The sequence below is a fragment of the Pistacia vera genome, unplaced genomic scaffold, assembly GCF_008641045.1.
Source record: "Pistacia vera cultivar Batoury unplaced genomic scaffold, PisVer_v2 Contig73, whole genome shotgun sequence".
NCBI lineage: Eukaryota > Viridiplantae > Streptophyta > Magnoliopsida > Sapindales > Anacardiaceae > Pistacia > Pistacia vera.
The window spans coordinates 1163794-1235882 of NW_022196590.1; the positions used below are offsets into that span (position 1 = coordinate 1163794).

Here is a 72089-nt window from a genome sequence, read left to right on the forward strand (position 1 = left end):
TGTGAAACAATACTATGTTTATAACTGAATCATACAAACAAACAAAAAACAAAGAATAACGTAGTAATTTTACATAAATTTTGTACAATTTTTATCCGTTTATATGATTTATGCAGTTGTAAACAAAACATTACTAAAATATGTGATAACATTACCCTCTAATTTTAATTTTTGGATGTTTTACATAAGGATTTAAAAGCAGAACAAAGACACAATAGAAAGTGTCTTTCTATAAATTTTATTCATTCAGAAAAATCACAAAAACATTAAAAAAAAAAAAAAAAAAATCCCCCAAATAAAACAACTTTAAACATGAAATAAACAATCCTCCAAAGCAAAGTTGACAGGATTTTGAATTTATTCCAACCCTAACCTTTTCCTCAACTCATGAACAAACCCCAAGATTTTCTTTTCATCAACAAGTGATTCTGAAACACTCTTTTTCTGCGCACATCTCTTCGCCCATGCCACCAATTTGGGGCACTCTGCCTCCATGCTGATATTCGCCATCGTCTCATATGCATAAAACCAGCAATAGTAAGGAATCAAAGACACATCAACATACCCCAAGTTCTCTTCCCCAAAATATGGCTTGTCACCAAGTTGCCCCTCCAAAGTTTTAAAGATTTCAAAGAAGTCCTTCTTTGCTGCCTCCTGCTCCTCACCTGTGGTGGTCCATAGCTTCCTCCCAGCATCATACACCTGCATTCACGGTAGTAGACAGAAATTAATATAAATGGGTAAATTTAAACCATAATAATTCTTAAATTTTCTGTAAACAAATATTTAAACTATTAAATTTAGTGAAAAGATTTTTATGGTATTATTCTAATTTATATTAACAATTAATTATCATCAATTTTAGTCCACTTACTAGTTTCATCAAACATCAATAATTACTTGCTGGAATTTTTAACTTATATATTAAAAAGTTAAAGAAAAAAGTCAACAAAGAAAAGAAAAAAAAATCATTTAAGAGAATTAGTAAAAAAAAAAAAAAAACTTTTCTTTCTGGGTATCTTGCTAAAATTTGTTTTGTAAATATATATTATATTTTACAAGACGGGTTAATTTGATGATTAATTTTTTTTCCCAAAATCTCCAGTGGGGGCAGCTAGTCCCTTCTTGCCTCTGTCCCTGCACAATGAACTTTAAAAATGGTTACCTTTTTGTCAATATAATCAGCCCAGAACCTTGCTTGAGCTCTCTCATACGGATCAGACGGAAGCAAAGGAGCTTTATCGTTCCAAACTTCATCGATGTACTGAACGATGATGGAAGATTCAGAGATGGGTTTGCCATTGTGAATGAGAACTGGGATCTTTTTATGAACTGGGTTCACCTGAAGAAGGTAAGGGCTCTTCCCCTTCAACAAGTCCTCTTCTCTGTACTCATACTTGACGCCTTTCTCCGCTAATGCAATTCTCACCCTTATGCCAAACATACTCGGCCAGAAATCCAATAGAATCACCTCCTGCGCCATTTTTGGAGAAATTCTTAAGTTGAAGATGATTAGAGATTGAAGAAATGAAAAACTTTCTTATGTATTTATAGACGAGTGTGTGTAATTGGCCGGCCAATAAGTCAACTCATAAGACAATTTTTTGATAAAAAATTCTAATTACTTATTCATGAATCTTGAAATTCTAAAAGTTTTGATTAATGAATCATTTGTATATATAACTTAATATAAGCATTCATGAATATTATATATGAATTCATCTTGAAACTTGTGATTTTAAGTAAATTTATATTTAAAAGAGTTTTTTAAAGGAGTAGATAGTGGGTCAATTTACAAAAACGTTTGATTATATAGATTGTGATTTGTTTTTATTTGGTTTAGTTGTTTATCAGATTTCTTGGTTTTGTCGACATAACTTGAATAAATTATTTCTATCCACTAGCTATCTCTCGTCAATGGTGAAATAAATTATTAAATAAAATACATTATCTTCTCCATAATTTTCAAAATACCTTTTGCAGTTTGAAAGTTGAAAATTATTTTGCATTAATATGACGAAAACGTGAATCCTTACGATATAAATATGTGATAACAATACCCTCTAATTTTAGCCGTTGTTTGTTACATTATTCTAGATTACTATTATGTTATCCTATTTGAATTAAAGAATAGGATATGTGTTTGAGTACTTTCAAAATATTTTTCAACTCTATTCAACTAAAACCATTTACCTTTCACTCCTTCAAATCTGAAAATTAATCCACCCAAGACCACTACTGCCTACCCTCAACCATCATCGGCCATCGTTAACCGACGTAGCTGGAAGATGCATGACCAGTCAATCGTGCGCCGATCTAGCCATTTTCGACCAAATCTATTGCCAGAGTTCTAACCATTGATGGTTGGCCGTAGATTTGGCTAGAAACGGCCATATCGGCATACGACCGGCCAAATCTAACCGGTTGTGTGCCATCCTGACGACTGACAGTTGCCGTTTAGTAGTGGTGGTTAGTTGTCCTCTTGGGTTGTTGGGGTGCTTTATTTAATTTTTAAACTTTTATTATGGGGGTGTTCAGCTAAATTAACAAATGTAGAAGGTTAACAAATTAACAAAAAATCTAAAATATTTTCAAAAAATATACCAAACTATTTAGCATTTTATCAACTTTGAATACACTTTTCAGATATTTTAACAAATACATTTTCAGAATCTGATTCAATTCAATTTAATCCAACTCAATTCAACTTAAAGCACTTTTACAGAATAACATTTTATCTATCAAATAGACTCTTAATATTTGGATTTTGGTTCAACAACTGGTCGAACTAGTCATTTGGCAACATTGCACTCTCAATATTATAGTACCATATATGGAAAAAAAAAAATTATACATAATTTTTTCAAATAAGTTATTGTTAAAAAAATAATAAAAAAAAAAAAGAAAGAGAGAAAAGCTAAAATTTTCTAGAGATATCACAACTTTGCTTAAGTATAAGAATGATGTTTTACATAGGGATTCAAAAGGCAGATAAAAGACACGAAAGAAAATGTCTTTTTTATAATTTTATTCATTTAGAAAAATCACAAAACATTAAAAAAAAAAAAAAAAAAAAAAACCAAATAAAACACTTTTTAAACATGAAATAAACAATCCTCCAAAGCAAAGTTGACAGGATTTTGCATTTCTTCCAACCGTAACCTTATTTTCCTCACTTCAGAACAAACCCTGAGATTTTCTTTTCATCAACAAGCGATTCTGAAACACTCTTTTTCTGCGCACATCTTTTCGCCCATGCCACCAATTTGGGGCACTCTCCCTCCATGCTGATATTCGCCATCGTCTCATATGCATGAAACCAGCAATAGTAAGGAATCAAATACACATCAACATACCCCAAGTTCTCTTCCCCAAAATATGGCTCGCCACCAAGCTGCCCCTCCAAGGTTTTAAAGATTTCAAAGAAGTCCTTCTTTGCCGCCTCCTGCTCCTCACCTGTGGTGGTCCATAGCTTCCTCCCAGCATCATACACCTGCATTCATGGTCGTAGCCAGAAATTAAAATAAATGGGTAAATTTAAACCATAATAAATCTTAAATTTTTTAATAAACAAGTATTTAAACCATTAAATTTGGTGAAAAGATTTTTATCGTATTATTCTAATTTATATTGACAATTAATTATCATCAATTTTAGTCCACTTACTAGTTTCATCAAACATCAATAATTACTTGCTGGAATTTTTAACTTATATATTAAAAAGTTAAAGAAAAAAGTCAACAAAGAAAAGAAAAAAAAAATCATTTAAGAGAAATAGTAAAAAAAAAAAAAAAACTTTTCTTTCTGGGTATCTTGCTAAAATTTGTTTTGTAAATATATATTATATTTTACGAGACGGGTTAGTTTGATAATAAATGTTTTTCCCCCAAAAATCCAATGGGGGCACCTGCCAAAGCAGTCCCTTCTTGCCTCCGTCCCTGCACAATGAACTTTAAAAATGGTTACCTTTTTGTCAATATAATCAGCCCAAAACCTTGTTTGAGCTCTCTCATACGGATCAGACGGAAGCAAAGGCGCTTTATCGTTCTAGACTTCATCGATGTACTGAACGATGATGGAAGATTCAGAGATGGGTTTGCCATTGTGAATGAGAACTGGGATCTTTTTATGAACTGGGTTCACCAGAAGAAGATAAGGGCTCTTCTCCTTTGTTATGCATAAAAAATCAGGGCTGATGTAAGCGCATGCCAGCACGGGCCAATCAGAGTTTAGGAAGGATTTGTGTCTTCCAGACGCTGCCACGTTGCGCAAGGACGGAAGAAGTAAGGCCGTCGTCAGTATGGTAGGTGAAAGCCTGGCTTGTGAGTGGCTAGGAATTGACCACCTGCCCAAGCCCTACGCGATTTAAAGATATCTCATGTGTAGACAACCAATGGGAAGCAGGTTAGGAATTGTACCACACCTGCCCGACTGCAGAATTATGATTACTACCTTGAATCTCTCGACTATAAATAGAGGACTCCTCTCTCATTTACGGGATTGACTCATTCTTTAGTTTCTTAAAAAGTAGACTCTCTCTCTTTGTATTTAAGTTTTCTCTAGACTGTAACTCAGCTCGCTGTACGCGACCTGATTGTAATCATCCATTAATACATATATAGTGGATGTAGGATTCGCTTTTGAGCATCCGATCCACTTTAAAAATTGTCTCTTGTCTTTTCTCTCGTTGCACAATTCCATATCACGTGTAATTTCTAAGTCCACTTAGCACTTTACACGTGCGAGTCATTGGTGTCGAAATCAAGCATCAACAGTTTGGCGCTAGAAGGAGGGCCTGATTTAGTACTCGCTCTTCATCAAAAATCTCTGACCGATCGGTCCCATCCAGCAGCAAATGGCTCGTGGTTTCAAAACTGAGCGAACCAACCTTAAAAATGAGGAAATCCTCTAGGTACGAGATGACACTTCTCCTGAAGTGCCTCCAGTCCAGCAGAGTATCATGGCGAATATTCCTTCGAGCTCACAACTCGACCCAACCATGATGGATTACCTGGAGAGGTTCAACAATGCTCTCCAAATGGTTAGCCAAAGGTTAGACCGTTTGGATCAAGTTGTACCACCAGAGTTCGACGAGGCAGTGCCACCATCAAAGACGCTTGCAGGTCACGCAAAAGCGCAAAAAATGGCAAAAGCCCATACCGCACGCACTACAGTGCGTAAGAATAAGGGAAGCAAGTGGTAAACAGTGGGCCGAAGGGCTCCGAGGGACTAGCGAACACCGATCGTGCAACAGGTGGAATACTTGTGGCATTGTGACTTGGCAACATGTCGCAGCACGAGCCATCCCATGCCCATTGTTTTAAAAGTCAGACCGGAGGGCAACCCGCTCTACTGCCCGGGTCATGGTTCAACCGGTCCAACCGGTTGGACCACCGATTGGACTGGTGATGTCATCACACATCATGATGAGGTCACCTATCATATCACATAAAAAGGCTCATGGATAAGTTCTGAGACCATATCAACATGCTGAGCTGTAATAAAAAGGTCACATTACCAATAGAAACTGTCCAAATTCCAAACACATAAAAGATCAAATTAGTAATATTCAATAGATTACAAAAACTGAGCTTGTGATAGTCCAGGTAACATAATCCCTTTTTCCCGCCCCATTCTTTTCAACAAATTTAAGCAGGAACAGCAGCATCATTTTTCATTAAGTTTTAAGGGCCTCAAGAGCAGGAGTCCTAAACTGAAGACATTACTCAGATGACCTACAGTAGTTGACAATAATGCTCCAGAGAGAAGGTTATGATCTACAGTTTTCCAAGGGAAGATTACCTTCGAACAGGTGGTACAACACCCCTACCAGGTGCTGCTCCACGGCCAGCTGCTGCAGCCTGTTAATAAAATAAAAAAGGTAAGTCATGATTGGTTGCAACTATCGCTTAAGCACAGAAGCAGTAAGGATCTCTCCAAGTTCATTAATTTCATAGCCTGAGTCGGTACTGGAAACAAAAAGTGGAACTTTATCACTAGTATAAATTGTAGCAACAAGTATGCCCAAAGTACCCAAATTTCTCATTCATCGATATCAACGCATTTGGAATGTTGAGCTTCTATCAAATTTTGCATCCTTACAATAATTGATTTGAGAATGTATATATGTATGTCATGGAAATATACAAATATATAATAACAAATTAAAAAGCTACTTACTTTAGCCCGCATTGCCACAGCCCTGCCCCTACCAACTCCAATTGATGAGCTCTTACCCTTCAAGATTTTAGAAACATTTTAAGTCAGAAATCATAATACAAGAATGTGATTCAGGAGAATTAACTTAGTTATAAGGATACCTTGATTCTAGCATCTAGACGCTTGAACATTGGAGCATTCTTTAACATGTCCGGTATGACCATAAACCTGTATAAATTTCGTATTGTTTTCAAAATAATTCAGTCAATATGATAATAGGTGACCAAATATCTCAAGTTATAACACAGTTAGCTTGATCACTATGACCAAAATAGTATATATGATATAACACTTGACTTTGCTGCCCCGAATGAAAACATGCTCAAGCTGTGAAACCTTTCCATCCTGTTGAAGAAGAAACTGAATTCAGTAACCGATGGGGACGAAATGAAAGATAAAAGCAAATATGTGAAGAGAAAGTAATCACAATAGCAGGGATAATAATTATGAGTGCACTATAAAAGCAAATAAGAGATCCAATCCAACTCATGTAAGAACTAAAGCCATTACCCATGAAAAAGAAAAGGCACAAGATGGTTTATGTTATTTTGATTGGGGTCTCTTGTACGTTTTTGTTTGATTTAATGCTCTTTGTATGGTAAATACTTGTGGAGAAGAAAGCAATTTACCAGCCAATTTATCAGCCATGAACACATGACCATCCACTGTAGTATTGGTGAGTGATCCACAGTCTAGGAGGTAATTGTCTTTGGAAGCATATTGACAACAACCAAAACATACTAAACACAAGACTGACACAACCCAGATTAACAAATGAAACCCTCTACAATCCATCATAAGAAAGTCTTGAAAATGATTAAGCAATAAAAAGCTTGGTCTTCTTAGAGCTTACAATGAAACGAAATCTAAGGTTGCAATACATAAATAAAAATACAAAAACTTATTGCTGCTAATTTAAAACACAACTGGAATCAATAACCCATGTAGAGATACGAATAAAGAAGAGAAAATATGTCACCTTGAAGATCATACAAGCTCCAAAACAGAGAAAGAGGGCTTAGATCTGTGAATTCACAAGTAAACAGCAATATTGAGGACCCTTTTGGAGTATTTGAGAACGTTAACTACATAACAGGAAAATATTGAAAACAAAAATAGTGGAAACAAATCTAGCGAATTGCATCGATTTCCGACGAGGGAGGAACGCATCGTCGATTTCCAACGAGGGAGGAACTCTTCGTCACGATTTCAGAGACTGGAGTAGCGATTTCAACAAGGGATGGTTGCGATTGGCACGCGTCGTCAAGATTGAGTTTTGATTTGTGATCTTTTTCAGATTTTCGCAATTTCATTCAAAAAATTTCAGAGTTTTTTGCGCGTAGAGTAACTGAGGAAGAAGAAACTACGCAGGGCAAAGGGAGAAAGGGAGAAATTAGGGTTTTTTTGTTTTTTAGTTGGACCACTTTTTCTTGCAGTCCGATTGGACCGGGGGTCCAGAACTGTTCACGCAGTCCATTACGGGTTAAAGCGGTTTATTGCATAATAGCGGGTTTAATGTTGACTCAAACCGGACACGTGATCGGTTCATGGTCTAACCTGTTGGACCGGCCAGTCCGGTCCGACTTTTAAAATAGTGCCCATGCTATGTCTCATGGGCACTCCCACAAAAGTGAAAGGCAGGGAGATTCCCAATATTGCCAAAATGATTACCTCAACCGTCATCATGCGGGAAACCTCTGTCATCTGTGGGTCAGTTTTGACCACCGCGGAGGTCAGGAAAACTCCCCAATCCAATCAATGCCTTCACACAGCCCCAGTCAACATGTGTCAAGGTTTGTCGGAGATTCTGGCCGAGTTGAGGAAGAATCTGATATGTGGTCTTTCCTTAATCGCAACCATGAGGGTCGAACCCATGCTGAGGAAAGTGATCCTCAGGCAGCTCCACTACCTTAGATTAAGGAATTACAACAAGCTTTGGATCAACTTAAAGCTCAACAAAATGAGCATGGGAAGGTCGCCGAGGCGTCTCCCTTCTCTCCAACAATGTTAGTTGCTCCTCTCCCGTCAAGATTTAGAATACCCGATATGCAGGCATTCAACGGGAATTCTAATCCTCAGGATCACCTTTACGAGTTCAACGACCTCATGGAACTCAATCAAGTCTCCGACTTGGCCAAATGTCGCTTCTTGGCAGTAACTCTGACTGTCTATGCCAAGCGCTGGTTCAAATCGTTTCTCGTAGGATCTATCAGCTCGTGGCAACAAATGAGCTCGTCATTCTTGAGGCATTTCCAGATGAATAGGAAGTTCTCGATGCTGTTAAGCTATCTAAGCAATATACGGTAGGAGAGGAATGAGTCCCTCTAGTCTTACATAAACAGATTCAACAGGGAACTTCACAAAGTGGCTCACACTATCGAAGAGTCCATTCGAACTCTCATTATTGCGGGGGTTCGTCGACAAACTGACTTGTGGAAAGAATTGCAATCAGAGGACGATGTTTCCCTCACTCACTTCTATGACCTCACTAAGAAGTATCTCTGAATCAAAATTATGTGGCTGCTCTTAATCGCCATGACTCTGGTCCCTCAACCAGTGCTCCCAATCGAGGGAAGAATAGTAGAAAGGGTTGATCACAGATGGGCTAATGACGATTAGCAAAAAGGAAAGAAGCAACGATTCGAGCCCAAAAAATCTTATGCCCAAGTTCCTCATCGCGATCGCGACAAAAGCCAATACACTCCTTTGAATGCCTCAATGTCGGTCATTCTGGATAAATCAGAGGAGGCCAGCCTACTCGGAGAGCCAGAGCCCATGAAGAATCCCCCTCAGCCAGGAACAACAAAAAATATTGCCGCTACCATCGGGATAATAGGCATCACACCAATGAGTGTCGGGCTCTCAAGCAAGCAATTGAAAACCTTATCGAGCAAGGTCACTTCAAGGAGTATGTTGATAGTCCGACTCTCATTTGGTAAAAGGATCAAGAGGAACAAATGAAGAAATGCCATGGTCGTAAAGGTCTCTACTATGTGGGGATCATTTTTGGAGGACCACACCTCGTAGGGAATTCTCGAGTTGCCCAGGAAAGGTACGCTTGTGAAGCTCGTCATGACCCCGTGAATGTGATAAGCACGACGCCGTGACCTACTCAGGTTTGCAGGAAGGAAGAGATTACCTTCTCAGAGAAAGATGCGGTGCGATTGCAGCATCCCCATGAGGATGTACTAGTCATCATGCCTGAAATAGCTCGGTGCGAAGTCCACAAGATGTTGGTAGACAATGGAAGCGCTGTGAATATCCTGTTTCAGCGAGCTTTCGAAAAAATGCAATTGGATGAGGCAGACCTGAAGCCTGCCTCTATCCCTCTCTACAGTTTTACTGGGGATCATCTGATTCCTAAGGGTACGATCGCACTTCATGTCACATTGAGTGAGACCAACGAAATGACCAAGATGACAAGTTCTTGGTAGTAGACCATCCGTCTGCCTTTAATGGCATTCTGGGATGACCTCTGCTACGAAGTTTTAAGGTCGTCACCTCCATCTATCATTTGAAAATGAAGTTCTCCACTCTGACGGGGATTGGGGAAGTAAAAGGATCTGAACGCGAATCTCACGACTACTACATAAGAGCAGTGCAGATGGCGTGCAAGGGAAAAAGAAGGCTAATAGGCATCCCCAAACAGGCTATGGCGATCAATAGGATCGCATTCAGCCCGACCCAATAGAGGACAACATGGATCTACGCATCCAAGAGTGCCCTCATAGTGGGTCAGTTGAGGATCTATCTGAGATATTCATCGATCAAAATGAGCTGACTCGAGTGTTGAGAATTGGGAGTAATCTCAATCCCCAACTCGCTAAAAGCTTAACGAGCTTCCTCAGAGAGAATGTCGATGTCTTTGCATGGACTCATGTTGATATGATCAGGATCAGCCCAAATATAATATGTCATGCACTCAATGTTTACAGTGCAATGAAACCAGTTTGCCAGAAGAGAAGAGCCATGGACCTAGAGCGCTATGCTGCCTTGACGAGTAAGGTAGATAAGCTCATCTCAAACGAGTTTATTCGAGAGGCGCGTTACCCAAGTTGGATTGCCAATCCAATCTTGGTAAAGAAGCCCAACGGAAAGTGGCAAACCTGCATCGACTTCACCGATCTTAACAAAGCGTGTCCGAAAGACAGTTTTCCCTTGCCAAGGATTAACCAACTTGTTGATGCCATCTCCAGGCACGAGCTGCTAAGCTTTATGGACACCTACTTGAGGTACAATCAGATCTCGATGTACGCACCTGACGAAGAGCATATCTCATTTATTACAGATCGAGGACTGTACTGTTACAAGATCATGCCTTTTGGCTTGAAAAACGTTGGGACAACCTACCAGCGACTAGTTAACTGTATGTTTTCTAAGCAAATCAGAAAGTCGATGAAAGTTTATGTTGATGACATGCTGGCCAAGTCGCATGTCACTTCAGATCACATAACGCATCTCGCTGAGATGTTCGACATACTCTAAAAGTACAGAATGAAGCTGAACCCTCTTAAGTGCTCATTCGGAGTATCCTCAGGAAAGTTTCTGGGGTATATGGTTAACCAACAGGGGATTGAAATCAACCTTGAGAAGATCCAAGCTCTCCTTGATATGAAAAGTCTGACCAACCAAAAACAAGTTCAGAGCCTAAATGGGAGGATAACGGCTCTCTGTCGCTTCATATCGAGGGTAACAGATCGTTGCTTGCCATTCTTTAATATACTCAAGGCCAACAAGAAGTCCGAGTGGACTCCAGAGTGCGAGCAGGCTTTTCAGAGTATAAAAGAACACCTCGGAAAGCCGCATCTTCTATCCAAACCTCTTCCCAAGGATATTCTGTTCCTCTACATGTCCTTCTCTTGGTATGCGGTCAGTGCAGCTCTCATCCAAAAATAGGGTAGAGTTCGGTGGCCAGTGTATTACGTGAGCAAGCAACTACTGGACACCGAGATGCGGTATCCAAAGATGGAGCGATTAGCTTATGCCCTGCTGATCGCCTCTAGAAAGCTACGACCCTATTTCCATGCCCATTCAATCCATGTTCTGACCAACTATCTGCTCAGGCAAGTTCTTCAAAAGATGGAAGCTTTGGGTAAGTTACTCAAATGGGCAATGGAATTGAGTCAGTTCGATCTACATTACAGATCGAAGGCAACAATCAAAGGGTAGGGTGTTCTCGATTTTATTTTGGAATTCTTGTACTAGCCAAATCGAGAATTCGAGCAGTCAGCCAGCGAAGTCATCTAGGAAACCATTTAGAACTTATCAACTTAGAGTCTATATGTCGACGGTTCCTCGAACAGGAAAAGAGTTGGGATATGTCTTCTTGAATTCTTCGATTCGGGTTCCAAGCTACAAACAATGAGGCCAAATATGAAGCGTTACTCGTGGGTCTATGGTTAGCAAGAGAAATGGGATCTGACGCGATTAGCATTCACAGCGACTCCTAACTGGTTGTTAATTAGACTTTGAGAGAATATCAAGCTAAGGAAGAAAATATGACCAGCTATCTGAAGAAAGCTAAGGCCGCACTCGAGCCTTTCAAGCACTTCACAATCAAGCAAATCCCAAGAAACAATAACTATGTCACGGACGCCTTGGCAAGAAAAGCCTCATCGCTAGACTTACATGTGCCGAAAAGTATTATAGTTTGATACATAGAGATTCCTAGTATCAACTCGTCTGAGCAGACTGTAGCTACAACAGAATCTACCTCTTGGATGACTCCAAATATTCAGTATCTCCGAGATGGGACTCTGCCGAGTGACAAGGCTAAGTAAAAAATCCTACGCACTAGAGCTGCTCATTACACGCTCGTCAGAGATCAGCTGTACAAGCAAGGGTTTAGCACCCCTCTCATCTGATGTATAACCGACGAAGAAGCAGACTATATTATGAGGGAGATACATGAAGGAATCTGCGGTAATCACATTGCCGCACGATCCCTCGCCAATAAAATTGTCCACCAGGGATACTATTGGCCTCTACTTCAGGAAGACACTTTCAACTTTGTGAAAAAGTGTGACAAATGCCAACTCCCGTGAACTCCTTCCCACCAGCTGACAATGATGACTAGCCCCTGACCATTCTCTATGTGGGGAATTGATCTGATCGGGCCCATGCCAATTGGAAAAGGGGGCGTCAGGTATGCTGTGGTCACGGTAGATTACTTCACCAAATGGATCAAGGTCGAGCCTTTGGCCGCGATCACTATCAAGAAGCTTAGAGACTTCGTCTTCAAGAATATAGTATGTCGCTACGGGATTTCCCATACACTCATCTCTGATAATGGAAAGCAGTTCGACAATGAGGAATTCAAGCAATTTTGCGATGAGCTAGGGATCCATAAAAAGTTCACCTCAGTCGCAAGACCGCAAGCCAATGGTCAAGTTGAAGCTGTCAACAAGACCATCAAGCACACACTAAAGGCCAAGCTTGGCGCTGCAAAGGGCTATTGGGCCGATGGCCTCCCAGAAGTTCTATGGGCATATAGAATGACTCCGAGAACCTCTACTTCAGAAATGCCTTTCTCACTAGCATATGACTGTGAGGCTGTGAGGCTATGATTCTAGTGGAAGTGAGGACTAGTTCACTCCGGAGAGACCTATTCAATGAAATAGACAATGAAGCACTTCTATGTGCAAGTCTAGACCTAGTTGAAAAACAAGCGACAAGGCTCGGTTAAGGATAGCATCCTACCAACAGCGAGCGAAAAGGTTCTTTGACTTTAAGGTCAGGAGAAAAGACTTTAAGGTCAGGAGAAAAGACTTTTAGGTCGGCGACCTGGTTCTAAAAGAAGTCCTTCTCGGTACAAATAAACCAAGTGCGGGGATATTGAGACATAATTGGGAGGGTCCATACCGCATCACTAAGGTAATACGACCTGGAACGTATCACCTCAACATGCTTAACGGTTTCGAAGTACTACAAGCTTGGAATGCTGAACATTTTTGCCCCTATTATCAGTAATTCTGAACCCACTCGTAATTTTGTTCATTTGTTTTGCTTGAAAAGTTTCCCTTCAAATCTTTATAAATAAGATCGTTCTGCTTTATCTTGAAGGAATATTTGTTCATGCTCTTTTGAATGATCTTGTTCGTTACAATATTTTACAAGTTTCCTAATCAAATGTATAATGTTAGTCTTGTAAAGAGCTCGAATCATAGAAGTACTATCACAAATGGTCAAAAACATTTCTTATATATATGTGTGTGTCAAGACCAATACAATGGGCAGCAAAAGTAAAAAAAAAACAAAAAAAACGAGAGGGAAATTCAAAAAGAAAGCTGTGAAAAACATAAGAGGCAATAACTGGTCCCTACCTCCAGGCTCTCTAGGCGCGACCTTTATATCCGCTGGTTGGTCGTCGACCGCCAGATCAGCTGTTGGGTCCTCAGGGACGTATGCCTTCGGTTGGTCATCCTCATGAGGAGGCTCTTGCCCCTCTTCCTCTTCGGCATCATCAGCTTAGGTCATGGAAGCAAGGATGTCCTAATATTCATGCGGGAGGTCGGAGAGGTCCATCCCCGAATTCCTCAGTCGTAGGATGTAGATGGCCTGTATTGCCCAGTCAGCAGCTTTCCTCTCGAGTTCAAGGTTTTGCCACTTCATATACTCAGTTAATGAAGAAACTCACCCTTGGAACAGCTCGAGATCCACTTCTAGAGCTTTTTTCTACTTCTTAGAGTTTTCCTACAATCGGGCTCTGTCCTCCTCCGCCTTCTTGGTGCTCTCAGAGTTTGCCTTCAGCTCCTTCTCTTTCTCGCCACACTCTTTTGGTAGTTTAGCCACTGTCTTTTAGAACTCCTTATTCTCTTCACCTCTTTTCTCAAGCTCAGCCTTTTGGAAGTCCAAAGACACGAAGTCATGTTTCAGCTTGGTATTTTCTTCCCTCAGCTCGTGAAATCCTCCAGTAGAGTCCATATCGATCTTTTGTTGGGCCATGTGTAAGGCGAGCAGGGACTGCATGAGGAAAGAAGCAAGAGTTAGCCCCTCGAAAATCACAAAAGTTAGAAAATCAACTGATACTAAAAAGTCCTCAACAAGAACAAACTTCGGCTTTGTAACTAAAGCGCAGTAACCACCAGGTCCGCAGGCTGAGAAGCCACAAATCCTCAAAGGCCACAACCAGTTGGCATTCCAATAAGGTATATACCACCGGCTACAGGTGCTCCAGTAGCTACCCCATGGAATCTAGCACAGGCAGCGCAAGTCCCGGAGGAACAGGCGCCTCATCGACCCATTGCTTGCCCGCTCTCCTTTAGGCAACTGCGACCTCCCCCTCTCCTCTATGTGAGCTCTTGGGGACCGCTGAAGTGCCAAGGATACTCCTCTAGGGCACTCTTGAGCAAAAAGCTTGGTAAGGTTGTGATCCCCCCCCCCCCCCCCCCCCAGCATCCCCCCCCCCCCCCCCCCCCCCCCCCCCCCCGATAGCATCCCGAACCCCTCTGGCTCGAACTCAAATTGCTCCTTGGTAAGTAGTTGCTTCCTCTTCTTAGTCTTTTGGCCCATGGTTTTCTGCTTTGCAGCTCGGGTGGCTGCAGACCGAGGAGCCTTTCCACGTCACTATGTGGGTGTTCACCTTTCGGCACTAATCTGTATCCCTCCTACAGGCATATCGGCAAAGGTCACCTCGATTGGCTCAATCGAATCGACCCGGGGAAATACGAACCCCTATTCCTCGTCGACAGCTTTGGAACCCTAGGTGGCATGGCCACTGCGTGCCATGAAAATATGTTAGCGAAAAGGTCACCTCTCTTAAAAATAAAAAAAATAAAAATAAAAAAATCCTAAGTGTGAAGATACTTACGGGCTAGGGGTTCCAAAGATGCTTCTGGATTGAAAAAATTGTACTTTCGTAAGTTGGCAGTAGTCACAAGCAGCATCGTGTCGCGATTCTGCTCGGGTAGACGATCGAATGTCACAATTTGATTAAAGTCTGTCAGAGCCGTCAACTTGGTCGTCTTATTTTCTGCAAAGAGACAAAAAGTTTGTTAATTTCACTTATAGACAAGGAGCTGAAGAAAAGGGACAGTTTGCAAACCAAAGGAAAGGAAAACCTACTCGACCCCCTAAATTGGCAAACACCATCGTATTCAAAAAAGAAAACTTTGGTCTCATAAGCCCCAACATTATTGGGGTAGCCAAATATTCCTCCATCAATCAAGGATCACTTAAAGAGGTAGTAAGAGTCTTTGTCTTTGCTCTTCTTCAAATAGTAAGTGCAGGTGAGCTCCAACGCTGTCAACTCGCCAAGACCATTTTCGCCACATGTGATATATATATAGCAACCTATATCATATATGCATTGGACATCAATTGCAATGGCGCAACCTCAAAGTGGTTGAGGATTGACCTGATGAAGGGGTGAAAAGGTATCAACACCCCACATTTGTAGATTGCCTCGGAGATCACAGTCATTTCCTCAAGGGGATTCCAAGCTGTGTATGTCCTATGCTGGTAGACATCTACGCTAAGTGCGAACTGGTCTACCGCTCTTTGTATCTCATCCCGGGTGGCCATCATAATGTCTCTTGCATGAGACCCGCTGAGGTGCCCAGTGCCTGTGAGCTCGTCCCCTCGGCTGCTCTGGTCACTAAAGTGTTTATTGCTTCTAAAGTCTGAAAAAGGGACGACATGTAGAGATGACTCAGTCCTCGTACAATATTTTGTACGATGACGTGGAAGAGCAAAAGAAACCCTAATTTACCTTCCTTAACCCCTGGAAAAACCCTTGGGAATGAGTTCCCAAAAATCCGTGCCCCAGGATCTCACTTTTTATAAAGAAAAAATTCTCTTTTTACCACTGTCCAGAAACATGCATCATGTAAGCTTACCAGGCAATTCATATCCACCATTACCATAAAGTCAAGCTTTTAACAAAAAATAATAGAGGAAAACGAAGGATAAGTCTTCCTTACCTCTTGACTATTGGGGACAAACTTCCTATCGTAACGAAGAGTGCACATTAACTGGAAGAAGAACGGACTTATTTCCCAAGTGCAAGAGTTTTGCTTTTTCTCTCTGAAAATGTGAGTTCTGTGATAAAACTTGAGGTGAACCTAGGGTTTTATAGGGGGAAAGACGACAATTGGTTTCCTTAGCAAGCAACGTTTGGGCGGGAAACGTTTCTCGCCATTGATTATGACCATGTGTCATTAATCCACGTGAAAAGTAACCATCGCGCTTCGTGGATGCCAGTCGATGTTTCCCTCCATTGGAGTAACCAAGCGTCAGCGCGGTTACCTCCTCCACATTAAATGCGCTCTCATTCGCATTCAATGCTCTAAAAGGGAATGTCATTTCAGCATGGCTTACATTTAATGTGCATGGCTGGCACTTATTGTTCAAGAGACACGTCTGTCAGAATAAAATTTATTTTATTAACCAGACCAGCTATCAAGCGCAACGGATAACATCTGAAGAGGTCGTTCGAGTAAAACACTCTTTGCCATGTATCGATTTTGAGACGACGTGATCCCTTGTTTTCGGTAAAAATGTGCTAAGTATTTTCAAGTCGTGAACAGCGGATTAAATTCAAAGCATGTTTGTATAGCACTGAGTAGGGTCCGACCTAGGTCTTTGAACCTGCGGGAGAAGGGTGCCTCATATCGCTTGTGCTATTCTTAAAGACCTATGTTACCACCTCCTTACAGCTCGATCAAGCGTCACTCAGGATAAGTCAAGTCACGACATAATCATGAAGTTCTCAAGGTTCAATCCTTAAACCTTAAAAACTAGGGGGCTTCTGTTATCCCTAAAAAATCAGGGCTGACATAAGCGCACGCCAGCACGGGCCAATCAGAGTTTAGGAAGGCTTTGTGTTGTCCAGACACTGCCACATCGCGCAAGGACGGAATAGGTAAGATTGTCGTCAGTGTGGCAAGTGAAAGGTTGGCTTGTGAGTAGCTAGGAATTGACCATCTGCCCTAGCCCTACGCGATTTAAGGATATCTCCTGTGCAGACAACCAATAGGAAGCGGGTTAGTAATTGTACTACACCTGTCCGACTGTAGAATCATGATTACTACCTTGAATCCCTCGACTATAAATTGAGGGCTCCTCTCTCATTTACGGGATTGACTCATTCTTTAGTTTCTTAAAAAGCAGTCTCTCTCTCTTTGTATTTAAGTTTTCTCTAGACTGTAACTTGGCTCACTGTACGTGACCTAAATTGTAATCATCTATTAATACATATATAGTGGTTGAGCATCCGAATTACTTTAAAAATCATCTCTTGTCCTTTCTCTCGTTGCACAATTCCATATCACGTGTAATTTCTAAGTCTGCTTAACACGTTACACGTGCAAGTCGTTGATGTCGAAATCAAGCATCAACACCTTTCAACAAGTCCTTGTCTCTGTACTCATACTTGACTCCTTTCTCCGCTAATGCAATTCTCACCCTCATGCGAAACATACTCGGCTAGAAATCCAACAGAATCACCTCCTCCGCCATTTTTGGAGAAATTCTTTAGTTGAAGATGATTAGAGATTGAAGAAATGAAAAAAATTTCTTCTGTATTTAAGACAAGTGTGTGTAACTGGCCGGCCAATAAGTCAACTCATAAGACAATTTTTGGATAAAAAATTCTAATTACTTATTCATGAATCTTGAAAATTGAAATTCTAAAAGTTTTGATTAATGAATCATGTATATATATAAACATTCATGAAATATTATATATGGATCCATCTTGAAACTTGTGATTTTAAGTAAATTTATATTTAAGAATCTGTATTTTCGAGAGTTGTTTAAAGGAGTAGATAGTGGGTTTGATTATATAGTTTGTGATTTGTTTTTTATTTGGTTTAGTTGTTTATCAGATTTCTTTAAAAGGATTTGTTGACAGAACTTGAATAATTTTTCCCTGGAGAATATATTCCAGACAACGTGCCGATGTAATACACTCCTTTTACCTAAAACCATTTTTATATTTTGACAATTATGTCAACTTTGTATTGGAGCTCTTGGTAAGATTCGTTAAGACCAAATTTAAATATCAAACCAATAGAATTGAGTTTCGTGCTTAAAATTGTTGTTATTTTTACTTTCATAAAATAAATGATTTTTTTTTTTTTTTTTTTTTATGGTGACAGGAATGTTTAGGCCAGCCTAGATTTTTTGATGATCAAGGATGTTCAGGTTAGCTTGGGGGTATCTGAACTAGTTTACGTGTACTTAAACTAATCTCTCCGGATCTTAAAGTGAATAACCGGATAAATCTCCTCAGTGGTCACCTCTACTACGGCTTGGGGAGAGTTGAACCTAAGAACCCATATTGAATCCCTTTGCTTTTTTATCATCAAATCACCTAGTAGTGGATAAAATAAATGATCTTGACGACCTATTTGTTTGTTTCTTTTTTTATTTACTATTAAAGCTTTCTTTTACTTCTAAGTTTTTCATAGTATTTTTTCTTTAAGGAAAAAAATTACTTTTTTTTCTTTTAAAACTCCTAAAAATATGTAAGATTTTGTTTTCCCTTTTTTAGTTTTTTTAATTCTTTTAAAACAGGTTAAATAAGAAAAAAGTTGTTGTCAGGTAGCACTAATTAGCTTAGAACAAGCATAAGATCTCAAAAAAACGAGAGAAATTTGGATTGCGTTTGGTACACCCTTCTCACCCTATCGTATTCTATTTTTTTTTTTTTTTCCTTAAAAAAATGATAAATGTGTTTGTTTTAATATTCATCAAAATCCAATCATATTCTATTCAACTCAAAACATTTAATAATTACCTTTCATAATAAAAGTTTATAAATTAACAAAAAAACACTCTCACCAACCCAAGCCACTATCAACCACCAGCAGTTGTTGCCGCCACCTTGGCCAAAACGACGCACAACCGACTAGATATGGTCGGTCGTGCACTGATCTTGTCTTTTTCGGTCAAATCCACCGTGGATCTGGCTGAAAATAACTAAAGATCTAACAGTTGACGACAGCTAAATTCTGGCCATAGATCTAGCATTCTCCCGCTAAATCCATGGTGAATCTGGCCGAAAAAGACAAGATTAATGCACGATCGGTCAGATCTAGCCGATTGTGCGCCATTCCGACGATTGACGGCCACCGTCCGGTGGTGGTGGCCAACTGCTGAAAATCGATTGAGTGGATAGAGGTGTTTTTGTTAATTTATAAACTTTTATTAATGAGGGATGTTTAGCTAAACTAACAAATGTAAGGGGTTAAAAAATAATAAAAATATTTTTAGAAAATGTTTTCCAATAATGTACCAAACACATTCTCATAATCTTATCCTAAAATGTATTCACAATATGATTTTACAAACACTATTCAAAAAAGTGTATTCAGAATATTTGTCAAAAATAAAAAATAAAAAAATTTCTATGAGGTTTGAAAATGATAAGTCTCCCCCAGAAATTCCTTGCCTAATTTGCAAAGCAGAAGTGTTTGTCCGCAACCAGACCAAAAGTCTGGGAAAGAATTTAACACTCACTGATAGACAACTCTGCCAGACTGAACTAAGCAACGTATGCAAAACACTGTCACATTTCCTGTAAACTCTTCACCTATGAAATCAAAACTGCACCCAAAATGACACAAGAAATTACTGGTATGAGCATAGAATGTGTATCCCAAATCTCCCTCTACTTCAATGGATTTCACTGTTCAGGCTCAAGTCATAAATTCAAACCCGGTAACAAATGAATATCCAGAGAAGTTGCCTCGACTTTAATTTCCTTTAATCACATATACCATCTGTCTATCACCCAACAATTAACGCTGATAATCAGAGCATGCGACATGGAAGTTAATATGATCTATACAATAACACGAAAGAGGTTAAAACCAAACAAAAGTACATAAACTGTCTTTTGTTATAGTTCATTTATGCTGAATATAACAAGGCTCATTGGCTCATGGAGAAAGCAAAATCCAAGCCAAATTCAACGCTACATGCAGCATTATACAACTAACCATAATCTCCAAGGAAAGATATAGTAACACAATTGTACTTATAATTTTGCTCATGTCCTTGTGCTGTTCCTCTACTCCAAGCCAAATTTCTTCCTCAACTCTAAGCAAAATCCGAACACTTTCTTCTCATCAGGAAGTGTCTTAGAAATGCTCTCTATCTGCATGCATCTCTTAGCCCAAGCAATGAATTTGGGGCACTCTGCCTCTAAGCTAAACTTGCCCATGGTTTCATATGTGTAAAACCAACAATAATACGGGATCAAACATACATCCACATACCCGAGGGTCTCCCCCCCAAAGTATGGTTTGTCTCCAAGCTGCTCTTGCAGCAGCTTAATAATTTCAATGAATTCCTTCTTTGCTGCCTCCTGCTGTTCTCCTGATGTGTACCATGTCCTCCTCCCAGCATCAAATACCTACAATTGTGTTATTATTAATTTCCATATTAGTTCATTACCTGTGAGATTTAACTCAACTAATCAGACAAAAAACTTCCAATAAGTCCAAATAAATATATGACAATTTAATAACTAGAAAAGTTTTAAGTATTGCAAAATTTGTGGAGTCTGCCACCATTTCATCCAAGAGAATTGAAATTTCCCCAAATCTCCTCCAAAAAATGACTGCATTTCTAGGAAAGCTACCAAATCAGCAGTAGGTGGGCTAATGCAAGATGCCAGATGCTGCCTTAACTTCGACATAGTATGACATATCTTTCCTCTTCAGTTAAAAGGGCAAAAATAGAATTGAAATTGCAAAAAGAAGACCACTATTCCTATTCCAATCATATCAACCAAACAAACAAGTTTGTTCTGTAAAATATACATTAGTTATCCAGATCTATATCAATCAGCCACTCGAAGAGTTATATTCAGAAGGCCTCAAATTTGGGTAGTTACAAGCACATTATCCTGGTTTTGAAGTTGTCAAAATCTTCAATAAAATATGAAAATCATCAAATATATAGCCTTGAAAACTCATCACAATCCTCACATAGAACTTCAACAACTATTAAGAACCATCCACAGAGGACAAAAAACTAAACCAATGGAATCTATTGCATTCTAGCCAAACCATATTGATATTATATCAATGAAGTTGTTTCTATTCAGAATTGAACTTACAATGACCTGGACTTATACACAGAGACCTTGATGCATACACATATATGATTGTCCTAAGGATAAATAAGCATAATGCTATAAAATCACAACCAAATCACAAAAATAAAAAAAATAAAAAAAAATAATAATAATAATTGTCAACTTCCAGTAACACAGCCCAACAAGCCAAAAGCAATTTCTGTACACAATATTCAACTTCGGTTTAGAACCTAAAGAATATACTCCCATAAACGTACTTCAATTCCATTCATTAAATCAAAATTAACTTACCTTCTTTTCAATATAATCAACCCAGAAGCTAGCTTGAGCTCTCCGGTAAGGATCAGAGGGAAGTAAAGAAGCTTTATCCTTCCACACCTCATCAATGTACTGCACAATGATGGATGACTCACAAATGGGTTTGCCATTGTGAATGAGAACTGGGATCTTTTTATAAACTGGGTTCATCTGCAGAAGCAAATCACTCTTGTTCCTCAAATCCTCTTCTTTCAACTCATACTTGATTCCTTTCTCCGCCAATGCAACCCTGACCCTTATTCCAAACATGCTGGGCCAAAAATCCAACAAAATCACCTCATCTGCCATGTTTTGATCAACTTATTTACATCATTTCTACCACATTTCATTGCATATATATTCACAGTTAGAATAACAATCATATTAATAATCAAGAAAGACCAAATTTTAATTACATTACATTAAATTTAAAGGCGAAATCAAATAGTTAGATACTAGTTTAGCACTAAGCATACCAGTTTTAACTGCACTGGAGTTGACAGAATGCTGATCGCTGTCATTAAAATTCTTAGCCATGCTTGCTGCATTGAATTTGGAGGAAGAGCTGAAATTACACTTCAATGTCTTGGAATTTTGTGTCTTCAGTTGACCGGGAAACCCGTTGAATCCCCACAACTCACTTCTAATATCCGTTAACCGGCAGCTGTTAACCGGAAAAGTTTGAGCTCTGGGTTGTTTCGAATGAACCGCCGCCGCTGACGGCGGGCACATAACAGATCCGTTAAGTGAACCCATCTTCTTCCTCAACTCATTGAGGTTGAAGTCCTAGCAAAAATGTATATATAATAAGAAAATAAAATATTAGAGAGGAAATTAATTGGGGAAATCAATTAAATAACTTTTAATCTTATATTATTCTTAATAAATATTCAGAAAAAATATATCAAAATTAATCAAAAGTGTGAAAATTTAAAAAATGCATTACCCATCTACATAAATCATTAGAAATAGCAAATTCTTAAGGATTTGGCCAAACTAGAGATAGATAAAAATACATCCAATGGATTAGTCTATATTCCGAAGTTACAAATTTATTTTTAAATTCATACATTTATACTTCTTACCCTTGGACATCCGTTTATTTTAGTATTTTGGATAGGATTTTTGATACTTTTAGAGTTGGGTGGGAATAACGACGTAGGATTTAAAAATTAACAAAAACACCCATTTAGGTTTGCTAATTTATAAAACACCCCAATATATAAAAATTTTGTAAAGTGACAAAAACACCCCCACCCACAGTTGCCAGATTTCGGCCACCACCACCGTAATCTGGCGTTACGGCGCACGACCGGCTGGATCTGGTAGTTCGTGTGCCGATATGGCCTTGTTTGACCAGATCCACCACGGATCTAGCCAAAAAAGCTAGATCTACGGCCATTTCTAGCCGTCAACAACGGCCAAAGATATGGCCGTCGTTATCAACCAGCTACGGCCAAAGATTTGGTCGTCAACGATCAGATCTTAGACTGTGGATTTGGCTGAAAAATGATAGATCGGCACACTACCGGTCAGATCTAGCTGGTAGTGTGCCATTATACCAGATTTCGGCCACCTTCCAGCGGTGGTGACCAGAATCTGACAAATGTGGGTGGATTGAGGTGTTTTTGTTAATTTTTAAATTTTTTTTCCTGAGGGTGTTTAGTTAAATTAATAAACTTAAGGGATTTAAAAATAGTTGAAGAAAATATAATAGTATTTTGAGGATAGTGAAACAAACAGTTATTTTGAGGATAAGATTGGAAATAGGATATGGAATAATGAAACAAACGGACTCGAATCAAAAACTCCTCCGTCTTACGATCTCTTTTTGTCTTGCTTTTTCCTTTGTATCCTTTTGTTTTGTTATTTCTCCTTATCTTTTTATTCTCGTATGGAGCTAACCACGTATTCTCGCCTGAGGTTTAGCGAAATCCTAAGTTAATACCCTTAATTATACTTATTCAAGATTCTCACCCTGAAAGTAATATCGTTTCCTTTATTTTAACAGATTCCTATTTTTTCACTATAACGCGGTGTACTTTAGCATGCTAAAGTGCATCGAAGCTTTCTTTGGCAGAAGATCCGTTCATTTTAGAAAAAAAGGGCTCAGGTTAACAGAGTCCAAGCTGACAATTTTTGGCTTTTTAGAATGGATTTTGAAGTCCAAAATCACTTTTAAGCCCACAATTGGACTCCCAACAATCTCCTCTATAAAACTCATACCTTCATTTGCCGACCTCACTCACCGTTTTCAATCACCTCGAATAATAATTAATTACGTTACTTTAAAGATAGAAATCTATAATAAATGTAACCAGAAATATCTATTTAGAATTTCGTTAAACTTCGGGTGAGATTATGTCGTTTACTCTTCTTGTATATAACAAAATGATGAAGGAAATGAAAACTTTAAACCGCCAAACAGGTGCGTAGCTATATCAATAGCTCAATACTTGATGTACAAGTAAAAAGTATAAGATGGATAAAATCATAAAGAGTCATGTTAAAAGATGGAAGATCTTAAAACCAAACACAAGGACACACAAAAAGCGTCCTTCATTGTAGTTTATTTAGAAGGAAAATCACACGATTCGTTAGCTCATAGAGAAAGCATAACACAAGCCCAAAACAAAACAAAAAACAAAAACACACTGATATATATTTCTCTAGTCCAACCCAAACATCTTCCTCATCTCTATGCAAAATCCAAACACTTTCTTCTCATCAGGGAGTGTCTTCAAAACACTCTCTTTCTGCGCACATCTCTTTGCCCATTCAATCAGTTTGGGACATTCTGCCTCTAAGCTGAAGTTCCCAAACTTCTCATACGAGTAAAACCAACAGTAGTAAGTGATCAAACTTATGTCCACGAATCCAAAAGTCTCTCCCCCAAAATAAGGCTTCTCTCCAAGCTGCTCTTCCAAGGTCTTCATTATTTCAACGAACTCCTTCCCTGCCTCCTGCTCTTCCCCTTTTGTACACCATGTCTTCGTCCCAGGACTGTTTACCTACAATTAAAGGGTGTGTTCTTTTATAAATTTTGTGTATTTGTTTTCTGTTTTTTTAAATATTGTAAATAATTGAAAAACATGTCGATATATTTGTATAAAAACTGTATTTGGAAACCCAATATTTGTTTGAAAACACACACCCAAAAAAAAAAAAAATTTATCATTTATACAACCCATAATTTTTTTTTTCAAATTACTACTTATTTTATTCATCTCGAATATGTCAATTGTTTTTTACCTATTGGTTAAAATATTGATTCGAAAAGATTTTTTGTTTTATAAAAGAGGAGAGAAAAGATGAAGATAAATTTTTTTATTGGAATTTTCATTTTGGTCCTCCTCCTAAATTCTTTGTTTTGTGAAAATAAAAGTAGAAAATCTCATTTTCGAACACTTTATCACATAATTTACCAGAGAGAAAAAAGAAAAATAGGAAATGAGTTCGTAAATTAACGAACTCGACCTTTGTTTTTCTGGATTGAAATATTATGCAAACAAGAGAATCAGGATCAAACTACAGAAGTTTCATTACCTTCTTATCTATGTAATCAACCCAGAATTTAGCTTGAGCTCTCTGGTAAGGATCAGAGGGAAGCAAAGGAGCTTTATCCTTCCATACTTCATCAATATACTGAACAATAATGGAAGATTCACAGATGGGTTTACCATTGTGAACGAGAACTGGGATCGTCTTATGAACTGGGTTCATTTGAAGAAGCAAATCGCTCTTCTTCTTGTTCACCAAGTCCTCTTCTTTATACTCATACTTGACTCCTTTTTCTGCCAAAGCAATCCTGACCCTTAAGCCAAACATGCTCGGCCAGAAATCCAACAAAATCACTTCATCTTCCATTGTTTCAAGAAACTCCGATGAAAAAAAAAAGTCAAAGGTTGAAGAAATAGTGAATAAAGTTGGAGAAAAATTATCAAGTTTACTTATTCATCATTTCTTATTCTCATTTTCTTCAAGAGCCATCTTAATGTTGTTGTGTCATTGCCACTCATTGGTTTAATCGTAGTCGGTGTTTCTTTTGACTCTTGCCTTGACTACTGACAAAAGAGATCAGATAAGTATAAAGTGGAAACTACAATTTTGTGACATATAATTTTATAATAAATAAACGAGAAAGGCGTTGTTAGTTTATGTATTACATTTATCCTTTTTCATTTTTGACATGTTTTGGCATTTGCTGATGAAACATATTAACTGCCACTGTTACGTATGATCAAGGCCGGCTCAGGGGGTCGGCAGGTGAGGCACCTGCCTAGGGCCCCACAAAAAATGAGTACCTAAATTTTTTATAATTTTTTTTATTATATTAAAAAATGAAAATGATGTATAATTTTTTATCCAGATCAAGGCCCTCAAAAAAAGTCAAAAAAAACTCAAATTTATTATAAACTTTTTACCTATGTTCCCACCTAAAGTTTGATGAAATAGCAAATTTATATCTCTAATTTCATATATTTCAATTTACACCCCTAAATTAACATATTGAATTTCTTTTAATAATGAAAGACTAAAATAGTCATTTACATGTCTCAAATTACTCACCCCCAATTCAATACCAAAATTCGACATTCACATAAATCATCTTCACCCCTCTTTCGCCGCTAACAGTTTTTGGAGTTGATTTCGATCGATTTTCTCACCAAAATCGACCGGAATCATCACTTTATCATTTCCCAAATGTTTTCCCAGTACAACAACTGAGTATTCTAAGAGAATATCAAGTCAGTCTCTTTCTCGTAGGTTATCTTTACTCTAAAAATAAAAATTATAATTAGAGAATGAGTTCAATATTAGAATCCCGAAAATAAGAGGGGGAGTCTTCTATTTATAGTAGAGGAATTCAAGGTAATGATTACAAATCTACAAGTGGGTAGGTGTCGTGCAAGTCCTTCCTTGCCTCTTACTGGCTGTTAACTTAGGAAATATCCTCAAATTACCTTGGGCTTGGGCAGGTGTGCGACCCTCAATCACTCAGACAAAACTTGAATCTACCAAATTGATGACAACCATACTCCTTCTGTCATGGAACAATGTGGCAGCTCCTAGGAGGCACAAAGTCTTCATAAACTCTGATTGGTGCTTGCTAACGTAGGCTAGCTTCAGCTGATTTTTTTGGCATAACAGAAGCTCCCTAGTTCTTAAGGTTCAAAGATTGAATCTTGAGAACTTCATGATTATGTAGTGACCTGATTTGTCTCGAGCCACACTGTTACAAACAATATGAGATTGATAGTTTGACTCGACCAGCAAACTGAGTGTAGATCGTGACATAGGTTTTCGAGTACTACACAAGCAACCTGATGTGATCGTTTCACAAAGGTCCAGCGACATGATTCAGATCATGATCAGTGCTATCAAAGTGTGTTTTGTGTCCTACCCGTCATTCACGACCTGAAAACACTTAGAAAATTTTGCTGTCAAAAATTAAGAATTGTATTGCTCGGTGTTCGAATTTGACATGTGGAAAAGATGTCTTATTCGAATGACCTCCTCAGATGTTATCCGTTGCACTTGACAATTGTCTTGGTCAATAAAATAAGTTTTATTTGACAGACATGTCCCTGCATAATAAGTGTCAGCCATGAGCATTAAATGCAAGTTATGCTGAAACGACATTCTCTTTTGAAGCATTAAATGCGGATAAGGGTTCATTTAATGTGGAGGAGATAATCACGCTGATGTTAGCAATTTCAATAAAGAGAAACGCTAGTTGATTTTCACAAAGCATGAGGGTTACTCTTCACGAAGCATGAGGGTTATTCGTCACGCAAATTAATGACATGTGATTATAATCAATGGCTAGAAACACGCTTTCGCCCAAACGTCGCTTGTAAAAGAAACCAAGCATTTTCTTCCTCCCTATAAAACTTGAAGCCCATTCTAAGTTTTTCATAGAAATCAAACTTTCAGAGAGAAAAACAACGTTTTTGCACTCAAGAGATTAGTTCATCATCTTCCAAATTGATGCGCACTCAACGCTACTACAGGACATCCCTTCCCAACAATCAAGAGGTAAATAAACTTCTTTTCTTTTTCTCTTTTTCATTCCTATTAAAAAAAAAAAACTTGGTTTTTTATAGTAATGGTGGGTGCAAACATCTGGTAGGTTTAGGTGATGAGCATTTTTGGGTAGTGTTTGAAAAGAAACACTTTTAAGAGTCAAAACTTAGGGCACAGATCTTTAGAAAATATTTTTTAAGAATTTTTAGGGTTTTTAGTGGCAATGGAAGAGAAACCAGGGTTCTTGAGGTAACTTATGCGAAGTTTGAGTCACCCCTACATGTTGCCCTTTTACATACTCTAAGAGCAATGGACATCCCCAAGGCGAGAACAGTTGAAGAGGGAAGCTCGCAACTACCGGGCATCTTGGCGGGTCCCAGAAAGGTGATACGATATACCATTTCAAAGGAAGAAATTCATAAAGCAATAGACCAGTACGCGATCAATGTGGACATGTATCGGTACAGGTCGCATACTGCTCAGGATCCTCCCGAGGGAATGGTCGTGATCTCAGAAGAGATCTTTAAATGTGGAGTGAGAATTCCCCTTCACCCCTACATCAGGTCGATTCTTGACCACTTCGAGATCGCACTATTCCAGCTGACGCCAAATGCATATATGATAACGGTCGCTATGTATATTGCATTTGGTGAGCACAACCTCGGCGAGCCAACAGTAGAGGAGCTCAGTTGCGCATATTACTTAAAGATTCGTACTACCTCTCCAAGTGATCAACGATCAAATGAGAGATATTTGGTTACCCCAGCAATGTTGGGGCTTATGAAACCAAGTATTTTTTCTTCTAGTACGATAGAGTCTGTAATTTTAAGGAGTCGAGTATGTTTTCCTTCTAATTTCTAGATCGCTCATCTTTTAGCCTTAACTCTTCCTTAATATATTAGGCTAACGAACATTTTACTTTCTTATAGGAAACAAAACGGCCAAACTATCGGCACTAGTTGATCGCAGCCGTATTGAAGCATTTGGTTAATTGCCCGACCAAAGTCACGACGCCAGGCTGCTTGTGACTACTGCTAACCTTCGGAAGTATGGGTTTTTCACCTCTGACGCATCTTTAAAAGGTCCAGCTTGTAAGTATTTCTTACACAGAAAAATTTCAAGTCTTTATTAACAAAAGAAGACTTTCTTTGCTGACACATCCTTATGCCATGCAGTAACTATGCCACCGAAGGTCACAAAGATGACAAAGAAGCCTAGGGGGTTCGCATTCCCCAAGATCAATCCAACTAAACTAGCTGGAGCAACCTCCAGCGATATCCCTACAAGGGGGATACAAATTGGTGCCGAGAGGCAATAAACCATTGGGCGACGTGGAAAAACTCCCCAGCCTGTCGCTGCTCTCCTGTCAAGGAAGAAAACTGCAAACAAAAAGTCAAAGAAGGTTTCGAGATATTGCTAGATAAGCTATAGCCCTATCAACTTTTCTCTACAAGGATGACCTCGAGGGATGCTCCCAGGCCCTCGACTGCCCCTAGGAGCTCGCAAGGGAAAGAGGGACTGACCACAACTACTCAAGGGGAAACAGGCGAGCAACAGGCAAGCCAAGAACAAGTCGAAACGGTCCGTACCATGACGAGACTTGACTTGTCGATGTTAGATCTTTTAGGGAAACTACTAGACCATTTACGGTTGGTGGTTTACACCCTTTCAGAATGCTAACTCACCACAACCTTTGATAGGTTCATGGCTTCTTGACCTATTGACTTAGTTGCTACTGCATTTCAGATACAAAGTCAGGTAAAATAACTTGCTCTCTTCGAGAATTCCTTCATATAAGTCGATCTTTTAGCTTTTTTTTAAAAAAAAAAAAAAAAACTATTTTTTTTAATAAAAAAAAAACTAACTCTTTATTCCCTTCTATATAGTCTTTGCTTGCCTTGAATATTGCTTACAATAAGATGAAGATCAATTCTGCTGACAAATTCCATGACATGAAGGAGGAAATTGCCAAATTGAAGCTAGATCTTGCGGCTTCAGATGAAGAAGCAAAGGCCGCCCATATTCAAGCAAAAATATATCTAACTGAAAGGAATTCTGTTATGCAAGTAGCAGATTTCCAAGAGATCGAGCTCGAGAAGAAAGATAGTGATAACAAAAAGTTCCAACGAATAATAGCGAGGCTCACTAAAGAGTTGGGCCAAAGAGAAAATGAGCTGTAAGCGAATTCAGAGCCCGAAAAAGCAGCAGAAAAGACTCGAGCTAAGTTATGGGAAAACTTAGAGAAAGAGAAGAGATCACTACAAACAGACCTTAAGCTGGCTCATGGGCGAATCACTTCGTTGACTGAGCAAATGAAGCAATAGAACATCGAAATGGAGAGGAAGGCTGCTCACTTGGCGCTGCAAGCTATTTATAGCTTGCGATCGAATAATCCTAACATGAATATCTTTGACCTCCCCAAGGAATACCAAGTTGTTCTTGCTTCTATGGTCGAGGCCGATGAGCAAGAAGAATAAGAGCCTGCCCTAGAGGATGATCAGTAGGAAGCAGAAGTCCCTGAAGATCAAACGAATGACCTAGAGGTTGGTGATCAGCCAGACAAACCAGAGGTCAAGGTGGCTGAAGTCAGGGATCCTGGTGATCAAGACCAGTGATCGTTCTCTCTTCTACTTAGAATAAAGTCTTTTATGCTTATTCTTTTTTCTGATGTAGTTCCTGGTCGTCCTTTGTACATATTTTTAAAATATATAAAAATGAATTTCGACCAATTGTGATAGCACTTTTATAACTTAAGTACTTCACAAAACATATAATGTATATCTGATCATAAAACTTGTAAAACGTTATAAATAACTAGATTATTAAAAACTTGAGATTACGACACAAGTAATTCTTTAAGAAGAATTGGAATAATCTTATTCATAGTATTTATAACAATGAAAACTTTACAAGTAAAAATGATCAAGCTATAAACGAGCTTGGAATTACTAATAATAAGGGCAAAGATACTCAACATTCCAAGCTCGGGGTACTTTAGAACCATTAAACCTTTTGAGGTGATACATTTCAGGTCATATCACCTTAGTGACGCGATACGGACCTTCCCAGTTAGGTCCCAATACCCCCGCACTTGGTTCTCTTGTATCAAGAAATACTTCTTTCAACACAAGGTCACTATCTTGGAAGTCTCTTATCCTGACTTTAAAGTTGAAGAATCTTTTTGCCTACTACTGGTAGGAAGTTATCCTTAATTGAGCCTTGTCGCGGTGTTCTTTAACTAAGTCTAGGTTTGCACATAAGAGTGCTTCATTATAAAATTCTCTCCGAAGTGAACCAGCTCTCACTTCCACTGGAACCATTGCTTCGCAACCATAAGCCAACGAGAATGGTGTTTCTGAAGTAAAGGTTCTCGAAGTCATTCTATATGCCCATGGAACTTCTGGGAGATCATCGGCCCAATTGCCCTTGGCTGAGCCAAGCTTGGCCTTCAATGTGTGCTTAATAGTCTTGTTGACAACTTCAACTTGACCATTAGCTTGCGGTCTTGCCACTGAGGCAAATTTCTTATGAATCCCTAACTCTTCGCAAAATTGCTTGAATTCCTCATTATCGAACTGTTTCCCGTTATTAGAAATAAGTGTATGAGGAATTCTATAATGATACACAATATTCTTAAAGAGGAAATCTTTAAGCTTCTTTATAGTGATCTTGACCAAAGGTTCTACTCCACTTAGTGAAATAATCCACTGCAACCACTGTAGATTTGACACCACCTTTATCGGTTGGCATGGGTCTGATGAGGTCAATTCCCCACATAGAGAATGGCCAAGGACTGGTCATCATCGTTAATTGGTGGGAAGGAGCTCACAGGGTATTCGCAAATCTCTAGCACTTATCACACTTCTTCACAAAGTTGAAGGCATCTTCATGAAGCATGGGTCAATAATATCCCTGGCGGATAATTTTATTGGCAAGAGATCATGCAGCAGTGTAATTACCACAGATCCCTTCATGTATCTCTCTCATGATATAGTTTGCTTTATCGTCCATTACACATCAGACGAGGGGAGTGTTAAACCCTCACCTATACAACTGATCTCCAATAGAGGTGTAACAAGTAGCCCTAGTTCGCAAGAGTCTTGCCTCAATCTTGCTATTAGGAAGAACTCCATCTCTAAAATACTGAATAATTGGAGTCATCCAAGAAACAGACTCAGTCGTAGCTATAACCTGATCAGGTGAGCTAATGCTAGGAGCTTCGATGTACTTGATTGGAATATTATTCGGAGCATCGGAGTCTAGCGATGAGGCTATCTTAGCCAAAACATCCACAATAAAATTACTATCACTCAGGATTTGCCTAATCGTATAGTGCTTGAAGGGCTTGAGCGTGGCCTTAGCTTTCTTCAAGTAACTAATCATATTTTCTTCTTTAGCTTGATATTCTCCTAGAATCTTATTAACAATCAGCTAGGAGTCGCTATTAATGTCGATCATATCTGATCCCATTTCTTTTACTAGTCACAGACTAGCAAATAACGCTTCATATTCGGCCTCATTATTCGTAGCTTTGAAGTTTGAATCCAAACTTAAGGGCTTTATAAATGCGAGTTCCCTCAAGGCTGATGAGTAGAAGAACAGCTCCGGCTCTTATCCTGTTCAAAGACCCATCAACGTAAAGACTCCAAGTTGATAAGCTCTGAACAATTTCCTAGACAACTTCACTGGCTGGCTATTCGAATTCCCAATCTGGCTGATGAGAGAATTTCGAAATGAAGTCAGCAACAACCTACCATTTAATTGTTGTTTTCGGTCTGTAATGTAGATCGAATTGACTCAGTTCCATAGCCCACTTAAGCAACTTACCTGAAGCCTTTAGCTTCTAAAGGACCTGCCTGAGTAGGTAGTTGGTTAATACATGGATGGTGTGGGCATGGAAGTAAAGTCGCAGCTTCCTGGAAGCAATCAACAGGGCATACGCTAATCGTTTTATCTCTAGATACCGAGTCTCAACATCCAGCATTCGTTTGCTCATATAATACACTGGCCTCTGAATTCTGCCTTCTTCCCGAATTAGAACTATGTTGACCGCATATTGAGAGACGGACAAGTAGAAAAATAAGATTTCCTTGGGAAGGGGCTTGGACAGAAGAGGTGGCTTTCCGAGATGCTCTAGAAGGTTTGCTCACATTTTGGAGTCCATTCAAATCTCTTGTTGGCCTTGAGTATATTAAAGAACGGCAAATAATGATCTATTGCTCTCGATATGAAACAACTGAGAGCCGTTATTCTCCCATTCAAGCTCTGAACTTACTTTCAATTGGGGAGACTTTTCATATCTAAGAGAGCTTGGATCTTCTCATGGTTGAATCCAATTCCCTGATGGTTAACCATATACCCCAGGAATTTCGCTAAGGATACTCCGAATGAACACTTAAGAGGATTAAGTTTCATTATGTACCTCCGGAGTATGTCGAACATTTCTACAAGGTTAGTTGTGTGATCTGAAGCGACATGCGACTTGACCAGCATATCATTGACATAAACCTCTATTGACTTCTTGGTTTGCTCGAAAAATATACGGTTAACCAGATGCTAGTAGGTCACCCTAGCATTTTTTAGACTAAAAGGCATGACTTTATAGCAGTATCTTGATCTGTGATAAACAATGTATGCTCCTTATCAGGCGTGTACATCGGGATCTGATTATACCCCGAATAGGCATCCATAAAGATTAACAACTCGTACCCAAAAGTGGTGTCCGCGAGCTAATCGATTCTAGGTAAAGGGAAATTGTCTTTCAGACAAGCTTTATTGAGATCTAGGAAATCCACACAGGTTCGCCACTTGCCATTGGGTTTTTTCACCAAAACAGGATTGGTGACCCAACTCGGGTAATGAGCCTCTCGAATGAACCTGATTGAAAGGAGCTTATCCATCTCAACCTTAAGAGCAGCATAACGCTTTGGATCCAAGACTCTTCTCTTCTGGTGAATTGGCCTGATCTCACCATTGATGTTGATTGCATGAGATATTACATTCGGGCTAATCCCAACCATGTCAGCATGAGTCCATGCAAAAACATCTATATTATGCCTAAGGAAGCTTGTTAAATTAGTAACGAGTTGAGGGCTGAGATTGCTCCCGATTCTCAACACACGAGTTGGCTCATTTTGGTCGACTGATACCTCAGATAGAGTCTCAATAGGCCCACTATGGGGATAATACTCTTAAACATAAGGATCTATACTGTCTTCCAATGGACCTGGCTGTGGTTTGATCTTGCTGATCGCTATAGCTTGCTCAGGAACACCCATTGGCTTCCTTTCCCCTTTGCATGTCATCTACACTACTCTTACATAACAGTTAGGAGATTCACACTAAGACTCTTTGACCTCCCTACACCCCGTCAGAGTGGAAAATTTCATCTTCAAATGGTAGATGGAAGTGACAACTTTGAAGTTCTGAAATAGAGGTCATCCTAGTATGTCATTGAAAGCAGACAGGCAGTCTACCACTAGAAATTATGTCAACTTGGTCACTTCATGGGTCTCACCCAAAGTGACAGGAAATACAATTGTTCCCTTGGGAATCAGATGATCTCCGGTAAAACCATAAAGGAGGATAGAGGTAGGCTTCAGATCTGCCTCGTCCAATTGCATTTCCTCGAATGCTCACTGAAATAGGATGTTCACGGCACTCCCATTATCCACCAACATTTCGTGGATTTTGCACCGACCTATTTCAGTCACGATAACGAGTGCATCCTCATGAAGGTGATGCAATTGTACCGCGTCTTTCTCTAAGAATGTAATATCCTCTTCTCTGCACACTTAGAAGTTCGTTACGCCGTGTTTAACACACTCACGGGGTCATGGCAAGCTTCGTTAGCGTACTTCTCCTAAGCACCTCAAGAATTCTCTACGAGGTGCGAACCTCCAAATATAATTCCAACTAAATGGAGACCCTTGCAACCACAGCGCTTCTTCCTATCTTCCTCTTGATCCTTTTCCTAAACGGGAGTTGGACCATCAACATACTCCTTGAAGTGCCCATTTTTAATAAGGTCTTCAATAGCCTGCTTAAGAGTTCGACATTCGTCGATATGGTGCCCATTGTCCCAATGATAACGGCAATATTTTTTGTTGTTTCTTATTGAAAAGGGATTTTTCATGGGCCCTGGCTTTCTAAGCAAATTAGCTTCTTCTGATTTATCTAGAATAATTGATACGAATGCATTCAATGAAGTGTACTGATTCTAGTCATGATCGCGACGAGGAACTTGGGTATAAGATTTCTTGGGCTCAAACCGCTGTTTTTTTCCCTTAATTTCTTTGATCGTCATTAGCCCATTTGCGATCAGGCCTTCTACTACTCCCCCCCCCCCCCCCCCCCCCCCCCCCCCCCCCCCCCCCCCCCCCCCCCCCCCCCCCCCCGGTTTTCCTCTCTCCGATTAAAAGCGTTGGTCGAAGGACCGAAGTCGTGGCAATTCAAGGTTGCCACTAAATTCTCAATTTTGAGATATTTCTCAATGAGGTTGTAGAAGCAGGTGAGGGAAATATCATCCTCAAATTGTAGTTTCTTCCACAGGTTGGTTTTAGGGGGGACTCCCGTAATAATAAGAGTTCGAACCGAATCTTCGAGTGTATTAACCACCTTATGAAGCTCCTTGTGGAACCTGTCAATATAGGACTGGAGAGACTCATTCCTCTCCTATCGTATGTTGCTCAGATAGCTCAACGACATTAAGAACTTCCTATTAGCCTGGAAGTGTCTGAAGAATAACGAAGTCATTTGTTGCCATGAGTTGATAGATCCTGGGGGAAGCGACCTAAACCAGTGCTTAGCATAGGCAGTCAGAGTCGTTGCTAAGCAGCGACATTTCACCAAGTTGGAAACTTGGTGAAGCTCCATGAGGTCGTTAAACTCATAGAGATGATCCTACAGATCAAAATTCTCATTGAATGCTTGCATGTTGGGCATTATAAATCTCGATGGGAGAGGAGCAGTCATGATTGCTAGAGAAAAGGGAGACACCTCAGCGACCTATCGTCACTCATTCTGATGAGCTCTAAGCTGATCTAGAGCTCTTTATGACTCCTCAATCTAAGGAAATTGAGCCACCTGAGGATCACCTTTCACAATGTGAGTTCGCTCCCCATGATTGTGATTGAGGAAAGACAGCAAATCAGACTCTTCCTCACCTCGGCCAAAGCCTCCGGCAAACCTTGACACATGCTGGCCCATGTGAAGGCACTGAATGGCTAAGGGAGTTATCCTTACCTCCGTGATGGTCAAAACCGACCTGTGCTCAATAGGTATTTTCCTTGCGATGATGGTTGAAAACATCATTCCAACGATAGTGGGAATCGTCGTGCTGCACAATCTTGCACGGGTGCCTATGCGATGTGGCGTGAGACAGCTCATCATGTGACATACTGCCAAGTTGCAAAGTTACAAGTATTCTACCTATTTCATGACCGTTATTCACTAGCCCTTTTGAGCCTTTTGGCCCATTGTTAGCCACTTGCTTTCCCTTATTTTTATGTGTTGTAGTGAGTGTGGTATGAGCTTTCGCTCGCTTCCATGCTTTAGCACGACCTACAAGCGTTTTTTGAGGTGGTACCGTCTTGCCAGAATTGGGCAGCACGATTTGATCCAAACGATCTAGCCTTCGACTAACCATTTGGAGAGTATTATTGAACCTCTCTAGATAACTCATCATAGCTGGATTATGCTAAGAGGTTGAGGGAATATCTATCGCGGTGTTGGAGTAGGTGCCTTAGAGCCAATCAATTATTGTGGAATTGACTCTTTGTAATAATATTTATTAATCAATAAAAGGCATTATCCACTATATCACATAAATCATATTATATGTATTGATATATGTCCTTAGGATGGTAGAACTGTGATGAGGGTATCAAGTTTTTCAAATCTTGATAGTGAAAACCCTATGATCACATATGGTGGCCATTCTAGAAATGTTCGTAACCCTAATATTATTCTAACCAAGGACACAGATAATACAGTAAGGCTATCATAGTGTTGAACGACCCTGTCGAAAGATAGTGACTGATCTCACTTGTCAAGGTTGTTTGCCGACAACCTGGTGCGACACATGGGTGCTTGTTAGAGGCAAGTTCACTAGACAGGCCCACCAAAGGATTCCATATGGATAGTAACCCTAGTGTCTATGGAATAAATTCTAACGGATGGTGGTGCATGTGATCCTTAGACTTGAGATCATTGGAGCGCCTTGTGTACCAATTGGTGTAGTTTGATACTAGCCCGACGTAGTTCTATTCAGAGTTATCAATACAGTAGTGATTTGCTACATTGACAAGTGTATCGAGACTATGGTGGATTGAAAAATGATTCATCACTCCTAGGTTCGGAGAAGTTATCTCACTGGGTAATTCAGTAAATGGCAATGACACTAAATATGTGGCCATAGTGAGATTGAGCTGTTGCTCTATCCAATTTAATATTCCTGTCATTGGTCCAGTAACTGAATACAAACATGTCGAGGATATCTGAGTTAACACTATTTTTGTACCTCAGTCTCGATGAGATAATAGTTGATGAAAGGATTTGATTACACGGTAATCATATCGTTGACAAGCTACGGTTTCACTGAATCTGAATCTATCAAGTGGACATGATGCCTTGTTAGGGGCCAATCTTAGTCTGTGTGTAGTGAGACGATTAATTGGTGTTAATCGTGATACTACATACTGTCGATATGATGAGAAGCCTATGGGTCACACACTTAGAAGATAATTTAATAATCAATTTGTGAGAAGGGTATTTTCGTCTTTCACGACGAAAGGGTATTTTGATAATCTCGCAGTGCAATTAAATTTGTTGAGGTTGTTGCCTATGTTTAATTTTAATATTAAAATTAAAATTAGTGAGATTATATTTAAATATATGTGTGCATATATTTAAATGAATTATTACTATTAATTAAATGTTAATATATTATTATATATTAATTGATTTTAATTATAATAATAATTAATTAATTTAAAATACCAATTACATGGTGTTTTGGTTGCAAGGGTGAACTAGGGTTGAAGCCCATGGCTATTCCTAAGTGAAATAGGGTTTTAATTGTTGCACTTTGTAAGTGCAACTTAAAATTAAAACAATAGATTTCATTCATTCAATTAAAACCCTAGCCACATAAAAGCTCTCTCTCTCTCTCTCTCACGTTTCACTCTTGAGTGAAAAAGAAAATTTTTCTTGTTCTTCTTTCTTGATTCTTGTAGCCCTTGATTGTTCTAGCAAAATAATCAAGGGTTTTGCAGATTGTCTTCGTGTGGATTTCCTTGAGTGCGATCCTACATTGGATTGATCAGTGAAGAATCACGTGAGCAGTGTCGATGAACAGTATCTGGTGAACAATGTTGATGAACAATAGTTGGTGAACAGTTATGTGAACAGTGTTTGTGAGCAAAATCAGAGATATTCGGAGGAGCCTCCAAACGTGTGTAAGCATTCTGAATCCTTGTATGGATTTGTTTTTACACAGATTTTATTTTACGTTTTAGTTTATGGATGAAAACGTTATAATCTGTGCTCGGATCTTGGTTCGTGTAATTGACCATTCGTTTTAAATATTACGTTTTTCCACTACGCAAATCCAGTCAGTTACTTACACATAGCACCTTAGGGAGTTGGAGGCACTTTAGGAGAAGTAACATCCTATACATGGGGGGATCTCCTCATTTTTGGTGCTAGTTCGCTCGATTTCAAGACCATGAGCCATTCGTTCACTAGTAAAATTGATTGATCAGAGATTCTGAATGAAAAGAAAATATGAAATATGGCCCTCCTTCTAGCACCAAACTGTTGATGCATGATTTTGACACCAATGACTCACATGTGCAAAGTGCTAAGCTGTTCTTAGAAATTACACTTGAATGATTATAATCAGATACAAAGACTAAATAATAAATGAGAGATATGAATTTTAAAGTGGTTTGGACGCCTAAAGCGAATCCTATGTCCACTATTTCTTTTATATATAAGAGATTACAAGAGGTCGTGTATAGTGAATAATGAGCAGGGGTACAACAACTGAGTATTCGGAGAGAATATCAAGTCAGTCTCTTTCTCGTAGGTTATCTTTGCTCTGAAAATAAAGATTACAATTAGAGAGCAGGTTCAATATCAGAATCCCAAAAATGAGAGGGGGAGTCCTCTATTTATAGTAAAGGAATTCAAGGTAATGATTACAAATATGTAAGTGGGTAGGTGTCATGCAAGTCCTTCCTTGCCTCTCATTGGCTGATAACTTAGGAAATATCCTCAAATTACCTAGGGCTTGGACAGGTGTGCGGCCCTCAATCACTCATAGACAAAACTTGAATCTGCCAAGTTGATGACAACCATACTCTTTCTGTCATGGAGCGACATGGCAGCTCTTGGGCAGCATAAAGCCTTCCTAAACTCTTATTGGTGCTTGCTGATGTAGACTAGTGTCAACCCTGATTTTTTAGGCATAACAATATGGATCATAGGGAAGCAAATGAGCTTTATCTTTATCCTTCCAGACCTCATCGATGTACTGGATAATGACGGGAAATTCACATATGGCTTTGCCATTGTGAATGAGAACTGGGATCTTTTCATGAAGTGGGTTCATCTGCAAAAAAAGAGAGCTCTTGTTCTTCAAGTTTTGTTCATCTTTGAACTCATACTTTGTTGATGCTTGATTTCGACACCAATGACTCACACGTACAAAATGCTAAGTGGGCTTAGAAGTTACACGTGATATGGGAATGCGTAGCAAGGAAGTAAATAAAATGCAGTTTTTAAAGTGGTTCGAATGCTCAAAAACGGTTCCTATGTCTACTGTTATTGTATTAATTGATGGTTACAATCAGGTCGCAGATAGCGAGCTGAGTTACAATCTAGAGAGAAAGAGAGAGAGAGAGAGAGAGTGTGTGTGTGTATGTTGTTTAGACTAAGATAAGTCAATCCCGTAAATGAGAAGGGAGTTCTCTATTTATAGTGGGAGGATTCAGGGTAATAATCATGAGCCTACAGTCCGGCAGGTGGGGTACAATTCCTAACTCGTCTCTTATTGGTTGTCTGCACGAGAGATATCCTTAAATTGCGTAGGGCTTGGATAGGTGGACGATTCCTGATCACTCGCAAGTCTGGCACTCACCCGTTACACTGGCGAGAACCATACCTCTTCCATCACTACGCAACGTGGCAACGTCTAGACTGCACAAATCCTCTCTGAATTTTGATTGGCTCTGGCTGACGAAAATCCACATCAGCCTTAATTTTTTAGACATAACATACTTGATGGCTTTCTCTTCTAGAGCTATCCTCACCCTCATGTCGTAAATGCTCGGCTTGTAATCCAACAGAATCACTTCTTCTTCCGCTTCTTCTTCTTCTTCTTCTTCCGCCATTGTTACACAATACACAAACTATCTTTCTCTCAAATCCCTTCATAGAATGGGTAGGCCTTAGGCCCTTAGGTTAATTCCATGGCAGTGATGCTTCTTGTCATCTAGTGCATCATGATATCAAGGTTAGAAATCTGTTGAATATGTGGTCAATTGTATAGTTTCTGGAAATAGAAATGACAACTTGGCTGAACAATCGTGTAAAGTTTGAAGAATGAGAAATATGTAAATTGATTTGATAGCTCATGGCAGAAACTCTGCTTCCATTTAGTAATGAGATTTACTGTGTTTGGTTACAGGAATAAGATTCTACGTGAAAAGAAAAACTGTTATTCAATGACCTGTCTTTGGAGGAAAATTACAATTAACTCATAAAATAAGGACCTGTTCTTTTTGTTTACAAATTTAGTGCAGTTGCGTTTGTAAAAACTAAAAGAGAGAAAACAAGTATATATATATATATTTCCTAGAATTCCCCCTGTCAATTCTCATTTTCTCTCATTTTCTCTCTATCCAAACACTTTTTAATGTGCCAATTAAGGCTCTCTTAGTGGTATATATAATGTTGAAACAATATACTACTGGTAAAAGATTTTTCTTAAGATATGAGTTCACTTTAGCATTCACTGAACTGGTGTTAATATTAGAAACATGAAACTGACAATATTAGTCGAACTTAAAATTGAACAAAAATCCTTATAAAATAGAATAAAATTTTGGTAATATTCATTGATTTACACGGGAAAGCAATGTAAGATATTTGAATTTATAATTTTATCCGCCCTTAAATATAGCTGCCTAGGCAGAAACTTTCTAAAATTATTAAATATCTTTGATTCATAATGTTTTGAAAAGCTCGAGAAACTCTCTCAAAAGTATCATCATCCCTTAACAAATAAATAAATAAATAAAGTCTACATATACAATACAAGAGATTTCGTCGAGTCTTCCACTTTTTATTTTTTATTTTTTTGACAATTTTAACCTTATTGAAAAAGTCTAAAAATGATATAATATTTTTTAAATATATTTATATTTTATTTTATATTCTTATTTTAATTTTCTTACATAAATCCTAACTCTAAATCTTTTAAATCATTGAAACATTTTCTTTTTTATTTCAAATATTTCTTGACTTGATGAAAATATATTACTAAAACTATAAAGAAAATAATCACACAATGAATGAATCAAAAGAAGAAAAAGTTGTTTCAAATATGAAATTAGGAAAAAATTGTATAAAAAAACTAATTGAGAAATTGAGAAAAGGTAGTATAAACAAAAACTCTAATTAAGTTTGGAATTGGAGAAAATGTGTGTAAGTAAAAGTCTTAATTAAGTTTAAAATTGGGAAAATTAGACACGAACAAAAATCCTAAATTAATATAGCTAAACAAAATTATTTTTGATATTAAATAGGGTTTAAAAATATTTTTCTTTTAAATATAATGGAAATGTATTTAACATGGAGGTTACGAAATGAATTTGGCGGGCTAAGACTATCTTTAACCACAAATACTAAATTGGCGCAACTTTCACACCAAAACAGTACAATTTTTATACTATTTTACTATTTTATCTCTAATCTATTACATCAAATATTACATTAAAAAAAAAAAAAATTTCTAAAATTATTCTCTTTCCATGGACACCAGTGTTTTACACTAATTAAGTGTCTTCGTTGGAGATGCCCTAAAAAAATCACTTCCCAAACAAACTTGTCCCGATTTTTCAAATTATATTCTATTTGCTGTTCATCCATTTGATTTTATACACTATTTGAATGGGTCTATGGGCTTTATAGCAGCAGCTGTGAATTAAGCCCATGTATAAACTGTGAACTCATGGCCCATTTTATTTTTCAAACTTTTATAGCCCATTTTATTTTAGCTGTAAATTCATGCGGAGAACCAGAAGCAGAGCAGCATCACTAGATAAAATACGTGAAACTATTTTAATTCACCCACGCTGCCAGCAGTTAAGATGCAAAATATTAAAGTAAATAATAATGTTAAACAAAAGAACAGTAGTTAAGATGCAAAATACAGCAAATGATCCTAAAACCAAACCAGAAGGACACAGACAGGATCAGAGGAGTGTCCTTTTTCTCTAATTTATTAAACAGCAAAACTACAATAACAAGCACACAAACACAAACGCAACACAAGACTCATAGATTATGCTTGTTCCCCATTTGCAAAATTCTGCCTATTCTACCCCAAACTTCTTCCTCATCTCTGCAACAAATCCCAGAACTTTCTTCTCATCAGGGAGTGACTTTGCAACACTTTCCTTCTGCATACATCTCTTAGCCCACGCAGTGAATTTGGGGCACTCTGCTGCTACGCTGAACTTGGCAAACGTCTCAAATGTGTGAAACCAGCAGTAGAAAGGGATCAAAGATAAGTCGACATACCCAAAGGTCTCGCCTCCGAAGTAAGGCTTGTCTCCAAGCTGCCCTTCCAAGGTCTTGATTACTTCAACGAATTCCTTCTTTGCCGCCTCCTGCTCTTCACCTGTTGTGCTCCATGTCTTCCTCCCAGCATCATATAACTGCAATTTTCTTTACTAGGTTAGCATCTTTGTTATGACATAGGGAAGATTTTAACACATCCAGCATCATCAAGCAAAACCAAGAGAGGTGCCTTGACATTGTATGACTTTAGTTAATTATTTTCTCCAATTAACACATACAATGAAAATGGAAAGAACGAAACCTCCATTCATTTCAAGCAATCAGATCATTTATGTAAATCATGAACTCGGTTTATTCAAAATCATGCCAATCCGCAAGTTCTGAATTCACTGAAATAAATTCCATATATTCCCGAAAAATGAGCATGACCTCCCCTAAAATTCATGGCCAAAACATTTTAACAAGTCCACCATCCGTTTCAGGGCCAAGCAAAACCAAGACAAGTGCCCACACACAATATAAAAATGGAGAGAATGAATCTCCATTCATTTCAAGCATTCACACCATTATGTAAATCATGAACTGGGTTAATTCATAATCCTGCCAATCCACAAATTCATAATTCAATATACTAAGTTCTATAAATTTCTGAAAAAAAGGGGCATAAATTTTCACTACAACCTTTCATTGAGGGAAAAGAAAATTCATTCATTCAATCACAAATTAAGCAACAAAAAACTTAAAAATACTTCAATTTTACCTTTTTGTCAATGAAATCAACCCAGAATCTAGCTTGAGCGCGGTCATAAGGATCAGAGGGAAGCAAAGGAGCTTTATCCTTCCAAACCTCATCAATGTACTGAACAATGACGGAAGATTCACAGACAGGTTTCCCATTGTGAACAAGAACTGGGATCTTTTTATGAATCGGGTTCATCTGCAAAAGCAAAGGGCTCTTGTTCCTCAAATCCTCCTCTTTGTACTCATACTTGACCCCTTTCTCTGCCAATGCAATTCTGACCCTTATGCCGAACATGCTAGGCCAGAAATCCAAGAGAATCACCTCGTCTGCCATTGTTACACAAACTGAAGAGTGAACGATTTTACGCAATGAATAATGATGTTGATGAGAAGTGAAGACCGAAGAGCTTGCAAGGAGTATTTATAGAAAAATTTTGGAGGTTTCGCATGAGGGTAATGATGTATTTTCTCCATGGTCTTGGTCTTCTTAGTAAATTGGAAAAATAAATAAGCAAACAAGATTCTAGGTTCTTCCAAGGTAAGGTCATTGCTTTCGTCACAGTTGCCATTCCATTTCAGAGTCTCCAGTCAAATGTTCATTTACTTTTTTTGCTTTTTATTTATTTGTCTTTTTCTTCCTTTGAATTGAAATTTGAACCTCCTCTTGTTTCTTCTAGTTGTTTGTGGAAACTAGAAAGAATATTTATGATTATTATTATGGTTCGTGATAAATGAAATTTCTTTCGAAAATGGTAGCAAAATTTCTAGAAATTTTCAAAAATTATTAAATTTATCGTTTAATAAATATATGTATGAATGTTTTTGATAATTTTTTCAATAATCTATTTTGAATATTTTCAAGAATTTTTGATAATTTAATATTGCTTAATAATCTTTTTGTTATTTATACAAAACAACAAATTAATCAATTTAGATATAAATTATTTATTTTTCATTTAATTTATATAATCAAAATTGTTAATTATAATTTTTGTATTAGGTTATTATGCATTTAGATTAAGTCAACAACCACTTTTGATCATCTTTATTAGCTTTAAATATTGTAAATTTTTTCCTTATTAGACTAGCTAGGCTTTTGGACTTCCAAAAAAAAATGAAAAAGAAAATTTTCATATATCATTAAATTAATTAAGTTTAGATTAATTAAGCAAAAAATGTAACTGTTGATACGAAAATCATACCAGTGATCCAATTGACTATAATGAAATTGGAATGGATATGTGTGTGATTAATAATAACCAGCAAAGTATAAAAGTAAATGTAGCAATATAAATAACACAAAAAACTTTTTAAAGTGGTTCAGCAAGTTATGATCTTGAGCCTACATTCTCTGTTTTTTTTTTTATTTTGCTTTGAGAGTTTACAAGACACTAATATAGTGTCTCAACTAATTTGCTAAACATTTTTCCATCATTGGAAGAAGTTTATATAGAAGTTATATATAAAAGAAAGAGCGAAATTACAAGAATTACAATTAAGATTAGAATACAACTTCGATATTCTCGCGATTGAGCACTGAAATTGTGTCATTATTGATGTCGATTTGATCCCTACCGAAATATTCAAGATTTGAGTTTATTTGTGGTTTGTTTGAATAATTGTCAAAATTGATCGCAACTAGCTTATACTAGGTCGAGCTATTTCTCGACCAATTTATGTTGGGTTGAGCAATCGTTTAAGCCGAACTGATTCTAGGTCGGACTATAACCTCGCAGAACTCTAACTTCTCCGAGCTTAATGAAAAAATCACACACAACAGTAACCTATTAGTTTCTTCGTGTAAATTGATATTTACTCTTGTGAATTATTTTAGAACATAGTTATTGTTTATTCACAATTTTATTTTATTTTTCTGTTTTGATTAATATGCGTTTTGAAATTATGAGGAAACGTTAATTTTATTGAAAAATTAATCCTATTCCAATTTTAGTTCGAGAAAAGATATTTGTATGAGATAACCTAATTACACACTTTTGTTAACATAATGAAACTCTTCAATTAAAAGTAATCACATATTCATTTTTAAATAATACTTTTCTTTTTATTCAGTAATTATAAAGTATTAATCTATATCAATATCCATTATTGTAATTATAATTTAAATCCTATTATGATTAATACTTAAAAATATCATTATAATAATGCTAACTCCTGCTTTTAAGATAATGGTGTCCCATTTTAAACAATAGTGACGTGTTTAGTTTAATTAACAGTAATTTAGAGCTTATCATTCTCAATCTAGAATTCTCTGTTAATATGATTATTACAACAAACTAATCATAATAAATAAATAAAATAAAGTTATTGAATAACTATAACTATGTTCTACAACCATCTATGTTCAATTACATGCTAATCATGTACTAATTTTATCATCTTAACAGTCAAGTTTTCACACGAATTATTTATGTGATTCTTAATTTGTGATTTTGTATATTGTACAAAAAGAATGATCTTTTTTTATCATCGGGGTGTCCGGACTAGCTTGCACGCACCTTAACTAATCCCCTGAGATCTTAGAACTGTCAACCGAATAAGAGCTCTAGTAGTCACCCTTATTAGTGTCTGATCAGGTAAAAACTCCAATCTTTTATTAATGTATGAAGGACTCAAACTCAGAAGCTCAAAGAATTTTTTTTGCTCTTTTACGATCAAGTCACCTAATGATGGTTAAAGAAATAGTTCTTTATCTTTTAACATGATTTTATTGTAATTTAATAATTATTCATAGTATAGAAAATTTTAAAAGAAAAAAAAAAGTATCCAACTCTCGTGCCAGCCGAACATAACCTAATCAAACTAACAAAATATTTAATCGGACTATGACATACCATACCAAAAATTAATTGGATTATGATATAACACAAAGACGTTAATATAAAATCTTTAATATAAAACGTCAATATGATTCAACTTATGTTTAATGGATCATACTGACATGACACCAATCATATTAACCCTTCTAATTGCAGCAAAAGGCTGATTTAAGTTTAATTTATTTCATTTACTTATTAGACATTGCTTAATATAAAATATGTAAGGGTTTTTTAACCATATAAATGAATAAAATAAATTCGTGTGGTTGGAAAGATATTATCGACCGGCAACGTAATGCTAATGCAAAGAAATTTTGGTTTGGTTGGTTTGATCTAGGGGACCGCATTGAAAAACAGAAAGATACATTCTTGAGTCTAAATTTTATCTTTTTTCAAAAAAAAAAAAAAATAATAAAATAAAATAAAATATATATATATATATAACACAGAATAAATAGGTAGATTTAGGAAGAAAATTCCAAAATAGATATTATGTAAAGTCAAGTCACCATCTTGGCATCAGGTATTTAATTAGTCACCATCTTGGCATCAGGTATTTAATTATTTAATTAAATACCTGATGCCAAGATGGTGATTTGACTTTACATAATATCTATTTTGGAATTTTCTTCCTAAATCTACCTATTTATTCTGTGTAAAAATTTAGTTTCCTGTCTTGACTTATATTGAATACAATACAACCGCCTCTATGAATCCCTTCATATTATATCATAAATCTTTCTCTTAAATTTTATGATAATTTATAAAAGGATGACAACAAGTGTATAATAATTTATAAAAAGAAAAAAAAAAGTGATTTATAAACAACATCAAAGCGAAAAAGAATATTGCTTAGTAAATATCTCTTATTATAAAATTTATTATAATTTTGTCCTTTAAACGGGACAACTAATAGAATGGTGGGGTTAAAAAATCACTTCCCAATTAATTAACTTAAAACAAGAGACTAAAATCTTAGCTTTAAAGCTGGAAATTTTCGACCTCTTATTTTGTGCCTCTCTTCTCTCTTCCCCAACCACAATTTCCAACTTGTTATTTAAGGCTTATTTGGAAAGATTTGGCATCTATGTTAGGTGCATGGAATAAAGTCAATATTTTTTCCAAACAAGGTACCTCAAATTAATTTTTCAACATAGAGATCACAATATATTTGGAACAATAACTACTGCCTCCTAGTTATTAATTTAATATTTAGAGGAAGATTAATTAAGATATGAAAGGAAAATAGCTGTTGAAATAATGTTAATGAACAGAAGTAAAGTCTATCTTTGGCTCTTACTTATGGAATATTTCACAATGCTTTACCTAATTATTATGTATCTTCAGAAGATTACCAAGTCAGTTTTGATAAAACAGACAAGCTAAGGTAAATAAAAGGCCGGACGGCATCCTCCCACTGAAACTTTGCCCTAACAAAATTTACTACTCAAAAAGTTTGAAAACGACCAGTACCCACTTTTCAAAATCTATTAGTGAAATCCGTTTGAAAGAGGATATGATGGTAATTTTCTATGCAACCCAAGATCTAATTTCACGTGTCGTTCACTCTCTTTAATATTAATTTTATTAATAACTCTTCTTTTTTCAATTTTCATTATTTTATTTTTACAATTAATTGTAATTAAATTCTAGAATCCACTGCAAAAAACAAACACATCCACCGTCCACACCTCAACCAAAGCCTCCACCAGGGCCAGAACCACAATGACCTAGCAAAAAAAATAGTTTCAATAACAACGTGATCACCTTCCATCTTAAAAATCCTCAAATCATTCCTTAACTCACATTAAAATAAAAATTCAGATTTGCTTCACATTTAACAACAGAAGGGAGAGGGAGAAAAAGAATGGTGGCGGAGGAGGAGCATAGGCAGGGGTGGAGGAAATGGTGGGGTGGTCGTGGAGGTGCAGGTGGTGAGATTTTGGTTGAATCGAACTTGGCCGGGTGTGATTCAGCCGAATCGCACCGACCGGGTATGGCGCGAAGGAACATGAGAAAATAAGACGGAAGAGAGGGGATGAAGAAGAAGAAGAAGAACACGGGAGGGTATGAGAGAGAGAGAGAAGTAGAGAGAGAGAAAGGGAGAAGAAAGGGAGAGAAGAAGAAGAAAGAGGAGATAGAAGAGGTGGAGAAGATGAAGAGATGAGATGGAAAGAAAGAGAAAATGAAATAAAAGATAATAAATAAATGGGAGAAAAAAATTAGGGATTTTATAAAACATAAAAAGTCAAAATTGCCCTTTAAAGATGAAAGAACATTAATAATATCATTTCTTCAAATGGATTTTACTAACAGATTCTGGCAGAAAGTGCGTAATTATCGTTTTCAAACCTTTTGGGTAATAAATTGTCATTGGGGCAAAGTTCAAGTGGGAGGATGTTATTGGGCCTAAATAAAATGATATTGCATTGAACAAGAAGGTGAATAATATTTTATTAGAGGAAATTATTTTATTTTTAAAGAAGAAAAATGATAGTATATTAACAAGGAATGGACATTTATTTCCCTTGGTGACAATTCATCTAAGATTGATTTATTTATATTTCATTAAAAACTTAATAACAATTTCATCAATAGCAAAGAAACAATAATATAATCATATTTATATGCCCTAAAATGCATAAACATAAATCCCAAAATCTGAAACTAATGAATTTTCACTCTTTGAGAAAAGAGTAATATATACATGAATCCATGAGTAATCTCTTTATGGAATTGTGAAAGAACGTATTGTATCTCTCCATTTATTCTCTTATTGTCAATTTCTTCTTTTGATGGAAAATAAAAAACATAAGTAATGAATAATTAGAAATAGAGAGAGAAGACCCCTTTTATATAGCAGTTTTAATAACTACCAAATTGCAGTTATTTTATTAATTGTTGTAACCTCTCCATCAAAGATAAATGACCATCATGCCCCTTAGCCAATTTAATTATTTCAAAAACAACCTTAATACATGGACTAACTTATTTAAAATATAAAATATTGTTAACATTCTCCCACGTGGTCCGTGTAATACTAAATAACTTTATATTTAAGAAATTGTACACAATATATCTTAAAATGGTCAAGCATATAAACATTATTGAGCAAGAACTCATAAGGATCATGTCAGTTGTATGTCATTGAATCAACATAGTCTCTTTCTATGTATCACGTTACAAATTTTATACTCAGAACAGTCTATAATGATTCTTAATGGTCCAAAAATAATGTCCAAATTCCGTCATCTTTATCATTCATGTATACCAAACAACATAATATAAAGAAACATACAACAGAATAATTTATATGAATAAAAAAACAACACATCAAGAGCTCAGAGTGTTTAAAACATGAGGAGCGTAATGTAAATCAAGAAACATATACAACACATCATAAATCAGTCATGACGAGCAATAATACCCATCCTCTCAACGTGCTCACTATAGGGCTTAGGTGACAACCCTTTAGTTAGCAGATTCGCTATCATAAAATTTGTGTTGATATGCTCAATAGTCACTCACTTTCTAAACTTCTTTTTTAACGACAAAATATTTCAATTTCATATGTTTAGCACTTTTTGAATATTTGTCATTCTTAGAGAAGAAAACTATTGTGGCATTATTACAATAAATTTTCAGTGGTCTGGCAATACTATCGACAATCCCAAGCCCTAAAATAAAATTCCGCAGCCATAATCCCTGAACTATGGCCTCAAAGCATGCTACAAACTCAACCTCCATAGTGGAAGCAACAATGACAAACTGCTTCACACTTTTCCATGAAACTGTTCCTCCAACTAACAAAAATACATACCTAAATGTGGATTTCCTAGTGTCTACACAACCAACAAAATTTGAATCTGAATATCTAATTACCTCAAGATAATTAGATCTCCTATAGGTAAGCATATGATCCTTTGTCCCTTGTAAATATTTCAACACTTTCTTTATAGCTCGCCAATGATCCATTCCAAGATTACGCTGATATCTGCCCAGCAAGCTGACTGCAAAACTAATGTTTGGTCTGGTACATATATGAGCATACATTAAACTTCTGACAACATATGCATAAGGAATATGCTCCATTTGCTTGCGTTCCAATTCAATATGTGGGCATTGCTTAAGGCTCAACTTATCACCTTTTTGAATTAGAACTAGACTCGCAAAGTACTTATCCATATTGTATATCTCCAGAACTTTGTTAATATAAGCTTTCTAAGACAATCCTAACTATCCTTGTGATCTATCACGAATAATTTCAATTCCAATCACATAGGATGCCTCACCCATATCTTTCATCTCAAAGTTCTTAGAGAGAAACTTCTTGGTTTCATACATCATGCCAAGATTATTAGTAGCAAGCAAGATGTCATCAACATATAGAACTAGAATTACAAATGCGCTCCCACTGACCTTTAGATATATACATTGATCAACAGTGTTTTCCTTAAATCTGAAAGTGGTAATGGTATTATAAAACCTAAGGTACCACTGCCTAAAAGCTTGTTTCAGTCCATATATTGATCTCTTTAATTTACACATTGTGTTCCTTCCCTTCAAGTGGAAAACCATCAGGTTGTTCTATGTACACTTCTTCTTCTAAATTCTCATTCAAAAAGGCAGTTTTCACATCCATTTGATGAAGCTTCAGATCATAATGGGCTACCATTGCCATAATAATTCTAAACGAATTCTTTGAGGAGACTGGCGAAAAAGTCTCATTGTAATCAACACCATCTTTCTGAGTAAAACTTTTGGCAACTAGTCTAGCCTTATACCGATCAATATTGCCATTAGAGTCGCGCTTGGTCTTAAAGACCCATTTACACTCGCCTGTTCTACAACCTTCAGGCAATATTACTAGATCACAGCCTTCATTGTATTCCACTGATCTTAACTCTTCTTTCATGGCGTCTACCTACTTTGCAGAATTATCACTTTGAAGGGCTTGTGAAAATGAAATTGGATCTTCTTCGATACCCAAGTCAAATTCTGACTCTTGAAGATAATCCACATAATTATTAGTAATGGTAGATCTCCTTTGTCTTTGAGATCTTCTTATTGTCACTTCTTGTTGTTCATTTACTACTTCATGTGGCTCATCTATTATAGGTTCATTGACTGCTACATTATTATGAAGTGTTGACTCAATTATTTGTGTTCTTGATTGTTATCAAAACGTCTAACTACTATAGGAACCACAACCTCAGTGGAAGTCATAGGCATAAGGACGTATACCCTAACTTTTTAAATATCCATTTTACATGGTCTAATACTCCTACTAGTTTCACCATTCTCAATGAACCTTGCATTTCCAATTTCAACTATTCTCGTACTATGGCTAGGACAGTAAAAATGATACCCTTTAGATTTTTCTGGATAACCAATAAAAAAATCCATTGATTGTTCTTGAATCCAGTTTCTTTTCATGTGGATTATAGATCTTGACTTCTGTCGGGCAACCCCAAACATGCAGGTGCCTCAAACTAGGTTTCCTTCTTGTCCACAGTACAAAAGGAGTCTTTGGAGCTGCCTTACTAGGAACCCTGTTTAATAAATATGCAACAGTCTTTAATGCATATATCCATAATGATGAGGGTAATGAGGAGTTACTCAACATACTCCTAACTATATCCATTAACATACGGTTACACCTTTCTGCAACACGATTTTGTTACAGTGTCCCCAGCATTGTGTATTGAGCACGTATGCTTCGACTTTCCAGGAATTTAGCAAATGGACCTAGGCATTGCCCATATTCATTGTATCTACCACAATATTCACCACCTCTATCTGATCGTACTACTTTCACCTTTCTATCTAATTGTCTCTCAACTTCAGTAATGAATACCTCTAGGATATTAACAGATTGAAATTTCTCACGCAATAAATAGACATATCCATAACGTGAAAAGTCATCTATAAAAGTGATGAAATATCTTTCTCCACTAAAAGAAGTTATGTCGAAAGGACCACATATATCCGTGTGTATTAAATCAAAAGAGTCTTGTGCTTCTAGTGTCTGCTTTCTTAACTGTGGATATGGTTTGTTTTCCCTTAATGCAATCCACACAAATGCCAAGATCAGTTTGATCCAAATCAGGTAAAATTTCATTCTTTACTAATCTTTGCATTCTTTCTTTTGATATATGGCCTAAACGTTAAGCAAATTTCTCATCCACAAAAGCATGTTTTGTTCCTATACTATGATGCAGGGTCAACAATGTCTTAGCAAATAAACTATCAAGATGTAATTTATACAATCCATCACAAAGCACACCAGAACCAATTAAACAATTATGTTTAATTAAAATGAAACACCCATTCATGAATTTAAAAGAATATCTTTCTAAATCAAGTTTAGACAAAGATATTAAATTACAGGATAACTCAGATACATAAAGAGTATTAAACAAATCTAAATAATGTCCAGTACTTAAAATTAAACAATAGGTTCCAACAGCTTCAACTTGTGCTTTGACCTGATTTCTCATATATACAAATCTTTCATTGTCGTTTATGGTTTGGGTCATAAGGAATCCCTCCATAGTATTAGAAATATGAGTGGTACATCCAGAATCAATCCACCAAGTATTATAAGGAACTTCTGATAAATATGATTCGAAACATACAAAAGCACTAGGCTTGCCTTTCTTTTCAAACCATGCCTTACATTTCATGTAGTCCCTCATATAGTGTCCAACTTTCTTACAAAAATGATATTTTTCTTTAGTCTTATCTTTCTTATGGATTTGGGCAGAAGATCATTAATCTTCTGTGGCTTTTGGCCCTTTCCATACTTCTTGTTGAATTTCTTCTTAACTCTAGACGAGCCCACGAGATTAGCTAAATAAACTCCTTGTTTCTTAAATCTTTCCTCCTCTTGTACTAACTTAGTTTGAAGCTCAATCATATTCCATTTATCTTTAATTGTATTATAATTAATTTGAAATAAACTAAATTGAGAAGGTAAAGAGTTAATAACGAACTGAACTAGGAAATTTTTGTCCACAAACATTCACATGTTTCTAATTCTTGCTGCTATATTTGACATCTCAGTCACATGCTCATACATGCTATGAGAACCATCATATTTCATGGTGGTCAGCCTACTCATTAATGCCCCAGTACGAGACTTGTCAGCGGCCTCAGACTGAGAAGTCTCTTTGGCTAATGTCATAAATGCCCTAGCATTTTCTGTGATAGGAAATGAAGTCTTAATTTCACTCACCATTATCATCTGTAAAAACTTTAGGCTCAATCTATTCGATCTCTCCTATTCTTTATAAGAAGACCTCTCCTCATCAGTACCGTTCTCAGTGAGATCAGTTGGATTATCTATCATGAGTGCTAGGTCGAGATTTTGAATACCCAAGTAATACTCGACCTGCTCACTCCACTCATTGTAATTAATCCCATTAAACTTAACAATAGATGAGGCATGAAGAGTAGATGCTGCAAAAAACAAAATTATGCTTACACATTAATGCTTTGAGTTTTATACCTAATACATAATTTTAGATTCAGATATTAAAATTTATTATTATTAAAACATAAATGTATATTGAAAATCTCCTTTGGAAGATATAACAATATACAATAATTAAACTTAATTGATGCAATTTTCTTAATTGGTAATCAAATGTACTTTCATTAGACATGTTCGTTATCTTTAGATATACTAAACACACCTAATCAAGTACATTAATTAACTACAATTATGTTCACAATTATAGGATTAACTAATCTACCTTTGAGCGATCCTTAACTATCCTATAATGTATGAACTTCAAATCACTCATGTCAAATACATCATGTCATCTATTTAAAGCATCTAACGATCATGAGTAATTGAATCTAACTTAGTTTGATATCTATGGAATAACCATTCTAATTTGGCCACTTTGGTGACTAACAAATTATACATAATATAGTATTAAACTTAAATAATAACTATAATATTATCCAAAGGTCAAAATTGGGTCAATTCGACCCGTTGACCGTTAACTTTGATGGTCTACTATTAATTTTGATGATTGACAATTAACCATTAACTTTGATGGTTTACAATTAATTTTAACGGTTGACCGTTAACTTTGTCTGTTGATCTGTTTAGCCACCGGTCTGAACCATTGACCAATCCAAATCGCTGATTGGACTTGTTCACTATATCGGATCCTAACCAGGTTTGTTGACCCTATTGACCAAATTGGATTGACCCTTTTTTTTCTAAATGGGTTGGGCTTTTATGGGTTATTCTTAATGGGTTTGGGTTTGAATTACGCTCACTTAATAAATAGGCTTGGGCTTTTCTTTGGTTATTTGGTTTATATAAACTAAAACAAATAGGCTTTAAAAGGGCTGGTCAACTAAAAGAACCATTATATGGGTCATATTTGACCTAAATTTCTAGAAATTTTAGGATTTTTTTTATTGAAAAAACGCTTCTAGAATCTGGAAATTTGTGTTCTAGCATAAAAAATTCGACCACAACCTTCCTATTTGTTAATTTCTAAACCCATCCAATTTCTTGAATCTATTTTAACCAAAGTCTTCATATTTCTCAATTTCCAAAACCCAATTCAATTTCTTTATCTCATAAGAACCTAATATATAAAAAAAACAACTTAATGGAAAATACATCGGTTTCAAAACCTTGCTCTGATACCACATGTAAAAACTTAATAGCAATTTCATCAATGGCAAAGAAATAATAATATAATCATATTTATATGCCCTTAAATGCATAACATAAATCCCAAAATCTGAAACTAAGAAAATGTAATACATACATGAATCCTGAGTAATCGCTTTATGGAATTGTGAAAGAAGGTATTGTATCTCTCCCTTTTTTCCCTTAGTGTCAATTTCTTCTTTTGATGGATAAAGAAAAACATACATGAATAATTAGATATAGAGAGAAGACCTCTTTTATACAACAGTTTTAATAACTCCCAAACTAATGTTATTTTATTACGGCAATAACCTCTTCATCAAGATAAATGACCATCATGCCCCTTAGCCAATTTAATTATTTCAAAAACAACCTTAATACATGGACCAACTTATTTAAAATAAAATATTGCTACCAGATTCCACCTTAGATTTATCCACAATAATGCTATATATTCCAGCTTTAATCCTTATATAATAGTGAATAACTTGCCTGTAATCAAGATGGCGTTGCCCAAGTTTCCATATAATTTAGAACAAAATTAGGATCCCATTTTGTACAGCGTTACTGTTAAAAGTATTGTTTTGTACAGCCCATAAGTTCTCGTGTATGTAGGTCACCACTGCTTGTTTTACAATAATATTCTTTTTCATCTTGGTTTGGTTTGTTTTTATGGTTTTTTTTTCATTAAGTGTTCTAAATTATAAGTATTTAAGAAAGAAAATTTAAAAGATTAGGAATTCAAAATTTAAAAAATATTAGGAAATGAAGAAGTTAAAAAGGATTAGGAAAAGTGTAATTTTAGGATAAATTAAAATGTATTTAAATGTTTTATTTTTTTATTATTTTGGGGCTTTGAAAGAATTTGGATGGGGATTATTAAAATACTCTTAGAATTGGAAGAGAAATGATTTTTAGCCCCACCTAATTAATCTTCAGCCCTCTACACTCTTAATTTATTTTTGTTTTGACAATTTGACCTTAATTTAAATTACTAGAAATACATTATAATTTCCAAATACATCATACTCAATTTTATGTTTTGGTTACTTTTAACATTAATCTTACATAAACCCTAACCCTTAATTTCATAACCTAATCCTAAATTTTCATAATTGTTGAAACTTTTTGTTTTATTTTAATATATGTTTATTTGATGAAAATAATATACTAAAATAATAAACTACACTTACAACTTTTTCATACAATTTTTTATACAATCCTAACGGCAGCTCGCTTTTGGGCTGACAGGACCTATTGTGAACTGACCAATCATGAGCTGTCACATTAGGGTTGTATAAAAATGTTGTATGAAATAGTTTTAATGTAGTACTGCTCATACTAAAACTATGAAAATATAACGGAATGAATTTGAATATAAGATGAGAAAATAGTTGAAATTAGGAAATCAAGGAAAAATGTGTAAAGAAAAAACCTAACTAAGTTTGATATGGGAATAAGGTGTAAAACAAAAAAACCTAATTAAGTTTGAAATTGAGGAAACTAAACCTAGTTAAGCTTAGAGGGTTATTTTCGGTATAAAATGAGGTTTAGAAAAATTTTTTTTTTTTAATTATAGAAAGATATATTTAATCATAGATAAAGATCAATTAGATGAGAGTTAAAAATCACTTAAATTAGAATACCATTAAGCCCAATCTCAACCCAAATCTAATTGGGTTGGTATAAGGTAAAAGCCCCAAAACCCAATCCAATACTGTACATAGCCTCCCTATATTTCATGGACAACCCATTTTTCAATCTCCCAACATCCTATACTTCAACATACACAATTCTCAACTTGGAATTCCCATGGACACTATCTTTTTATATATACATCTAGAATCAACTTATACAGTTTTATGGTTTTGGATAAAATTATCTATCTATCTATATATCTATATAATCTTGAGACATACCCTATTTAATTGACATGTATGATTTTTAAAGCCTTACATTACTTCATTTTGACATGTTGGTGATTCTTCGACATGTGGCTACATGTAATTGATGATGATGTGGGATATGTATATTTGGTTGCATGTGTATGTGTAATGATGTAAGATATGTGGATGAGTAGGATTTTTGGTTACATGTGACTTAGTGTATTGGTGTTTGATATTTTAGTATTAATGACACATACTATAACAATATTGATTGATGTTTGGCATGTGTTTAATCACATATATACAAACACTTCACATACACCTTAAATATTTAATATATAGAGACATAGTTGTATGTGTTAAGTATTGATGTTTTTGTGGAATTAATGTGAGGGGTTAGAAAACTCTCAGGCATTCAACTCACTTCACCCGCCAACAACATATTATAGTCTGATCAGTCCACAGTCTTCTCACCAATCAGGTATGCGATCATCATCTGTTATGCAACCTTCTTTGACCCAATCAACTCCTCTCCCTGGTCTTCAACAGAACCAATAATCACCTATTCAGCAGTCTGACTTAACCCAAGTAACTTTCTAAGACTTCATTAGGCTCGGTACTTCTATGTGCTATCAACAGGCAATATTTTACTCATCAACACTTAAATGTCAACCTCGATTTCCCACTCGTCCTACTCATTCCCATTCGGCCTTTAACTTCACCTTTTAACTTACACTCCATGTGGTTTATTCTTTCTCCATTCGGACTTTTACTTCACCTTTAATTTACACTCCATGTGGCTTATTTTTCTCCATTCGGCTTATCACTTAAACACATGCACCCCATGCATTTTACTTTTCCATTTAGCTTATTCTTCATTTGGTCCTAACACATGCGCACCATGCATATCACTTCTCCATTTGGCTTTTCAACTTGTTGACACACGCATGCCATGCATAACACCATGTGATCTTTGGTTTGTTCTAGATAAGTACACAGGGATTCTTTTAAGCTGGATGACAGTGCATTCTAATGGGACTACATATACTCCCTTGAGGAAATAGAAGGATAAACTAGATGTCCCTATGGTTGTAATAAGTCTACGACTGATGAAACAATTAAAATGGAGAAGTCTCCAGCTCTTTCTGAAGATGAGACCCCAAATTCTGTTTTGAACAGAACGTCTGATATCAAAACTCATGATGAACCTGGAGTGGCTATTTACCTTCCCAACTCGACCAGCTCCACCAGTGGCCTTACTAAATGTCTTTGGTTCCAGTTGGCAAGCCCTTAAGACTCCCACATCTGCTTCAATGTTCAATTCATCATCTCCTTCAACTGGGTTTCAGTTTGAAAGATTAGCTTCGTTTGCTGCTACTACCGCGCTTCTTTGTTTGGGTCACCTACGAAGATTACTTCAAGTTCCATTTTCCCGTTCTTCAACTGCGGCAACCACCTCATCACAACCTACCTTTGGTAGTACGAGTTCTATTTTAAGCAAATTATGTCTCGACCTATTACAGCCACTTCACTCGGCTCACTCCACAAAAAATTCAAGTCGATTCAATCCTTGGTAAACAAGTTCACTTGGCCTCAGCTAGCTGGGTTCACCCTTATTCAAACAATTAAACAAATCTCCACCTAAATATCACTCAGCCCACTCAGCATGCATTAGACACCACAACATAACAGGAGCCTCTCGTCTATAGACTAGTGGTACTTTTGTATCACTTTCTTGAATGTTAAAGAAGTCAAATACTCCACTTGGTCCAACAAACACGGGTGCAGCACATATGGGGAAAAGTATGTCTCATTTCAACTCAATATGTGCTAGCGCCATGGCATGACATGTTACCAAACACTCATTTTCGACAAGTTTCCCACATTCGAAACTAGGAGATAAAGTCATAACATTCCCACTTGTGCACCTTCTCCGCTAACGTAATAAGCCTAGCCGAGTGGGCCTCGAGCTATCTCTTAAGTGTCATATTGCAGTTAAGGCAAATGTCTCTAAACAGACACCATAATTGACTAAGCATTTCTATCCAGTAGAAGACTCGGCTAAGTGGACTTCTACGTTTCGATAAAAGAAGTTAGTTCTCCAACCTCCATCCCACTCAGCCAACATTGTCACTTGGGATCAAATGGAGCAAAATAGGCCCATACACTCTTGCAAAGAGCTTGATGCTAGTGTCAACTTTCTAGCTTCATTCGACTCGGCTAAGTCAAGAGTATTTGTAGTGTGGAATCGGCTCATGTCTCTATCAACGCATGCTCCATCAAAGGCCTCATCAAATTCTAGGAAGATCGGCTCTACCGACAAGTAGATGAACACCTTCATGGTAAACTCTAAGAAGTGTACATATCACTATCTTGAAGTGACTCTATAAACTTCATCCAAATCCACACATGAACATGTTAAGAAATATGGGTTATTTGTTTTATTGTTTATTAAGGTAGATTTGTCTTTTCATTATTTCCTTTGTTTAGCCTATATATATCTCTTTGTATTTAGGTTAAATCATACTTTTTGTATTCAATTGAATTGTAATATCAATGAACCCTAGCCTCCTCTTTTTATTATTTTCTTTGGATAATTTTACATGGTATCAGAGCAAAGTTTTATGGACGAGGCTTAATCTTAAACACAGCTTGCGCGGATCCAACTTTGGTATTCATTCGTTTCTGCAATCTGATATTTCGTTGGTATTCATTCAATTTTGGCAATCTGGTATTTCGTTTCCCTTTCTTTTGCATTCTGGTTTCTTTGTTTTTTTTTAATATGGCTACTGAAAGAGACGATTCGCTTCAGTCTGTAAGTGTGAGGTTAGATGACAAGAATTATTCGTATTGGAGTTATGTGATGAGAAATTTTCTTAAGGGTAAAAAGATGTGGGGATATGTTAGTGGAACTTCTGTGAAACCTAAGATACTGAAGAGGTTATGATGCTTTGATAGATGCCTGGAGCAAACAATGCAAAATTTTACTTGGATTAATAATTCTGTTGGGCATTCCATAGGTACACAGTTAGCGAAGTATGAGACAGCAAAGAGGTTTGGGATCATCTACAAAGGTTATTTACTCAGTCAAATTTTGCAAAGCAGTATCAATTGGAGAATGACATACAGCTCTTCAGCAGAAGAATATGAGTGTTCATGAGTTTTATTCTGCTATGACAGATCTTTGGGATCAATTGGCTCTTACAGAATCTGCAGAATTAAAAGCATGTGGTGCCTACATTGCTCATAGGGAGCAGCAACGGTTGGTACAGTTTTTTAACGGCACTTCGTAGTGATTTTGAAGGACTTGAGGTTCAATTTTGCATCGTTCTCCAATCCCTTCTGTTGACTCAGTTGTCAGTGAGTTATGGCTGAAGAAATACGGCTTAAGTCTCATTCTGAAAAGGGAATTCTTTCTTGCTTCGACTTCTAATCCTTCTGTGTTAGCAGTACCTTCGAAGCCAGTCTTTAATAATCAGAATAACCTTACACAAGGGTTGCCTTCGACGAGTGCAGTTTCTGTAAGCAAAAGGTCATTGGAAGGCTCAGTGTCCTAAGTTAGAAGGCAGAATCAATCGCAGCAGCAATCTCAAGCTTGGAAGCCTGGCAATCAGTCACAATCGAATGCTCATAGACCACCTCAGGGTTACAAACCACCACAGTCTAATACTGCAGCAGTATTTCATCGGTCATTTCACCGATCCTAGTACTCTGGCTGAGCAATTTCAGAAGTTTCTCTCCTTACAGCCACAAGCTATGTCTGCTTCTTCTTCCGTAGGTCGATTACCTCATAGTTCTTCAGGTATGTCACATTCTGTATGGGTTTTGGATTCTGGTGCTTCACATCATATGTCTCCAGATTCTTCATCTTTTGCTTCTGTGTCCCCTTCGTCTTCTATTCCTGTCATGACTGCTGATGGCACTCCTATGCCTTTAGCAGGTGTTGGTTCTGTTGTCACACCTCACTTGTCTCTCTCTAATGTTTATCATATTCCAAAACTTACATTAAATCTTGCTTCTGTTGGTCAGTTATGTGATTCTGGTAATTTAGTCACCTTTTCCTCTTCTTCTTGTTATGTGCAGGATCTACAGTCCTCAGAAGCTGATTGGGACAGGCCGTAGGAAGGGGGGACTATATATTTTGGATGAGTTAAAAGTACCAGTTCTCTGCTGCTGTGCTACTAGTGCTGATGCTGCTGCTACTAGTGTTGATTTGTCTTCTTTTCGTTTGAGTCCTTCTTCTTCTAGTTTTTATTATGGCATTCTCGTTTAGGTCATGTTTCGTCTTCTCGTTTGAGATTTTTGGCATCCACAGGGGCTTTAGGAATTTGCAAACTTGTGATATTTCTGATTGTAGTGGATGTAAACTGGCAAAATTTTCAGCTTTACCTTTAATCGAAGTATTTCTGTTTCTTCTTCTCCATTTGATTTGATTCATTCTGATGTATGGGGATCTTCTCCTGTTGCCACAAAAGGAGGGTCTCGATATTATGTTTCTTTTATTGATGATCATACTCGTTATTGTTGGGTTTTTTAATGAAACATCGTTCTGAATTTTTTTGAGATATATACCAGCCTTTCGAGCTCTTGTCAAACTCAACATTCTGCTATTATCAAATGTTTAAGGTGTGATTTGGGTGGGGAATACACTTCAATAATTTTGTGAGTTGCTTGCATTAGATGGAACTGTTCACCAAACCTCGTGTACAGATACTCCTGAACAAAATGGTGTGGCTGAAAGAAAACATAGGCACATTGTTGAAACTGCTCGTTCTCTCTTATTGTCTTCCTCTGTTCCTAGTGTGTTTTGGGGTGAAGCTGTTCTTACTGCTGTAGGTTTGATTAATACAATTCCTCTTCTCATATTTCAGGTTTTTCTCCTTTCGAAAAGTTGATGGGTATGCCCCTGATTATTCTTCCCTTAATTTTTTGGTTGTACTTGTTTTGTTCTTCGTCCTCATGTAGAACGCAGCAAGTTGTCCTCTCGATCTGTTATTTGTGTCTTTCTTGGTTGGTGAGGTAAAAGGGGTATCGTTGTTTTGATCCAATAACTCGAACTTTATTGTCTCGTCATGTTGTTTTTCCTTGAGCTATACCTTTCTTTTCTATTCCATCCACTACTCATACCTTGACTAGATCTGATCTAATTCGTATAGATCCTTTTTCTGAGGATTCTGATAGTTTGTCATCTCAGGTTCCTAGTACTGATCATTCTGCAGGTACTGACACTTTACTCTCCAGCACACCTGAAGCTCCCTCTTCCTATGGTCACTCAAGCTTCGTCTGAGATTGTGGATCCACCTCTACGTCAATCCATACGCATTCGTAAGTCCACAAAGTTCACCGATTTTTGCTTATTCTTGTTATTCTTCATCTTTTGCTTCTTTTTTGCTTCTATTCATTGCTCTCTGAGCCCTCTTCCTATAAAGAGGCAATTCTTATCCTCTTTGGCAGCAACTATGGATGAGGAACTTTCTTCGCTTTGCATAAGACAGGTACTTGGGATTTGGTTCCTCTACCTCCTGGTAAGACTGTTGTTGGTTGTCGTTGGGTGTATAATCAAGACTATTCTGATGGATCTATGAGCGATAACAAGCTAGGTTGGTTGCAAAAGGGTACTCTCACATATGGTATGGATTATGAGGAGACATTTGCTCCTGTGCAAAATGACTACTATTCGTACTCTTATTGCAGTAGCTTCGGTTCGTCAGTGGCATATCTATCAACTTGATGTTAAAAATGCATTCTTGATGGAGATCTTCAAGAAGAAGTTATATGGCCCCCCTCCTGGTGTTTTCACATGATTCTGGGTATGTTTGCAAGCTGAAGAAAGCGTTAATGGTCTTAAACAGCACCTCGTGCTTGGTTTGGAAATTTTCTATTGTGATCTCTTCCCTTGGATTTGCTTCTAGTAGTCATGATTCTGCTCTTTTGTTAAGTGCACTGATGCAGGTCGTATCATTCTGTCTTTATATGTTGAGTGACATGATTATTACTGGTGATGATATTGATGGTATTTCAGTTTTGAAGACAAAGTTAGCTCAATAGTTTGAAATGAAGGATTTGGGTTCTCTACGATATTTCTTGGGTATTGAGGTAGCCTACTCACCTAGAGGTTATCTTCTCTCTCAGTCGAAATATGTTGCAGATATCTTGAACGGCTAGACTTACTGATAATAAGACTGTCGATACTCCGATTGAGGGTTAATGCAAAATATTCTTCTTCTGATGGTTTACCTTTGTCAGATCCTACTTATACCGTACTGTTGTTGGGAGTTTGGTATATCTCACTATTACTCGTCCAGATATTGCATATGCTGTTCATGTTGTTAGCCGTTTGTTGCTTCTCCTACTATAGTTCATGGGCAGCTGTTCTTCGTATTTTGCGGTATCTTCGGGGTACAGTCTTCAGAGTCTTTTACTTCCATCCACCTCTTCCTTGGAGCTGCGTGCATACTCTGATCCTGATCATGGCAGTGATCCCACAGATCGCAAGTCTGTTACTGTTTCTGTATCTTTTTGGTGATTCTCTTATTTCTTGGAAGAGCAAGAAACAATCCATGTTTCTCAATCTTCAACCGAAGCAGAATATCGTGCTATGGCATCTACTACCAAAGAGATTGTTTGGTTACGTTGGTTACTTACAGATATGGGCGTTTCTTTTTCTCATCCCACTCCTATGTATTGTGACAACCAGAGTTCTATTCAGATTGCTCACACCGGTTTTTCATGAACGAACTAAGCACATTGAGATCGTTGTCACCTTACTCGTCATCATCTCAAGCATGGCACTTACCTTGCCCTTTGTTTCTTCTTCTTTGCAGATTGCAATTTCTTTACCAAGTCGCATTCTATTTCCCGTTTTCGTTTCTATTGGCAAACTCTCGATGCTTGTAGCCGCCCGCATCGTGAGTTTGAGGGGAGATGTTAAGAAATAGGGTTTTTTGTTTTATTGTTTATTAAGGGTAGATTTGTCTTTTCATTATTTCCTTTGTTTAGCCTTATATATCTCTTTGTATTTAGGTTAAATCATACTTTTTGTATTCATTGAATTGTGCAATATCAATGAACCCTAGCCTCCTCTTTTTATTATTTTCTTTGGATTGTTTAACAGAACGACTAAGTCGAACTGACGCGACTCTTAGAGGGCAATGTTCACACATTTTTTCACCTACGAAAACTAGAATACTCTCCAAGATACTCAGTCACCTCCTAACTCAGGTTGGTCAAGCAACTCCTCCCACTCGGTTGGTCGAGTGAACCTTCACATTTTTCTCCAAATCTTGTTGGTCGCGTATTCACCTCAAGTTGTTCGCGCAAACTCCTCCCAACGCAGGTTGGTCAAGCAAACTTTCACATTCCTCCCAACTCAGGCTGATCGAGTGAAATTTTAGTCAACTTTCGACTCCGGTTGGTCGAACAGACTTCTCCCAATTCGGTTGGTCGAGCACGCTCCCATACTTCCCCCACTCCGGTTGGCCAAGTAAGCTTCATCCCCACTAAGTTTCAATACCAAGTTGAGGCTGTACACCTCAAATGACTAGATGAACTGATAAAGTTATCAAACAACGGTTATCCAACCTAACAGCGCTACTAAGACTGACCCACTCAGTCCACACTCATTCGACTAAATCTACTCCCTAAGCTAAATACCATTTAACTTAGAAGTGCGGCTAATTGTATGGGCCAAAATTCGTGTTGGCCTAACGGGCCCAAAACAAAGTAAACATGCGGCGCCTAAGGCCTTAGCCATTCCAGTTGGGCCTACCTTAGATTCACCTTGTGAACTGCCCATCTATGAGTTGGGTCATCCTACAAGTTAGCTCAGCTGAGTCTAACCCATTAGCCCATAGCAGTCCATAAATAGGAATCAGAATCCTTTTTTGTTTCCCTCGTCAATCAAGATCCTAAGTCTTATTCAAATGGTGAGCTTTATCAGATAAGAGCAAGAGATCATATTTCTTTCCTAATTAGGATTATCTCCCAAAGTAGACTCAGTTTCAACCCCTTGGTTTCAAAATATAAGCAGAGACAAACTCTCTTATAGAGGGGGATCCAAGACCGCCTACTTGCTCTCAAAGTTCTTACCCTAAGAATCGTCGTCCCTTCGTTGTAGTTCTAGTCTACAACTAAACTTTTGGTAATCATTCTTTCCCTAAACCCTCACTAAATAGCCTCTTTCAACCTTACTGACTTGAGCGTTGGAGTGCCTATAGCAAACCCACCCTAGTGGTTCCCGTAAGCTTCACGCTTTCTTCTTGAGTGTGCAAGTCCAGCGGATTGTCAATGGCATCACCTCACAAGATCCATCCTTTTCATAACCGTAGATTTTAGCATCTACAATTCTTCAATTATGGAAATTCAAGTGAATGATTAGATATATTTATATAATGAATGTGAAAGGACTACTATATAATTATTTTTACATAAAGATCATAATTAAATTTCATTATATATTTGTACATCATCCAAAGTAGCTTGTTGTTGTTACCAAGGCATTTCAATTGCAACAAACTTCTCTAGAGAAAATTTGATGGCGAAAATTTCAATGAAATTCCATCCCTAACCTTGAAATTTATGCATCTTCTTGAAAGCATATAGATTTACATGTACATTTTAATTTTTTTAATATGTCCAATGACACGTATGCCCACGGATTGTTTTTATGATTTAATGGTCAAAAGTCGAATACTCTTAAGGATTGATCCTATTGTTAAAGAGAATAAAAGATAATGCAAAAGAGAAATTTGGGGAAAATTCTATATTCTCATTCAGTAGTCAAATGCGATTTTTACACTACTTTTATACTTCACAGCAATTAACTCAACAAGCAACTAACTCTATTACAACTAACGCAAGCTTTAACCCAAACAGTAAAATAACTCTAACTAATCATTAAACTAACTCCAACTAATCTTTACTATAAATACATTCATTTACATAAATCAGCTACTATAACAACACCCCCCCCCCCCCCCTCCCCCCCCTCTTAAAGTTGAAGGGTGATGAGGTCAAGAACACCCAACTTGCGTAACAGCTTGGAATGAAGTGGACTAAGAAGTGCTTAATCTCAGTAATCATCTGGCTATTCTGAAGATGGAAACATAAGTAGTCCTGATAAGGCCCGCTTGATTGTTCCCTCACAATATGATAGTCAATGTCTGTGTTTAGTCATTTCATGAAAGATGGGATTAGATGCAATGTGATTTGCAGCCTAGTTGTCACAATGACGAGGTACAAAGAGTAGATCAAAGCCATGTTTAGTAAAAAGCTTAGTAGCCAAAGAATTTCACACACAGTGGAGGCAATGGCCCTATATTCTACCTCTAAGAGGAGTTTGGAAATAGTGGCTTGCCTCTTAGATTTCCATGATATTAAGGACTTACCAAGAAAGATACAATATCCAGTAACCGATTTCTTTGCATGAGACAGGATGCCCAATTAGAGTCACAAAAAGGCTAATAAACCCATATGATTATCTGCTGAAAAAACCACCCTAATCCTAGAGCTGACTTAATGTATTTAACCACCTTAGAGTTGCATTCATGTAGATTGTTTGGGACTATGCGTGAATTGACTTAGAGATTGACAGAAAAACTTAAGTCTTGCTGGTCATGCATAAGTATAACAGCTTTCCCACCAATCTCAATAAATGCTTGGATCAGCAAGAATGATCATGGCCAATAGGGAAAAGTTCATCACAAGCTGGATGTAAGTTTAAAAGTAGATCCATAGGAACTGCGAAAGTTTAGAATCGACAAACCAAATTCAGATTTAAGCTCCAAAGCATATTTTCTTTAACTAAACTGATCCTTTAGAGATCTCCACCTCAAAACCCAAAATATTTCAACATCCCTAATCCTTCAACTTAAAATTAGAATGCAGAAGTTGCTTATTGTGATTGATCATATCAATGTGTCCCCTGTGATGACAATGTCATCAACATATATTAACACTAGCACAATGTGGGGATCAACTTTCTTAATGAATAAGAATAGTTAGCTTAGATTGTAAATCCTCCAGCAACTAAAGCTTGTGTTAGCTTATAATTCCAAGCTCTAGAATCTGTATAAGACCATAAGTGATTTTTGCAGTTTTAAACAACATTCTGCGCCCCCCCCCCCCCCCCCCCCCCTTTCTTTTTTTTCCCCCACTTTGCACAACCTTGAGCCAAAGTCATATAATCTCCTCTTGTAAATCCCCCTATAGAAAAGCATTATCTACATCATCTATTGGTAAAGGGACCAATCATGCTAGAAGCTAGAGACAAATGGTCTTGATGGTGACCATTTTGACAATAGAGAAATGTTTCTGCATAATCTCTGCCAGCCTTTTGAGTGTAGCCCTTTGCCACTAAACTAGCCTTATACCTTTCCAAGAAACCATCAGCTTTATACTTGAGCTTATAGACCCACTTCCACCTATTAGGTCTTACCAGGTACTAGGGGTAAAGGGACTAAGGACCGGGTTTTATTTGGTTCTAAGGTTTGTATCTCTTTTTGCATTGCAACCACCCAATTTGAATCTTTAGAAGCTAAATAAAAGAAGAAGGTTCTACTAAATTGAGATGGGATAAAGCCTTGTGAGTGGAGAAATATGATCATAAGAAATAAAATTAGAGATAGAATATGGAATGCAATTGGTGAAGTAGAAGTGGTGATAGACGACAAACAAATCTGATGTCCAAATAGGTGGTCTTTAAGTCTACTAGATTTCCTAATAGGTGTCATGTCTGGTGAGGAGAGGATTAACTAAGCTACAGAGGTGAACATTCAAGGAACAGGAAAAGGTATTGTAGGTTCTTAATTTTGGACATCAGGCAATATATCATCAAAAAGAGGTATATTATAAGAGAAATCACATTAATATCAAGAAAATTTGTATCAATGGAAAAGGTGCTAGAGATTGAGACCAGAGTAAAAGGGAATACTGTTTCATGAAAAATACATTATAGTAATAAACACTATGAGATGAAAGGTTATAAAGCATAACCTTTCTGAGTTCAAGAGTACCAAAAAACACAAGGAGTAGATATAGGTGACAACTTGTCTGTAGGGGTGAGAATGGTAGCATAAGCCAAACCAAAACCTTTATGTGATCCAATGAGGGAGACACCCAAAATTTCAAAAGGAGATAAACACCCTGATTACAGAGAAGGAAACCTATATAAGGTAGACAACTGCTTGCAACAATATCCCAAAATTGACTGGCATGTTAGACTGAAACTTTAAAGCTTCGCTACTGCAAGAATATTTTATGCTTCCCTCAACAACCCCATTCTGTTGAGGGGAATAAGCACATGAACTCTATGGACAAAGCTTTGCTAAGGAAACAGTCATGACATTCTTATTACAAAATTCAAGACCATTATCACTCCTAATGCATTTTGGGTGAAATGGTATTGAGTTTGCACCATTTGAAGAAAAATTTTAATAGTAATGAAAACCTCATATTTATACTACATAAGAAACAACCAGGTCCACTCTCGATGGTCATCACTAAGGTAAGAAAATACCTAGCATTGCCATGTGTTGGTGTCCTATATGGACCCAAACTCCACATGTAGTAGGTCAAATGTCAACTAGAAATTGAATACTGTGATGGAAAGGTACCCTGGTTTGTTTAGCTACGGGCAACAGTATATTGAGGAGGATTAGACACATTAAATTTTTATTCATGTGTTGCAAAACTGTATAGGAACATGCCCTAACCTTTTGTCCACAATTCAATATCAGTAGGAAAACTGGCAGCCAAAAAAGTACTAGAGAATCATAATTTTTCACCTGAAAATTAAAGTACATTATTGCTTGAACAGAACTTTTTGAAATATTGCAAACAACCTTATTTGAAATATCTACTTTTGACAATATGGAATTTTGTGAATTGGATAGGAAAAATAGGCCTTGGTTATGCTTACCAATCCCCTTCAATTTGCCCTGTAAAGATTCTGGTTAGAAAAAATCAGGTAAAATTGGTAGCACAATTATTAGAATTGTAATTTTGAGAACTAAAAGTAGATTTTGTTTAAGGCTGGTATATGTAAAACTTTTGAAAGATGTATGCTATTGTCCAAAACTACAAACCCTACATGGTGTAATGTGAGTTTTATTGCCATCAGGTAAACCTACAAACTTTGAAGAAGGCTTTATGGCAATGGGGGCATTGCAAGATAGTAGTCACTGTCATGTGGTTAGTAGCCCCTGTATCTATGATCCAAGCTTTCTTATCTAAAAAGAAATGAAGCATTATGGGTACTATAAAAATACTTGCAAGGTTTGCAACTGAATGATTTGCGAGGGTAACATTTTCCTTTCCCAGCAACTGCAGATTGTTTATATTCTCTGATGTAAAACGACCAACTGGGACATTATTGTCTTTACATCTGAAACTTCTGTGACTATATCCTATGCTTGCACTTAATTAGCAGAAAATTTAGTTTTTGAGTTTGTCTTCCCTTTGTAAATGTGATAATCAGCTAGATAGCCATTCATTTGTAACAATTACACTCTATGACCAGGCAGTGACAATAGTCCCATTCAATATAAAGTTTCTTTCCTTATACTCCTGCCCTTGACTTTGATTCTTACTACTATTTGGGCATAAGGGCAGTAGTCTTCTAATTAGTGTTCAGACAGCTAAAATCTTCTGGATTTCAGCTTGATCACTCTTGAATATGCCTATACACTTGGCAAAGAGCTTCATCAATAAATATGGCTCTGCCATAGAGTATGAGTCATTTAAACCACATCAAAATTATGCAACTTTGTTGATTAAGATGCTTGAGATATGTCTTTGCAAAGTGCTATCTAGAGCAGGAAGCTTTACCAAGAATCCAACTCATCCCACTGACTTGAGTTTTTAAAGTAAATTGCCACTGTATTAGACTATAGTTCCTGTGTAAGGTTCACAATCTCTCGGTGAATACCAAAAACCCTAGTTCCATTGACTTTATGATAATGCTCTTCAAGTCTTGCACACTTGGGAGGCATTGGTCGAATATACAATGCCATTGAAGATCTCCTTCGAAACGAATTAAAAATCCAGGCTAGAACTAAAGTTCACCTTTCGTATTGTGGAACTAAACAAAGATGCAAACGACTTCATACAGCACCATTAAAAACCTAACTTGTTCTTGGCACATAAAAAAAAAAAAAGTCATTGCTCTGCTCCAAATTTCATAGTTGTTTGTTCCTACGAGCTGTTCAGATACAAAACTGACCCTAGCATTCGGGTGGGATGAACATAGAGGGGGTGAACTTGAGTCTATCGAAGGACCAACTGTTCTTCTGCAAATCAACTAACTGAGCTTCCAGAGATTTGAGCTCAAAATGAAGAAATTAATGAATCTTGAACTTCTTTGAACTAAACCAAAAGAAATTGAGGGTTCAATGATCCAATTTTTAGATCAATCGCAAAAAACTCCAGCTCTTATACATGTTAGATGAAATAAAAGACAATGCAGAAGAGAAATTGGGAAATTTTTTATTCTCATTCATGATCAATGCGATTTTACACTGCTCTTATACTTACAGCAATTAACTCAAAAACACTAACTCTAGTTAACAAACGCAACTTTAACCCAAGAGTAAACTAACTCTAACTAATCAGTAAACTAACTCCAACTAATCTTAACATTATAAACACATTCATTACTGTTAACATCATAATTCAAGATTGACCAAACTCGGAACTTATATAGAACTTAACAGACTGTTTCATGTAATTAGCAAATGCAAACAACAAACTGTAGAAATTTGAAGACTTGAAATCAAAACCTCTTAGTTCAAGAATTCTCAAATAATCTTTTGCAGTTCACTTTACACCATGATAATAATACAGCTCTCTAAAGACGAAGGAGTTCTTCTACGAAAAGCCTTGAAGCCTCTCGTCATCGTCGAAAGAATGGCACCATCGCTACCCCCAGACGGTTTCTCGTTGTCGGTTCAGAGCAAGACGGATTCGTATCGCGGCGCTGCAAATCAAATCTCCGACTTGATACTTCAACGCAACTGGCCGAGCGCTTCTGCCGGTATTATCTTGCAAACTTGTATGATAAACTTCTACGTTTGGTGACGAATGCCTCGTTTTCAATGGTTACTGAAGACGAAGCCATAATCTGTCTCCAGTGCAAGAGTCGTAGTACTTTCAATCTTCCCATTTTCCTTAAAAACTGAATCTTAATGGAATCTTTCTTCCATTTCGCGCTTTAATGGTTTCTTGATCAGGAACTGGCGCTATTATATATTCAACAATGAAATTGAGCGAAGTTACGGAGGAGCATGCTGATATAGAGGGGAGATTGCAGTTTGAATATGAAGCGGTTATTGGGATACATCAGCAGAGTTCAGACTCGCATTTTATCGAAGCTGATCCACCGTGATAAAAAAGTACCATTTTTAAATAATTGTGCGTGGTAATTTTTATGAACCTTCTTTTTCACTGTTCAATTACTATCGAATCATCTCATTCTCAGCTTTTGTACTTGTAACGAAGAGTGGTGATGTTTTATGATCGGCTGATGGTTTTTTCTGAGAAAAGGGTAATGTAATGTAATGTAATATGTAAAGATCAGAATTGGAACATTATTGGGTTAATGGATTTAGGGTTTTCTGTTATGAATGCGCATAGTTTGGTGAATGTATCGTTGGAGGTTGGAGGAGTGAGTCAGTGAGTTTCAGTCTGGTTGAAGTAATTTCATACCAGAAGCATCGGCTCTTTCAAGTTTTGTGGTGGATCTCCACTCCAAAGATGGACCTCCGGTGCTGAATTGTCCAGTTTGGTGCAATTGGTAACCTCATGTTCTATTTCATGATCCCTTAAAAAGCAATTCCAATATGTAAAATTAATACTCCATTTCGGCTCGTCCAATCTGAATTTTACATATGTAGTCATTGGGAATTTCTGAAGTTTATGATTGTGCGACGTAGATTAGATGCAAAAATTGGCTCCTGAGAAGCAAAAAACAGTGAAAAGAAAAGGGTTTGGGGTAACCAGAGTTTAAAAGACTGATAGATTCTGTGAGGTTAATTCAGGGTCTCAATTGAGTTTGTAAATCTTACAATAATTGATTGATTCTCCAATAAAAGTACCATGCTAGAACATTTCCAAAAGCACTCTTTATATGACCAACTCTTTATTATAAATATTAATATATAAAACATAAGTTTAATCGACTCTTTATTCTTTAATATAAATTAAAGAAGTTAACTCTCACATCCAAGGAGTAAATTTCACTCTCTATCTTATTTTAATAATATTAAAATTTATATTTTTTATTTATTATTTCTCTCTCTTATTAATCTATTCTTGCAAATTTAAAAATTTATTAGATTTGAATAAAAATTTTATTCTTTATATTTAAAAGTGAATGACAATACCTTATCATTTAAGAGTCAATATCTTTAACTGCACTCCTAAAACATTGTAATTTCAAAGCATTAAAAAAATGTCCTTCTTAAGACCGCTAACTTAACTCATTTAAAGGGATACCTTTTTTAAAAAGTGTTATGAATCCTAAGATTATTTAAATAAACATTAACAAATTTACA

General features: G+C 37.0%; 5 protein-coding genes, 1 long non-coding RNA gene and 1 pseudogene across 6 annotated transcripts; all 7 read right to left on the bottom strand.

The window, feature by feature from the left end:
• Positions 1 to 208: 208 nt before the first annotated feature.
• LOC116115022 (probable glutathione S-transferase) lies at positions 209 to 1528 on the bottom strand. The gene is made up of 2 exons (XM_031401161.1): positions 1166 to 1528; positions 209 to 702 (listed from the first exon to the last, which is right to left on the bottom strand). Exons 1-2 carry the CDS (start codon positions 1481 to 1483, stop codon positions 358 to 360), a joined length of 663 nt encoding a protein of 220 aa, XP_031257021.1. The 5' UTR covers positions 1484 to 1528; the 3' UTR covers positions 209 to 357.
• Positions 1529 to 3172: 1644 nt separating this feature from the next.
• Positions 3173 to 17676, bottom strand: LOC116115020 (annotated as a pseudogene).
• On the bottom strand, positions 5468 to 6457 carry LOC116115021. The gene is made up of 3 exons (XR_004125611.1): positions 6321 to 6457; positions 6181 to 6237; positions 5468 to 5861 (listed from the first exon to the last, which is right to left on the bottom strand). It is a non-coding gene; the product is annotated as an uncharacterized LOC116115021 (long non-coding RNA).
• A 2325-nt stretch (positions 17677 to 20001) lies between the features above and the next one.
• LOC116115013 (probable glutathione S-transferase) lies at positions 20002 to 22107 on the bottom strand. Its single transcript, XM_031401150.1, has 3 exons — positions 22039 to 22107; positions 21557 to 21898; positions 20002 to 20578 (listed from the first exon to the last, which is right to left on the bottom strand). The coding sequence occupies exons 2-3, from the start codon at positions 21869 to 21871 to the stop codon at positions 20234 to 20236; spliced, it is 660 nt and encodes a 219-aa protein (XP_031257010.1). The 5' UTR covers positions 21872 to 21898; positions 22039 to 22107; the 3' UTR covers positions 20002 to 20233.
• Positions 22108 to 24044: 1937 nt separating this feature from the next.
• Positions 24045 to 25560, bottom strand: LOC116115012 (probable glutathione S-transferase). The gene is made up of 2 exons (XM_031401149.1): positions 25109 to 25560; positions 24045 to 24573 (listed from the first exon to the last, which is right to left on the bottom strand). The coding sequence occupies exons 1-2, from the start codon at positions 25427 to 25429 to the stop codon at positions 24232 to 24234; spliced, it is 663 nt and encodes a 220-aa protein (XP_031257009.1). The 5' UTR covers positions 25430 to 25560; the 3' UTR covers positions 24045 to 24231.
• A 13493-nt stretch (positions 25561 to 39053) lies between these two features.
• LOC116115056 (probable glutathione S-transferase) lies at positions 39054 to 39984 on the bottom strand. Its single transcript, XM_031401188.1, has 2 exons — positions 39739 to 39984; positions 39054 to 39203 (listed from the first exon to the last, which is right to left on the bottom strand). Exons 1-2 carry the CDS (start codon positions 39982 to 39984, stop codon positions 39054 to 39056), a joined length of 396 nt encoding a protein of 131 aa, XP_031257048.1.
• A 2184-nt stretch (positions 39985 to 42168) lies between these two features.
• Positions 42169 to 43508, bottom strand: LOC116115024 (probable glutathione S-transferase). Its single transcript, XM_031401165.1, has 2 exons — positions 43158 to 43508; positions 42169 to 42534 (listed from the first exon to the last, which is right to left on the bottom strand). Exons 1-2 carry the CDS (start codon positions 43470 to 43472, stop codon positions 42190 to 42192), a joined length of 660 nt encoding a protein of 219 aa, XP_031257025.1. The 5' UTR covers positions 43473 to 43508; the 3' UTR covers positions 42169 to 42189.
• Positions 43509 to 72089: the final 28581 nt, after the last annotated feature.

What these genes read in the sequence shown, in the direction of transcription:
- LOC116115022 (XM_031401161.1), bottom strand. Translation starts at nt 1,483, where the DNA reads ATGGCGCAGGAGGTGATTCTATTGGATTTCTGGCCGAGTATGTTTGGC. An exon ending in CTGATTATATTGACAAAAAG is followed by an intron (nt 703 to 1,165) that starts GTAACCATTTTT and finishes CCGTGAATGCAG; the next exon opens with GTGTATGATGCTGGGAGGAA.
- LOC116115013 (XM_031401150.1), bottom strand. Translation starts at nt 21,871, where the DNA reads ATGGCAGATGAGGTGATTTTGTTGGATTTTTGGCCCAGCATGTTTGGA. An exon ending in TTGATTATATTGAAAAGAAG is followed by an intron (nt 20,579 to 21,556) that starts GTAAGTTAATTT and finishes ACACAATTGTAG; the next exon opens with GTATTTGATGCTGGGAGGAG.
- LOC116115024 (XM_031401165.1), bottom strand. Translation starts at nt 43,472, where the DNA reads ATGGCAGACGAGGTGATTCTCTTGGATTTCTGGCCTAGCATGTTCGGC. An exon ending in TTGATTTCATTGACAAAAAG is followed by an intron (nt 42,535 to 43,157) that starts GTAAAATTGAAG and finishes AGAAAATTGCAG; the next exon opens with TTATATGATGCTGGGAGGAA.
- LOC116115012 (XM_031401149.1), bottom strand. Translation starts at nt 25,429, where the DNA reads ATGGAAGATGAAGTGATTTTGTTGGATTTCTGGCCGAGCATGTTTGGC. An exon ending in TTGATTACATAGATAAGAAG is followed by an intron (nt 24,574 to 25,108) that starts GTAATGAAACTT and finishes CTTTAATTGTAG; the next exon opens with GTAAACAGTCCTGGGACGAA.
- LOC116115056 (XM_031401188.1), bottom strand. Translation starts at nt 39,984, where the DNA reads ATGGCGGAAGAAGAAGAAGAAGAAGAAGCGGAAGAAGAAGTGATTCTG. An exon ending in GAGGTATGGTTCTCGCCAGT is followed by an intron (nt 39,204 to 39,738) that starts GTAACGGGTGAG and finishes CTTTTTTTGCAG; the next exon opens with ATGAACCCACTTCATGAAAA.